At 47.9% G+C, this 58,382-nt stretch overlaps 1 protein-coding gene across 2 annotated transcripts; it reads left to right on the forward strand.

Annotated features, from left to right (window-relative positions):
• Window positions 1-352: 352 nt before the first annotated feature.
• On the forward strand, window positions 353-48,949 carry GPATCH1 (G-patch domain containing 1). 2 transcript variants are annotated; one of them, XM_073560854.1, is made up of 20 exons: window positions 353-561; window positions 4,806-4,940; window positions 5,292-5,377; window positions 5,918-6,078; window positions 6,716-6,813; window positions 20,232-20,290; window positions 20,945-21,187; window positions 21,312-21,459; window positions 22,486-22,565; window positions 24,009-24,222; window positions 24,424-24,714; window positions 24,900-25,078; window positions 32,261-32,388; window positions 32,854-32,966; window positions 39,244-39,428; window positions 43,256-43,457; window positions 43,808-43,912; window positions 44,195-44,316; window positions 44,835-44,983; window positions 48,768-48,949. In XM_073560854.1, exons 1-20 carry the CDS (start codon window positions 489-491, stop codon window positions 48,802-48,804), a joined length of 2,808 nt encoding a protein of 935 aa, XP_073416955.1. In that variant the 5' UTR covers window positions 353-488; the 3' UTR covers window positions 48,805-48,949. The 2 variants fall into 2 exon arrangements, with proteins under 2 accessions (XP_073416955.1, XP_073416956.1); XM_073560855.1 differs by having other exon boundaries at window positions 354-561; window positions 39,259-39,428.
• The last annotated feature ends 9,433 nt before the right edge of the window (window positions 48,950-58,382 follow it).

Consider the following 58,382-nt stretch of genomic DNA (forward strand, 5'->3'; position numbering starts at 1 on the left):
GGGGCACAACGGGCGTGACGGAGGTATCACACGGGGGCGTGACTGATTTATCGCACGGGGCACACCGGGCGTGGCTGAGGTATCACGGGGCACACCGGGCGTGACTGAGGTATGACACGGGGCACACCGGGCGTGACTGAGGTATCGCATGGGGCGTGACGGAGGTATCACACGGGGCACACCGGGCGTGACTGAGGTATTTTGGCGCAGTGGCCGTGTGTGCACGTTGTAGAGGGGTTTTTTATTTATATACATTTTTTGTGCTTTTCCACACTTATCTGAATCTGACCCTATTCAGCGCCACACTTATGTCATTCCTGTCAGACACAGCCGCTGCCCTCTGCCCGCCCCTGAGTCCCTGACTGACACAGGCCTGGCTGGCAGCATTCCCGCGCCTGTCAGGTTACCATGGGAACGCCCTCAGCCCCTGGAGAGCGAATCACGTGGAGGTGTTTGGACCCTGCTCGGCGCCCGTAGTCGGAGCAAAGATGGCCGCGCGCGATAGTGACGGGGAGGAGGATTTTGTCACGTACGGGAAACCTCTGGAGCAGTACGAGGAGGGTGAGAGGCTGCGGGGACACCTCCACAGGGACATGGCAGCCCTCGTGCCGCTGCTGGCTTGGCTCTGGCTGTGCACAGTGTTGATGAGGGAGGGACGATTTTTTTTGTGTGTGTTTCTTTATAACACAGCATTAACAATAAATACAGGCTTTTGAAGGTAGAACAGGCCGGAGTGATGCACCCTGCGGTTATTGTGCATCTTTTTAGTGTCTTCCATAGAGTTGTATGTCCCCAGTGTTCATGGCCCGGGCAATCGTGGAGGTTGTCAGTGCTCGTGGCCCGGGCAGTCGTGGAGGTTGTCAGTGCTCGTGGCCCGGGCAGTCGTGGAGGTTGTCAGTGCTCGTGGCCCGGCCAGTCGTGGAGGTTGTCAGTGCTCGTGGCCCGGGCAGTCGTGGAGGTTGTCAGTTCTCGTGGCCCGGGCAGTCGTGGAGGTTGTCAGTTCTCGTGGCCCGGGCAGTCGTGGATGTTGTCAGTGCTAGTGGCCTGTACAGTCGTGGAGGTTGTCAGTGCTAGTGGCCCGGGCAGTCGTGGAGGTTGTCAGTGCTCGTGGCCCGGGCAGTCGTGGAGGTTGTCAGTGCTCGTGGCCCGGGCAGTCGTGGAGGTTGTCAGTGCTCGTGGCCCGGGCAGTCGTGGAGGTTGTCAGTGCTCGTGGCCCGGGCAGTCGTGGAGGTTGTCAGTTCTCGTGGCCCGGGCAGTCGTGGAGGTTGTCAGTGCTCGTGGCCCGGGCAGTCGTGGAGGTTGTCAGTGCTCGTGGCCCGGGCAGTCGTGGAGGTTGTCAGTGCTCATGGCCCGGGCAGTCGTGGAGGTTGTCAGTGCTCGTGGCCCGGGCAGTCGTGGAGGTTGTCAGTGCTAGTGGCCTGTACAGTCGTGGAGGTTGTCAGTGCTCGTGGCCCGGGCAGTCGTGGAGGTTGTCAGTGCTCGTGGCCCGGGCAGTCGTGGAGGTTGTCAGTGCTCGTGGCCCGGGCAGTCGTGGAGGTTGTCAGTGCTCGTGGCCCGGGCAGTCGTGGAGGTTGTCAGTTCTCGTGGCCCGGGCAGTCGTGGAGGTTGTCAGTTCTCGTGGCCCGGGCAGTCGTGGAGGTTGTCAGTGCTCGTGGCCCGGGCAGTCGTGGAGGTTGTCAGTGCTCGTGGCCCGGCCAGTCGTGGAGGTTGTCAGTGCTAGTGGCCCGGGCAGTCGTGGATGTTGTCAGTGCTCGTGGCCCGGGCAGTCGTGGAGGTTGTCAGTGCTCGTGGCCCGGGCAGTCGTGGAGGTTGTCAGTGCTCGTGGCCCGGGCAGTCGTGGAGGTTGTCAGTGCTCGTGGCCCGGGCAGTCGTGGAGGTTGTCAGTGCTCGTGGCCCGGGCAGTCGTGGAGGTTGTCAGTTCTCGTGGCCCGGGCAGTCGTGGAGGTTGTCAGTGCTCGTGGCCCGGGCAGTCGTGGAGGTTGTCAGTGCTCGTGGCCCGGGCAGTCGTGGAGGTTGTCAGTGCTCATGGCCCGGGCAGTCGTGGAGGTTGTCAGTGCTCGTGGCCCGGGCAGTCGTGGAGGTTGTCAGTGCTAGTGGCCTGTACAGTCGTGGAGGTTGTCAGTGCTCGTGGCCCGGGCAGTCGTGGAGGTTGTCAGTGCTCGTGGCCCGGGCAGTCGTGGAGGTTGTCAGTGCTCGTGGCCCGGGCAGTCGTGGAGGTTGTCAGTGCTCGTGGCCCGGGCAGTCGTGGAGGTTGTCAGTTCTCGTGGCCCGGGCAGTCGTGGAGGTTGTCAGTTCTCGTGGCCCGGGCAGTCGTGGAGGTTGTCAGTGCTCGTGGCCCGGGCAGTCGTGGAGGTTGTCAGTGCTCGTGGCCCGGCCAGTCGTGGAGGTTGTCAGTGCTCGTGGCCCGGCCAGTCGTGGAGGTTGTCAGTGCTCGTGGCCCGGCCAGTCGTGGAGGTTGTCAGTTCTCGTGGCCCGGCCAGTCGTGGAGGTTGTCAGTGCTAGTGGCCTGTACAGTCGTGGAGGTTGTCAGTGCTCGTGGCCCAGGCAGTCGTGGATGTTGTCAGTGCTAGTGGCCTGTACAGTCGTGGAGGTTGTCAGTGCTAGTGGCCCGGGCAGTCGTAGAGGTTGTCAGTGCTAGTGGCCCGGGCAGTCGTGGAGGTTGTCAGTGCTAGTGGCCCGGGCAGTCGTGGAGGTTGTCCGTTCTAGTGGCCCGGGCAGTCGTGGAGGTTGTCAGTGCTCGTGGCCCGGGCAGTCGTGGAGGTTGTCAGTGCTCGTGGCCCGGGCAGTCGTGGAGGTTGTCAGTGCTCGTGGCCCGGGCAGTCGTGGAGGTTGTCAGTGCTCGTGGCCCGGGCAGTCGTGGAGGTTGTCAGTGCTCGTGGCCCGGGCAGTCGTGGAGGTTGTCAGTGCTCGTGGCCCGGGCAGTCGTGGAGATTGTCAGTGCTCGTGGCCCGGGCAGTCGTGGAGGTTGTCAGTGCTCGTGGCCCGGGCAGTCGTGGAGGTTGTCAGTTCTCGTGGCCCGGCCAGTCGTGGATGTTGTCAGTGCTAGTGGCCTGTACAGTCGGTGAGGTTGTCAGTGCTCGTGGCCCGGGCAGTCGTGGATGTTGTCAGTGCTAGTGGCCTGTACAGTCGTGGAGGTTGTCAGTGCTAGTGGCCCGGGCAGTCGTGGAGGTTGTCAGTGCTAGTGGCCCGGGCAGTCGTGGAGGTTGTCAGTGCTAGTGGCCCGGGCAGTCGTGGAGGTTGTCAGTGCTAGTGGCCCGGGCAGTCGTGGAGGTTGTCAGTGCTCGTGGCCCGGGCAGTCGTGGAGGTTGTCAGTTCTCGTGGCCCGGGCAGTCGTGGAGGTTGTCAGTGCTCGTGGCCCGGGCAGTCGTGGAGGTTGTCAGTGCTCGTGGCCCGGGCAGTCGTGGAGGTTGTCAGTGCTCGTGGCCCGGGCAGTCGTGGAGGTTGTCAGTGCTCGTGGCCCGGGCAGTCGTGGAGGTTGTCAGTGCTCGTGGCCCGGGCAGTCGTGGAGGTTGTCAGTGCTCGTGGCCCGGGCAGTCGTGGAGGTTGTCGGTGCTCGTGGCCCGGGCAGTCGTGGAGGTTGTCAGTGCTCGTGGCCCGGGCAGTCGTGGAGGTTGTCAGTGCTAGTGGCCTGTACAGTCGTGGAGGTTGTCAGTGCTCGTGGCCCGGGCAATCGTGGAGGTTGTCAGTGCTAGTGGCCTGTACAGTCGTGGAGGTTGTCAGAGCTCGTGGCCCGGGCAGTCGTGGAGGTTGTCAGTTCTCGTGGCCCGTGCAGTCGTGGAGGTTGTCAGTGCTCGTGGCCCGGGCAGTCGTGGAGGTTGTCAGTGCTAGTGGCCCGGGCAGTCGTGGAGGTTGTCAGTGCTAGTGGCCTGTACAGTCGTGGAGGTTGTCAGTTCTCGTGGCCCGGGCAGTCGTGGAGGTTGTCAGTTCTCGTGGCCCGGGCAGTCGTGGAGGTTGTCAGTGCTCGTGGCCCGGGCAGTCGTGGAGGTTGTCAGTGCTAGTGGCCTGTACAGTCGTGGAGGTTGTCAGTGCTAGTGGCCTGTACAGTCGTGGAGGTTGTCAGTGCTCGTGGCCCGGGCAGTCGTGGAGGTTGTCAGTGCTAGTGGCCTGTACAGTCGTGGAGGATGTCAGTGCTCGTGGCCCGGCCAGTCGTGGAGGTTGTCAGTTCTCGTGGCCCGGGCAGTCGTGGAGGTTGTCAGTTCTCGTTGCCCGGGCAGTCGTGGAGTTTGTCAGTGCTCGTGACCCGGGCAGTCGTGGAGGTTGTCAGTGCTCGTGGCCCGGGCAGTCGTGGAGATTGTCAGTGCTCGTGGCCCGGCCAGTCGTGGAGGTTGTCAGTGCTCGTGGCCCGGCCAGTCGTGGAGGTTGTCAGTGCTCGTGGCCCGGGCAGTCGTGGAGTTTGTCAGTGCTCGTGACCCGGGCAGTCGTGGAGGTTGTCAGTGCTCGTGGCCCGGCCAGTCGTGGAGGTTGTCAGTGCTCGTGGCCCGGCCAGTCGTGGAGGTTGTCAGTGCTCGTGGCCCGGCCAGTCGTGGAGGTTGTCAGTGCTCGTGGCCCGGCCAGTCGTGGAGGTTGTCAGTGCTCGTGGCCCGGGCAGTCGTGGAAGTTTTTGCTGCTCGGTGCCTGGACAGTCGCTGCAGTGCCCCTTTTGCCTGAGCTCCCATTTTCAGCGCCCCACTTGGCTCCTTTATCTGGCTTTGCTCCTGCCCACATCGTCTACCTACATACCTTTTTTTGGTGTGTTTGTTTCTGTCATCGTGTCACCAGTGCTATTATTCCTGCAATAGCTTATGTCCTGTATTCTGCTTTCTTAGGGGAGCAGCCCAAGAGGCCGATACCTCTCCAGGAACAAACTGTAAAAGACGAGAAAGGACGCTATAAACGCTTTCATGGCGCCTTCACCGGAGGGTTTTCTGCTGGATACTTTAACACAGTCGGTTCAAAAGAAGGTGAGACATTTTATACTATAATCGGTAGGGTCCTGTTTTAATTTCCTGAAGCTGGACAACCCCTATAAATGGAAAAGGAACTTATGTTTTAATAGCAAACCCCCCAGGAATGTAGGTCTGAAAGTCTTGTCTGATTGGGGCTGTAGTGTGTGACTACCATAAGTCTACATTCAGGAAAAGGAGTTTGGTGCCCTCAATTGCTGGGAGTATTAATGGTCAGACCCCAAGTATTATACATTTATCACTTATCTTAAATGTTACTTAGTAGGACAAACCCTTTAAGAAGCCTCCATCTGGATGTCAGATAGGCATATGCTATGTTGGTAATCAATTGCTTTTTTGTTATTTTAGGTTGGACACCATCAACGTTTGTGTCTTCACGACAAGGAAAATCGGAAAAACATGTCAGTAGACCGGAGGATTTTATGGATGATGAGGTACAGAAAGGACACAGCAACATGTTAATGCATAGTGAAGCGTAAGAATCTTCATGGCCATAAATCCATTTGTAGGAAAACTGGCGTGGTCTCAGCCTGTGGCTGAGGTTCAATGGAGGGCCAAGATGACAGTGACAGGAGTTTTCAGCAGGCCCCTGGCTGGCAGTTACCCATTGGTACCCTGAGATCGCTTCATGGAAGCCAATGTGCATTGGCACATGCATGCTTTTCATTTAAATGCTGCTGTGAGAGATTGACAGCGGCATTTAAATGGTTAAAGTCACTGCCGAAGTTTGGCGTCAGCTGCAACTGTTAGAGACAGATTCCCGGTTTCTGCAGCTTGTGGAAGTTGCTCAACTCCTGAGCCCCCTCCACACATGAAGACCCCTTCCCAGGACGTGTATGCAACGTCCTTTTGCATGAAGAAGTCAAGAAAAACAGATGCCTCCCAAGTGTGTTGAGATATCCCCTTGTCTATAGCCTCACTAAGTCGTCATCATCGTTGGATTTTTGGCTTATGTAATCCCTCTTGATTTACAGGATCTCGGAGAGTTTGGGATAGCACCAAATGAAATACTGACTACAGACAATTTTGCCTCAAAAAACAAAGATCGAATACGAGAAAAAGCCAGAGAGCTTGCGTCGGTCACGGCACCAATCCCAGGAGCAACCATACTGGAAGATCTAATAGCTCCAGCAAAGTAAACATTTTATGTCAATTTCACTTACTGTTCATGTTAGTTACCACTTCATCGGCCTGAGCGCTCTCGTCCCGGCATCAATGCTGAATAATTTACTGTAGCGGTCCTTGAAGCAGACAACTTTAATACTGCTCAAAAGTTCTAAGAAACAAAATCCAGCAAGTTTTGGAATTTTTTTTTTTTTGTATTTTGGTCACCGCAACCTTTGAGTTTAATTTACTTTTATTACGTTGCGACTTGTGATGAGCGAGCGTGCTCAGATAAGGTGTAATCCATGCATGCTCGTGTGCTAGTAGTATAGGAGCTAACCAAAGATACTCTGTTTGAGTCGCCATGGCTGCATGTCTTGCTGCTGTTCAGCTGCAACAGGTGCAGGGATTGCTTGTTTGTTAGGCAATCCCTGCATGTGCTGCGGCTGTTGAACAGCTGTGAGACATGATGCCGCGGTGACTCGAACATAGTATTCAAGCACGCCGAAGACACTCTATTGGCACACGACCATGCTCGGAAAACCAAGCAAGCTCGTTCATCACTAGTTGCGACATCGAGGTTCACCAAAACATTTGCTGAACAAGATTTTATGTGTCGTCTCTTTTTGCATTATTTTTTCTTAATGTACTTTTGTTATTATCTTCAGGATCACGATGGGAGTGCAGCTTTTACGGCAGATGGGTTGGAAAGAAGGGCAAGGAGTAGGGCCCAGGATAAAGAGGAGAGCTCAGAAGAAAGCAGCCGGTAGGTGGAACAATATTGAAAATATTAACCCAAAGGTCCATTTACATTAGTTGACTTGCGGCACCAAGCACCTCCAAATAACTACTTATTTGCCGGTTGGTGGTTGTTTAATAGCCTTTTGAATGATGCCCTTCTGAGAACAATGATGTTTTTGCTGCACAATTGATCGGCAGCCTGTTTATCTAGGTCCATGATAACCTGGCTTCACACTAGGGATGGGCATTATATATGGGGGTGCAAGTTTGAAACCTCATATGAGTAAGCAGTATAACTTTTTATTAGTTCTTATTTGTACACCTACTTTTATACAAATAGACAACCTCTTTAAATGTAAAAGGAATGTAGTAAAGTTTTACAGGCACAATGTTACAGAGCATTACTGGAGAAGTATGACCGTGAAAGCGATCGGTAACATATGATTACAAGCGTGCGTGGTCAGCCACTGTGAGTGAGGTTGCAATGTGTCCATGTACAGATCTATAGGGATTCCTGCACTGATTCATTCGTCACCAGCAATTTTGAGGGAACGTTATAGCAACATAAAAACATAAAAAAGCAAATATCTAGCAATAAATATGGCTACGGGAACTTGATGGTCAGGCAAATCCCTGTGAGTAAGAAATTAAACTGGGCCACGTTGTGTCATATACTTATGTGCATTGTGCAGAATGTCTGCATCCTTCATTAAACAGGTGTCACGTATTCTTCGTCGCTATTATAACCTGATTTTCTACATATTTGCACTGAAAAAAACAACTTGCAGTGAGTTGTTGTATTTTAACCCCTTCATGACTGCTGCTTTTTTCGTTTTTCGCTCCCCTTCTTCCCAGAGCCATAACTTTTTTTTATTTCTCCTACGCCTTATTGAGGGACACAGAGACAGTGGGTGTTATGCTGCTGCCACTAGGAGGACACTAAGCAAATCAGAAAAAAGTTAACTCCTCCCCTGCAGTATACACCCCGCAGCTGGATGAGATATTTCCCGTTCATGCTTAGTGTCTGTAGGAGGCACTTGGGTCTGGTTTCAAACCCCACCGTTTTTATTTTATTTTTGAATTTTTCTGCAAATTTTTATTTTTTAATTAACGGAGTGAAGGGGGCGACGGTTCCTTTCTACTGCCCACTCTCCCCCGAACAAACAGGCAAGCACGTGGAGTAACCCTTCACGTACCTTTCCTGCGACATTTTGGGGCTGATTCCTCTACTTTGGCGATGATGCCTAATGGAAGTTCCCGTCCAGGGCAGGCGCACGTAACGGAGAAGATTTGGGACAGCTCTTACGTATACCCTGAATCAGCCCCATAGCTCTCCATCCCCCTATCACAGGGAGGATCGATTGAGCGTGGCCCCTTTAATAACTCCTCCAGCACTGCTACATCACCAACCTGGAGGATAAGAGGCCTGCATAGAGAGCCGGACAGCACTGAGCACTGGAGTGGCGGTATGGGGTCGGGTGCTGTCCCCCGGGAGTAGCGCTGATGTAGCATCGGCGGCGGTACACCAGGCCCCCCCCCCCGCGGCGCTACCGCAGGTAGCGCAAAAAACTTAGTCCCTGGCTTTCAGGCCTGCTAGGCCGCAATTTCCATGGCGCCGCCCCGGCCCGCCCACCAACGCCTACCTCGAGTAGGCTCAAAATCCAGGCCCCGGCTTTTCAGGCCTACTAGGCCGCAATTTGAATAGCGCCGCCCCCTCACTTTGGCGCCTCTCAGCCCACACGAGATGCGCAATCCTAATCTTGGGGGCCATATCCTTTTTACCTCAGCTGGAGACAAGCTGTGAGGCGAACAGCCGGATACCGGGTGACACCGCAGGGCCACGCCATTCCTCCCGGGCGACACAGAATAGGACCGGGTAAGCTGCATCTGCCCCAGATTAAAGCTTAACCCCTTCCTGGAACGTTCCCTGCAGCTGACTCTGCCGTTAACCCTTGCAGGAGCGCTATGTCTCAATCCAAGGAAGCGAAGCGGGTTGCAAAAAAGCACACTGCATTTTTTACCGTGTGTAACTTTTGCAAAGCGGCCCTACCTAGTGCACAGACTAATCCGTTCTGCACTGACTGCGCCCAGTCCTGCGCTCAATCGCCCCCTGCCACCGCTGCTGACGGGTCTCCTGCGTTTAGTACCCCTGAGTGGGCTGCGTCCCTGTCACGGTCTGTGGAGTCTCTGACCCAGGCTATATGCTCTCTCCGGGAGGGCTCTTCAAGTCAGAAGGCGTCCTTACCTCCCGATGAAGGCTCTGGCGTTGAAAGGGAACCGTCCGCTAGCAGGGGCCGTACTCGTTCAAGGGATGGTCAGGGCTCTAGAAAGCGGACTCATGATGCTTCCTCTAGCCCTGTTCGCACTTGTGCATCTGCGACTCCTATTTCTCGCTCTCCCTCTCCCGGAGTTCTCAGCGAGCACGACTCTGAGTTTGATTCTGACACGTCTGCCCCTCAGAATCCCCCATCTGATCAAGAGTCACTTGATTCTCTTATAGAATCAGTTAACAAGATCCTGAAGTTGGATGAGGATAATGTTCCCGCTCCAACACATCCCATTTTTCTTAAGAAAACCAAGCGTGTGCACAGGTTATGTACCAGCCGTCCAGATTTTAAGGAAGTGGTTCAGCAACACAGAGATCGTGCACATAATTGGTTCTCAGGGCACAAGTCTACTCAGGCTAAATACCCCTTTGACCCAGACATAATGAAAGCTTGGTTACAGTCCCCTCCAGTGGACCCGCCTGTATCGCGCCTGGCTTCAAAAACGCTTTTGTCCGTATCCGAGGGGTCCTCGATTAGAAACCCCTCTGATCGTCAGATTGACTACCTTGCCCGTTCAGTGTTTGAAGCTTTTCAGGAGCAGCGCTTTTTCCATCCTTCACAGCAATTTGGGTCACAAAAGCGATGGCCGCTTGGGCAGAGGTCTTGATTACCTCCTTCCAGGACTCCAATCTTCCTCCGGAAGCAACTGCGGTCGCCAGGCAGATAATTCACGCAGCGGACTTCGTAGTGGACGCCTCTTTTAACGCCGCCAATTGCACTGCTCAAACTGCCGCTTATGCGATCTCCATTAGAAGAGCCCTATGGCTCCGCGACTGGCGAGCAGATGCTTAACTTCTCTCCCGTTTCAAACGGGTCATCTTTTTGGAGAGAAACTAGATCAACTCATTTCTGATGCTACCGGGGGGAAAAGTAAATTCCTTTCTCAGCAAAAAGCTGCTCGGCCGTTTCGCAACCAACAACTGGCGCGCTTTCGTTCCTTTCACAACGACTCCGGTTGGTCCTCCTCTACCTTCTCTTCTGGATCAGGTCCATCTCCACGCGGAGATAGAGGCTCCCAGGTCTTGTACAGACCCAGCTGTCCTTGGAAACCCAGGCCTAGGGCTTCTGGTTCCAAAGGAGCCAGGTCTCATAGACCTACCCAATGACTTGTTGCGGTATCCGGCGGATGCCGACAAAGTAGGCGGCCGCCTACTTTCCTTCAGCCACACCTGGCTCGCGGTCGTCCACGACAAGTGGGTCAGGGAGCTGGTGTCCTCCGCTCCCCTTCCAACTCGTTTTTTCCTTTCCTCTCCGCCCAAGGGAAAGACAAGAGCCTTCCTTCGGGCTGTTCAGGCTCTCTTAAGGGACGGCATCATCTTTCCGGTCCCTCATCACGAGAGGCAGGGCTGTGGAGTCAGTAAGCCAAACCTGCGACTCCGACTCCTCAATTTCCCTTACACCGACTCCGACTCCAACTCCCACATATATTGCTTATATTTAAGTGAAAAATTTATTGTAGTACAATGTGAACATCAGGCATTTAATCATTTCTATGATCCAATAATCAAGATATTTAGAACATAATATCTATTTATTGGAATACAACTTTAGAACACAAAAAACTGTAATAAATTGTAAATATGTAATACACTGTATACTATCGATTACATACATACGGTACAGACCAAAGTTTGGACATACCTTCTCATTCAAAGAGTTTTCTTTATTTTCATGACTATGAAAATTGTAGATTCACTCTGAAGGCATCAAAACAATGAATTAACACATGTGGAATTATATAATTAACAAAAAAGTGTGAAACAACTGAAAATATGTCTTATATTCTAGGTTCTTCAAAGTAGCCACCTTTGATTACTGCTTTGCACACTCTTGGCATTCTCTTGATTGAGAAGGTGTGTCCAAACTTTTGGTCTGTACTGTGTATACCTAACATACTGTATGTGTGTGTGTGTGTATATATATATATATATATATATACACATATACACACACACACACACACACTATGACTTACCTCGGCTAAGATAGAGCCAAGATCCTCAGGCCACATTGACACTATGGGCGTAGCCAGGGTCAAACCTGGGGGGGGGGGGGCAGAACCTCATACTGTTACGCAGAATTTCATACTGCACTCCTCAGCTGCTACAGAACCTCATACTTCACACCCCTACACTTGAAAATAAAGCCTGCACCTTAAGAAGATGTGGTGATGAATGCAGTCTATTTATTCCAACTATCAATTGATGTTGATGTGTTACTGAAGACGAGCAATGCCTTTCCTGGGCATCCTTTTGGGCAGTTATGAGGTGTACCTGACTAGTGCTAAAAAAAAAGGAGTGTTATTAGTCTGTGTGCTATCCGGCTTTCATTCTTTTTGGTACAGATATGATATGGATAGACAGATATGGATAAATGGATATATAGATAGAGCAGATTTAGCGGATGACCTAGTGTTGCCATGGCACCGGTTCCGGCTTCCGTATATCTTTCCCCCTCTTCCCTTGCTTCCGAGGGTCATCAAGAAGATCAGAGCAGAGGGGGTGCCTGTAATCCTAGATTGGCCGCGCCGACCATGGTAGGCAGAACTAATTCAACTAGTCGCCGACATTCCCTGGCGACTTCCAGATTGCTCGGATCTGCTTTCTCAGGGCCCGATTTACCACCAGGACTCCGGGGCGCTGTCTTTGACGGCATGGCTGTTGAATCCTGGATTTTAGCACCGGCAGGATTCTCTCCCAATGTCATATCCACCATGATTAGTGCTAGGAAGCCCGTATCCAGACGTATCTATCACCGCACCTGGAAAATCTTCCTATCATGGTCGTTCCCCTCTGGTATTCTCCATTTCGAGCATATTGGAGTTTCTCCAATCCGGACTAAAATCCGGCCTCGCGCTTAGCTCACTCAAGGGCCAAATTTCGGCCCTGTCAGTGTTTTTCCAACAAAAAATTGCCACCAAACCTCAGGTCAAGACATTTATTCAAGGAGTCTCCCATGTGGCGCCTCCTTATAGGAATCCATTAGAACCATGGGACCTTAACCTGGTTCTCGGGGCCTTACAAGAGGATCCTTTTGAACCGTTGCAGGATGTGTCATTGACCATCCTCTCTTGGAAAGTGGTCTTTCTAGTAGCAATTACGTCTTTCAGACGAGTTTCAGAATTGGCAGCTCTGTCCTGCCGTTCTCCATTCCTGAATTTTCATCAGGACAAGGTGGTTCTCAGGACGTCCCCGTCCTTCCTGCCCAAGGTCATTTCCTCTTTCCATCTCAACGAGGAAATTGTTTTGCCATCCTTTTGTCTGGCGCCAGTCCATCGCATTGAGAAGGCCCTCCACACCCTAGATGTGGTTAGGGCACTGAGACGGTACATCTCTCGGATGGCTCCCTTCTGCAAGTCAGATGCCCTGTTTTTACTTCGTGAGGGGCATAGGAAGGGCCTAGCCGCATCCAAAGCAACGCTAGCCAGGTGGATTCGCTCTGCGATTCAGGAATCCTACCGTGTCAGGAAAGCGCATGTCCCAGCGGGGATTAAAGCGCACTCTACCCGGTCAGCGGGCGCCTCTTGGGCCATTCGGCACCAGGCCACAGCAGAACAGGTCTGCAAGGCTGCAGCTTGGTCCAGTCTGCATACCTTTTCAAAACATTACCAAATTCATTCTCAGGCCTGCCTCTGCAGATGCAGCTCTCGGCAGACGCGTTCTGCAATCGGCAGTACCTCAGTCATAACTCAGAGGTACATGGGGTATTAGCAGATGTATGCTCCCCACCCAGGGACTGCTTTAGGACGTCCCACTGTCTCCGTGTCCCCCAATGAGGCATAGGAGAAATAGGGATTTTTATGTACTCAACCTTAAAATCCTTTTCTCCGAGCCATTCATTGGGGGACACAGCACCCACCCTGTTTAGCCTACTGGCTCATTTGTAGCATTCTTAGGTTTTGACATAGTTCGTTACTGTTGACTGTTTAAGCTCCTACTGCTTTTTTCACTGAACTGGAAATATCTCATCCAGCTGCGGGGTGTATACTGCAGGGGAGGAGTTAACTTTTTTTCTGATTTGCTTAGTGTCCTCCTAGTGGCAGCAGCATAACACCCACTGTCTCTGTGTCCCCCAATGAATGGCTTGGAGAAAAGGATTTTACGGTGAGTACACAAAAATCCCTATTTTTCCGTCAATATGGCCATGTGAGGGCTTATTTTTTGCAGTACGAGTTGTACTTTTGAACGACACCATTGGTTTTACCATGTCGTGTACTTGAAAACGGGAAAAAAATTCCAAGTGTAGTGAAATTGCAAAAAAAAAAGTGCAATCCCACACTGTTTTTTTGTTTGGCTTTTTTGCTAGGTTCACTAAATGCTAAAACTGACCTACCATTATGATTCTCCAGGTGATTACGAGTTTATAATAATAAAGTAACTTGGCACTCAACTGAATGATCCTTTTTGAAAATAAGTTTTTATTGTGGGTCTGGGTAACCTACTTGTGCACCTTGTAGTAGTGCCACTCTATACTTTACACATTGCGAGTTCATAGACTTCAAACATGTCTAGGTTCTCTTTTATCTAAGCGGTGAAAAAAATTCAAAAGTTTGCTTTAAAAAAAAAAAAAAAAAAAAAATTGCGCCATTTTCCGAGACTCGTAGCGTCTCCATTTTTCGTGATTTCGGGTCAGGTGCAGGCTTTTTTTCTTGCGCGCTGAGCTGACATTTTTAATGATACCACAGTTGTGCAGATACGATCTTTTGATCGCCTGTTATTGCATTTTAATGTAATGTCGCAGGGACCAAAAAAAAGTAATTCTGGCGTTTTGATTTTTTTTCTCGCTACGCCATTTAGCGATCAGGTTAATCCTTTTTTTTTTATTGATCGGGCAATTCTGAACACTGCAATACCAAATATGTGTAGGTTTGGTTTTTTGTTATTTCATTGTTTTATTTTGATTGGGGCAAAAGGGGGTGATTTAAACTTTTGTGTTTTTAATTTTTAAACACATTTTTTAACTTTTGTCATGCATCAATAGCCTCTGTAGGAGGCTAGAAGCTGCCATAGCGCGATCGCCTCTGCTTCATAGAGGTGATGCATAGATCACCTCTATGTAGAATTACAGCATTGCTATGAACGCCGACCACAGGGTGGCGCTCATAGCAATCTGCCAGCAACAACCATAGAGGAGTCGAGGAGAGCTCAAGTTTTTATGGCAACTCGTCGCTGACCCCCGATCACGTGACTGGGGTCTGCAATGCGCGTATTTCTGTCCGCTCTCCGGACGCTCTAGTTAAATGCCCGCTGTCAGTGTTTGACAGCGTGATTTAACTAGTTAATAGGCGTGGGCAGATCACGATTCCGCTCGAGCCTATTGCGGGCACATGTCAGCTGTTTATACCTGCTGACATGTCGCGGCATTGAGGTGGGCTCACCGCCGGAGCCCACCTCAAAGCGGGGGATACTATCATAGAATCGTAGAGTTGGAAGGGACCTCCTGGGCCATCTGGTCCAACCCCCTGCTCAAAGCAGGATTCGCTAAATCATCCCAGTCAGATATCTGTCCAGCCTCTGTTTGAAGACTTCCATTGAAGGAGAACTCACCACTTCTCGTGGCAGCTTGTTTCACTCATTGATCACTTTAACTGTGAAAAAGTTTTTTCTAATATCTAATCTGTGTCTCCTCCCATTCAGTTTCATCCCATTGCTTCTAGTCTTTCCTTGTGCAAATGAGAATAAAGTTGATCCTTCTACAATGTGACAGCCCTTTAGATATTTGTAGACAGCTATTAAGTCTCCTCTCAGTCTTCTCTTTTGCAAACTAAACATTCCCAAATCCTGCAACCTTTCCTCATAAGACAGGGTTTGCAGACCGGTCACCATTCTGGTGGCTCTTTTCTGAACTTGCTCCAGTTTGTTGATGTCTTTTTTAAAATGTGGTGCCCAAAACTGGACACAATATTCCAGATGAGGTCTGACCAAAGAGGAGTAGAGGGAAATAATGACTTCACGTGATCTAGACTGTATGCTTCTGTTAATACCAGCTGACGTACTATTCCATCAGCTGGCAGTAAGGGCTTAAAGAAATTTCATGTAAATCTTCACAAGTCCGGCCTGTGCATTTTGTTTTGATTTTACCATAGATTTCACATTATTGCTATCAATAAGTAAGATCTGCAATTTTCTTTAACCCCTTCCTGCCATCCGACGTACTATCCCGTCCACGGTACCCGGGCCCGTATGACCGGGGACGGGATAGTACGTCGGCGCGATCAGCGGCGCCCACGTGGTGAGCGCCGCTAATCGCGGCCGGGTGTCAGCTGATTATCACAGCTGACACCCGGCACAATGTGTCAGGGGCGGTCACGGACTGCCCCCGACACGTTAACCCCTTGCACACCGCGATCAAACACGATCGCGGTGTACCGGGGGTTAAAGGGAAGCATCGGCAGGGAGGGGGCTCCCTCCGTGCTTCCCTGAGCCCCCCACGGCAGCGCAATGTGCAGCGCTGCTGCGGGGGACTCCCTTCCTCCAGGCCCCCGAATCCAAGATGGCGACGGGGGCCTTCGGGGGCCTGCGGAAGCTGGCTTCCTCAGTGCCTGCAAAGCGCAGGCATGAGGAAGCCTTCTGCAGTGCCTGTGTCAGATCGCTGATCTGTCACAGTGATCTGTGATGTGACAGATCAGCGATCTGTCACAGGACAGTGATGTCCCACCTGGGACTATTTAATAAAGTATAAAAAAAAAAAAAAAAAAAGTGTAAAAATAATTTTAAAAAAATCGCCAAATAAATTAGAAAAAAAAAAAAAAATTCCCCCAATAAATCCATTTTTTGGAAATAATAAAAAAAAAAACAATAAAAGTACACATATTAGGTATCGCCGCGTCCGTAACGACCCGCCCTATAAAACTGTCCCATTAGTTAACCCCTTTAGCGAACCCCTTAAAAAATAAAAATAAAAAACGAAGCAAAAAATAATGATTTATTATCATACCACCAAACAAAAAGTGTAATAACGCGCGATCAAAAAGACGCATATAAATATCCATGGTACCGCTGAAAACGTCATCTTGTCCCGCAAAAAACGAGCCGCCACACAGCATCATCAGCGAAAAAATAAAAAAGTTATAGCTCGCTGAATAAAGCGATGCAAAAATAATTATTTTTTATATAAAATAGTTTTCATTGCATAAAACCGACAAAAACATAAAAAACGACCTAAATGAGGTATCGCTGTAACCGTACTGACCCGAAGAATAAAACCGCTTTATCAATTTTACCGCACGCGGAACGGTGTAAACGCACCCCCCCAAAAGAAATTCATGAAACGCTGGTTTTTGTTCATTCTGCGTCCCAAAAATCGGAATAAAAAGCGATCAAAAAATTTCACGTGCCCGAAAATGGTACCAATAAAAACGTCAACTTGTCCCGCAAAAAATAAGACCTCACATGACTCGGTGGGTCAAAATACGGAAAAATTATAGCTCTCAATATGTGGTGATGCAAAAACTATTTTTACAATAAAAAGCGTCTTTTAGCGTGCGACAGCCGCCAAACATAAAAACCGCCATAAATAGTAAATCAAACCCCCCGTTATCACCCCCTTAGTTAGGGAAAAATAATAAAATTAAAAAAATGTATTTATTTCCATTTTTCCATTAGGGCTAGGGTTAGGGCTAGGGGTGTGTTGGGGTAGGGTTAGGGTAGGGTTAGGGCTAGGGTTAGGGCTAGGGTTAGGGTTAGGGGCGTGTTGGGGTTCGGGTTGGAGTTAGAATTGGGGGTTTCCACTGTTTGGGAACATCAGGGGATCTCCAAATGCATCATGGCGTCTGATCTCAATTCCAGCCAATTCTGAGTTGAAAAAGTCAAATGGTGCTCCTTCCCTTCCAAGCTCTGCCATGCGCCCAAACAGTGTTTTACCCCCACATGTAGGGTATCAGCCTACTCAGGACAAATTGCAAAACAATTTTTGGGGTCCAATTTCTCCTGTTACCCTTAGGAAAATAAAAAATTGGGGGTAAAAATATCATTTTTGTGGAAAAAAATGATTTTTTTATTTTCACGTCCGAGTGTTATAAACTTCTGTGAAGCACTTGGGGGTTCAAAGTGCTCACCACACATCTAGATAAGTTCCGTGGGGGGTCTAGTGTCCAAAATGGGGTCACTTGTGGGGAGTTTCAATAGTTTAGGTACATCAGGGGCTCTCCAAACGCACATGACACCCGCAGACCATTCCATCAAAGTCTGCATTCCAAAACGTCACTGCTTCCCTTCCGAGCCCCGACGTGTGTCCATACAGTAGTTTTCTCCCACATATGGGGTGTCAGCGTACTCAGGACAAATTGGACAACAACTTTTGGGGTCCAATTTCTCCTGTTACCCTTGGGAAAATGAAAAAATTGGGGACTAATTGATCATGTTTGTGGAAAAAATACGATTTTTTTATTTTCATGCCCTGGCATTATAAACTTCTGTGAAGCCCTTGGGGGTTCAAAGTGCTCACCTCACATCTAGATACGTTCCTTAGTGGGTCTAGTTTTCAAAATGGGGTCATTTGTGGGGGGGTTTCCACTGTTTAGGTACATTAGGGGCTCTCCAAAGGCAACATGACACCCGCAGACCAATCCATCAAAGTCTGCATTCCAAAACGTCACTACTTCCCTTCCGAGCCCCGACGTGTGCCCATACAGTAGTTTTCTCCCACATATGGGGTATCAGCATACTCAGGACAAATTGGACAACAACTTTTGGGGTCCAATTTCTCCTGGTACCCTTGGGAAAATAAAAAAATGGTGACTAAAAGATCATGTTTGTGGAAAAAATACGAATTTTTTATTTTCACGCCCGGGCGTTGTAAACTTCTGTGAAGCACTGGGGGGTTCAAAGTGCTCACCACACATCTAGATAAGTTCCTTGGGGGGTCTAGTATACAAAATGGTGTCATTTGTGGGGGGTTTCCACTGTTTAGGTACATTAGGGGCTCTCCAAAGGCAACATGACACCCGCAGACCATTCCATCAAAGTCTGCATTCCAAAACGTCACTACTTCCCTTCCGATCCCCGACGTGTGCCCATACAGTAGTTTTCTCCCACATTTGGGGTATCAGCATACTCAGGACAAATTGGACAACAACTTTTGGGGTCCAATTTCTCCTGGTACCCTTGGGAAAATAAAAAAATGGTGATTAAAAGATCATGTTTGTGGAAAAAATACGAATTTTTTATTTTCACGCCCCGTGTTATAAACTTCTGTGAAGCACTGGGGGGGTCAAAGTGCTCACCACACATCTAGATAAGTTCCTTAGGGGGTCTAGTTTCCAAAATGGTGTCATTTGTGGGGGGTTTCCACTGTTTTGGTACATCAGGGGTTTTCCAAACGCGACATCGTGTCCGATCTCAATTCCAGCCAAAAACGTCAAATGGCGCTGCTTCCCTTCCGAGCTCTGCCATGCGCCCAAATAGTGGTTTACCCCCACATGTGGGGTATCAGTGTACTCAGGACAAATTGCACAATAACTTTTAGGGTCCTGTTACCCTTGGAAAAATAAGAATTGAGGGTGAAAAGATCATTTTTGTGGAAAAAATATGATTTTTTAATTGTATGGCTTTATGTTATAAACTTCTGTGAAGCCCATGGGGGTTCAAAGTTCTCACCACACATCTAGATAAGTTCCTTAGGGGGTCTAGTTTCCAAAATGGTGTCATTTGTGGGGGGTTTCCACTGTTTTGGTACATCAGGGGTTTTCCAAACGCGACATCGTGTCCGATCTCAATTCCAGCCAAAAACGTCAAATGGCGCTGCTTCCCTTCCGAGCTCTGCCATGCGCCCAAATAGTGGTTTACCCCCACATGTGGGGTATCAGCGTACTCAGGACCAATTGCACAATAACTTTTAGCGTCCTGTTACCCTTGGGAAAATAAAAATTGGGGTGAAAAGATCATTTTTGTGGAAAAAATATGATTTTTTAATTGTACCGCTGTACGTTATAAACTTCTGTAAAGCCCTTGTGGGTTCAAAGTTCTCACCACATATCTAGATAAGTTCCTTGGGGGGGTCTAGTTTCCAAAATGGGGTCACTTGTAGGGGGTTTCCACTGTTTAGGTACATCAGGGACTCTCCAAATGTGACATGGCGTCCAATCTGAATTCCAGCCAATTTTGCATTGAAAAAGGTCAAACGGCGCTCCTTCCATTCTGAGCTCTGCCATGCGCCGAAACAGTCGTTCCCCCCCACATATCAGGTATCTGCGTACTCAGGACAAATTGCACAATAACTTTTGCAGTTCAATTTCTCCTGTTACCCTTGGTAAAATAAAAAAAATTGAACCTGAAGTATTTTTTTTATGAAAAAAGTTAATGTTCATTTTTTTTTTAAATATTCAAAAAAATTCCTGTGACGCACCTAAAGGGTTAATAAACTTCTTGAATGTGGTTTTGAGCACCTTAAGGGGTGCAGTTTTTAGAATGGTGTCACTTTTGGGTATTTTCTATCATATAGACCCCTCAAAGTGGCTTCAAATGTGATGTGGTCCTAAAAATAAAATGGTGTTGTAAAAATGAGAAATCGCTGGTCAACTTTTAACCCCTATAACTTCCTAAAAAAAAAAAATTTTGGTTCCAAAATTGTGCTGATGTAAAGTAAACATGTGGGAAATGTTAGTTATCAAGTTTTTTGTGTGCCGTATCTCTGTGATTTAAGGGCATAAAAATTCAAAGTTGGAAAATCGCGAAATTTTCAAAATTTTCGCCAAATTTCCGTTTTTCTCACAAATAAACGCAAGTTATTTTAATGAAATTTTACCACTAACATGAAGTACAATATGTCACGAGAAAACAATGTCAGAAACACCGGGATCCATGGAAGCGTTCCAGAGTTATGACCTCATAAAGGTACAGTGGTCAGAATTGTAAAAATTGGCCCGGTCATGAACGTGCAAACCACCCTTGGGGGTGAAGGGGTTAAACAAAAATGAGCCTGTACTAATTTGTTGGTGCCAAGTATGGATGTGGTTTTGAGAATCTCATCCACTTGTACTGCACATAGAGCGAAGGCACAGACAATTAATTACTGATTAATCCTAAATGGTCACTTATAATACTGAAAGTTTTAATCAAATATATGCATTGTAGAATAGACAGAAGAGTCAAGTTAAAGTGTTATTTTTGCTTTTCAGAAAGTAACGTGAAGACGTATGGCTGTGCACTGCCTCCTAAGGGCTCCGAGGAATCTGAGGTGAGTTTCCACAACTAATGATTAAGGAGAGGAAGTTCTGGGGGCTCTGTCAAGGGGAGATCTGTCACAAAGCTGAAGTTCTGAGTATTTTAAATTAGAGATGCAAAGACTTCAGAATTGAGTGCAGCTCTGGGGTATAATAGAGGAGGTAAATCGGGGTCAGTAATGTAATGTATGTACACAGTGACTGCACCAGAAGAATAGTGAGTGCAGCTCTGGGGTATAATACAGGATATAACTCAGGATCACTGCAGGATCAGTAATGTATGTACACAGTGACTGCAGCAGCAGAATAGTGAGTGCAGCTCTGGGATATAATACAGGATGTAACTCAGGATCAGTAATGTATATTCACAGTGACTGCACCATCAGAATAGTGAGTGCAGCTCTGGGGTATAATACAGGATGTAACTCAGGATCAGTAATGTAATGTATGTACACAGTGACTGCACCAGCAGAATAGTGAGTGCAGCTCTGGGGTATAATACAGGATGTAACTCAGGATCAGTAATGTATATGCACAGTGACTGCACCATCAGAATAGTGAGTGCAGGATTGGAGTATATCACAGGAGGTAGATCGGGATTACATTAGTGACTTTTTCTGTAGATTAATTCTATACATAAACTGGACATTGTATTTTCTTATTTACAGGGTGAAGAGGATGACTACGTACCTGAGAATATTACATTTGCACCCAAAGATGTGACTCCCATAGACTTCACAGTAAAAGACAATGTCCATGGTCTGGGTTACCGGGGCCTTAATCCTCATAAAGCTTTGTTCGGCTCTCTGAACACACACATAAATGTATTCAGCGACACCTCAGAAAAGACGAACAGTTTACTGCGTGATGTGCGACAGAGCAAAGGAAGGAAAGTGGGAATCTCTGGGCAGGTGAGGTGCAGGTCGTTGGTACAACTTGATATCCACTAATGTGTACATGTGTAAAGCCAAACCAGAGAAACCTTACGCTATTTCGGCCTCTGGCTTCATGGGCTTTTGCCTTTTTGTTTCTCAGGCTTTTGGCGTTGGTGCAATGGAAGATGAGGATGATGATATTTACAGCATTGACTCCTTGTCGAAATACGACACGGTCCTGCAAGAAGAGGAGGCCGGAGACGGACTCTTTGGATGGACAGCACCAAAAGAGTACAAAAATAAAAAAGGTATCGGACGCCTGTGACAGCCTGTAGTAAAACCCTGCCATGTGTTACTACCATTAGCCTCAACAAGTGTTAATGCTGTGAAGCTACAACTTCCAGGATTCCCTGACAGCCACTGATTGCGGTGATGGCATGTTGGGCGTTGTAGTTTCACAGCAGTAGGAAGAGGTGTAACAGTAAACTGCAGGATCTGACTACACGCGGTGTGTTTGTAGCCTGTAACCATGAAGACACACAAGCCTGCATAAGAGCTGTATACAAACAGAATATAAATGCAGCTGAGTAATAGAAAAAAAAGCTGAAAATTGTACACAGTTTCCTATCATTCTAACTATAGATCTATTAATGGGGTTCAGTTTCCACCCTCCATCTGGAAAGAGCGGGTATTGTGTGGCAGCCATCTAACTCCATCTATACCTCTTTCTCACATACAGACTGGTGGACACCGTGTGCCAAGCGCTTGTATGAACAGAGGCGTGCCTGATGTGTTTATTTGCGTAGCTGTGTGCAGTGGAGTGTTTGCAGTGCACTCCTGCTTCTATATAACCGCAGCTGTTAGATTAACCCCTTCCTTGCAAGAAATGCTATCCTCAGCAGGAATTTATTGGGAAAGTCGGGAGACATTTTCACATCCAGAGACCTCAATTGTCCATTTGCTCTAATTAAAGGGGTTGGCCACTTTGTTAAAAGCATTTCCCATTGCAAAAACCTTGTCCTGCAGCGCCCCCACAGCGAGAAGGTAGCATTGCACAGTGCAAAGGGAATCCCAGCGGGCCAGCTGTGTAGTACATGAACATAACAATCTGTTTTGCAGAGTTTCTGTTACCTACTTCATGCTCTGACTTTTAGATCTAGGACTCAACTCTATAACTCCAGAATAAGATGACACTGATCTCCTTAAATATGTTTTTTTTGAAGCAGAAAAGAATTTATCTCTATTGCTGACTAACCATGTGACATTTTTTTTTTCAGCATTTTTTTTTTTGTATATTTTACCTAGTTAACTTTTTTTTTTTTTTTTTGTTTAAGGCCCGTCCAAAGAACTTCAATATATCGGAAAAATGCTGGAAGGTTTTTGTCTGGCAACAGAAGTGCCTCCATCTAAAAAGGTAGGTTTTTTTTTTTAAAGCCTACTCTGGAGAAGCTCTAAAAGCAGACACCATTTTCCATGCCTCGGCTGTCCAACACTGATGCATGGGTAGTCCTTCAACCTCTCATTTACAAGCTGTAGGCATGTGACTGCTGCAGCCAAACAGCCATGGCTCGGCAATGAATGGTAAAGTATGGTACATGCAAAAAAACCTCCAAAAAAATATTTTGGGATCAAAGACAAGAAAAGAAACCAAGGTAGCAACAGAAAAATGATCCCTAAAACTTCACTTTTAATCAATGTTTAAAATCTGGACAATCCCAGTGCATAAGGACTAGGGTAATATTTAAACAGACACCAGACAAAAAATAGTAATAGATACTCCAGGTCACTAAACTCGCCCTAGTGGGCCCTGGCAATCCCTGCCTAGCCGCGGAGGTTGGCACCCTAGTTGTAGACGATAGTGGCGCCCCCGCTCAACGTCGGTGACCCTAATACACCCTACAAGACCCTAGTCCACGACGAGGATACACAAAAAAAAAAAACACAAACACACAATAACCACCCGAAAAACCCTGGTGGAGAGACTGTATAACGTCTCAGAAGATGTACTGAAATCATGGGTAAATAAACCCATCCCAGATATTATCTCGTAGTAAAAAATACTGATATATAGCAGCTTATATTGGCTTATTATTATTTGTGGGTTTTTTTTTTGTTTATCCTCGTCGTGGACTAGGGTCTTGCAGGGTGTATTAGGGTCACCGACGTTGAGCGGGGGCGCCACTATCGTCTACAACTAGGGTGCCAACCTCCGCGGCTAGGCAGGGATTGCCAGGGCCCACTAGGGCGAGTTTAGTGACCTGGAGTATCTATTACTATTTTTTGTCTGGTGTCTGTTTAAATATTACCCTAGTCCTTATGCACTGGGATTGTCCAGATTTTAAACATTGATTAAAAGTGAAGTTTTAGGGATCATTTTTCTGTTGCTACCTTGGTTTCTTTTAAAGTATGGTACATGGCAATGATTGGCTGCAGTGGTCACAAGAAGTGGGAGACCACCAGGTCATCTATACTGGATCAACGCAGGATACAGGAGACATTTATTTTGTTTTATTTTTTTTATTTTTTCAAATGATGCTTTTTTTTTTTTTTACTTCTATTTTTTTTTTTCATTAGATGTCCAATCGTGGTCAGTCCCTATCATTTTTGGACAAATATTATCTGCATTTTGTTTTTTTTTGCTTTTTTTTTTTCTAATGCCTGCTTTTTTTTAGAAGTCTAAAATAGTATGTTCTCTTTTGGGGACCAAGCTTTTTTTTTTTTACTACCCTAATGCTTTACACCTCAGCTTTGCTTGTTCACATTGCTGGTGTTTTATATCCACAAGCCCATCTGATGCCATTGATTAGCAAATAATTGATTTCTATTACTTTAAATGTTCATTGTCTTTTATCCTCAGGTCTATCCACCTCCTGACCTCCCCAAGGATTACCGGCCTGTTCACTATTTTAGACCTGTGATAGCTGAGAACAGTCAGAATTCGGCAGTTCTCCAGGCCATGATTGAATCCGCTTCGAAATCCATTGTGGCACCTGTCAAAGAGCAACCGGCCAGCAGACACCAACTCAATTCTACCCAGCGCAGAGAGTTGTTGGGAGAAGCTCCGCTTCAGGGTGAGTGTGAGATGTCTGTACTAACCTGCCAATCCTTTGTAGCACAGCGGTCCCTGCCGCTCACTGGTCACTTTGCTTCTTCTTCCTTGGATGGTGTTTTACCACTGCAGCCAATCAATGGTGATGCGGTTACAGATGACCCCTTCAGTTTAGGTGTTGCTTTTTATTTTCATTAATGTTTTTTTATGTCTGATTCTTTAGGATCCACATCTGTGATGGAGCTCCTATCTGAAAAAGACAGAGGGCGAATCCAGGATGTGAGGCAGAATCTGGAAGAACAGAGAACCAAGGCCCAGAAACTTGCTCAAGAAGCTTTGAAAAAACGTTTCCAGGCTTCCGCTGCAGAAGAGAAGGACAACAAGTTGCAGCAAAGACTGCTTGACAGGCAGCTAATCCCGGAGCACGCCGGAGAGTTTCGGCCATTCGAAAGAAATCCAGAAAAGCAAAAGAGATATGAAAACTATATTAGGAGTCTTCACAAGGGACAGAAAGGTACAAATAACTGAGTTCAAGGGATTGTTTACTTATGAGCACTCCGTGAGATGATGAAATTGGACATGGGGTCTGCCAATATTGTCTTCATGTGGTGTTCTGAAAATTGATAATTTTTGGTGGCTGGAATACCCCTTGTAATGAAGTTTATATTTACAATTTAGCTGAATTCTTTCTCTTTTCAGATGCTTTGGAGAGCTGCCTAGATGCCAACATGACTGAATGGGAACGATCCCGTGAGCGAGAGGAATTCATGCGATCTGCCATGTTGTATAAGCCCACCAACTCCCATCTCTCCTCTCGGTTCACCAGGGGAAAATATGAAGACGATTCAGACACCGTTGAAGTACCGAGGGATGAGGAGGTGTGTGCATAGCTGTATGTGTACACACACCTGTACATAAAATACGTCAGGGGAATTGTTTCAAGATTGTTTATCCCCCCCCCCCTGCCCCCCAAAAAATCTCCCTGGGTTTTGCTGCCACCAGCTTCCTCTGGGGGCATGGTCAGCCACCTTTCCAGCATCGTGTAAGTAGTCACCGCCCACAATTCATAAACACAAAACTTACCCAAAACACATTATCTCTTATTTAACACAATCAATAGATAGGATTCCAGGATATATTATAGAAATTATTGAAGAGTTCTAACATATATACTGCTCAAAAAAATAAAGGGAACACTTAAAAAACAGAATATAACTCCAAGTAAATCAAACTTCTGTGAAATCAAACTGTCCACTTAGGAAGCAACACTGATTGACAATCAATTTCACATGCTGTTGTGCAAATGGAATAGACAACAGATGGAAATTATTGGCAATTATCAAGACACACTCAATAAAAGAGTGGTTCTACAGTTGTGGACCACAGACCAAATCTCAGTACCAATGCTTTCTGGCTGATGTTTTGGTCACTTCTGAATGTTGGTTGTGCTTTCACACTCGTGGTAGCATGAGACGGACTCTACAACCCACACAAGTGGCTCAGGTAGTGCAGCTCATCCAGGATGGCACATCAATTCGAGCTGTGGCAAGAGGGTTTGCTGTGTCTGTCATGGTAGTGTCCAGAGGCTGGAGGCGCTACCAGGAGACAGGCCAGTACACCAGGAGACGTGAAGGGGGCCATAGGAGGGCAAAAACTCAGCAGCAGGACCGCTACCTCCGCCATTGTGCAAGGAGGAGCACTGCCAGAGCCCTGCAAAATTACCTCCAGCAGGCCACAAATGTGCATGTGTCTGCACAAACAGAAACCGACTCCATGAGAATGGTTTGAGGGCCCGACGTCCACAGAAGGGTGTCGTGCTCACAGCCCAACACCGTGCAGGATGCTTGGGATTTGCCACAGAACACAAGGATTGGCAAATTCGCCACTGACGCCCTGTGCTCTTCACAGATGAAAGCAGGTTCACACTGAGCACATGTGACAGAGTCTGGAGACGCCGTGAAGAGCGATCTGCTGCCTGCAACATCCTTCAGCATAACCGGTTTGGCAGTGGGTCAGTAATGATGTGGGGTGGCATTTCTTTGGAGGGCCGCACAGCCCTCCATGTGCTCGCCAGAGGAAGCCTGACTGCCATTAGGTCCCGAGATGAGATCCTCAGATCCCTTGTGAGACCATATGCTGGTGCAGTTGGCCCTGGGTTCCTTCTAATGCAGAACAATGCCAGACCTCGTGGCTGGAGTGGGTCAGCAGTTCCTGCAAAATGAAGGCATTGAAGCTATGGACTGGCCTGCCCTTTCCCCAGACCTTAATCCGATTGAGCACATCTAGGACATCATGTCTCGCTCCATCCACCAATGTCACGTTGCACCACAGACTGTCCAGGAGTTGGCGGATGCTTTAGTCCAGGTGTGGGAGGAGATCCCTCAGGAGAACATCCATAGCTTCATCAGGAGCATGCCCAGGCGTTGTACGGTAGGGAGGACATACAGGCACGTGGAGGTCACACAATACTGAGCCTCATTTTGACTTGTTTCAAGGACATTACATTCCACTTTAATTTTGTGTGTGACCCCAAATCCAGGCCTCCATTGGTTAATAAATTTGATTGCCATTGATGATTTTTGTGTGATTTTGTTGTCAGCACATTCAACTTTGTACAGAAAAAATTATTCAATGAGAATATTTCATTCATTCAGATCTAAGATGTGTTATTTGAGTGTTCCCTTTATTTTTTTGAGCAGTGTATATACACACACTGCCGGAAATATTAAGTGAATTAAAAAATAATAATCTTTTTATATAGCGCTAAGAAATTCCGCAGCGCTTTACAGTTTGCACACATTAGCATCACTGTCCCCGAAGGGCTCACAATCTAATTTCCCTATCAGTATGTCTTTGGAATGTGGGAGGAAACCCACGCAAACACGGGGAGAACATACAAACTCCTTGCAGATGTTGTCCTTGGTGGGATTTGAACCCTGGACCCCAGCGCTAACCACTGAGCCACCGTGCCGCCCTTGTAATTGTAAATATATATTTCTCTTATCGCTTCATTGGGGGACACAGGTAACCATGGGTGTATGCTGCTGTCGCTAGGAGGCTGACACTATGCAAATAAAGCAAAACTGGCTCCTCCCTTGCAGCATACACTCACCGACAGGCAGGAAGTACCTCAGTTTAAGCTTAGTGTCTGTAGGAGGCGCACCTGGATCTAACACCAGATCCGCAGTGTTTTTTCTTTCACAGGTTTCTGTGTGAACTTATTTATCTTTTTGCCTTTGTTTTTCAGATACAGCTCGTCGGGTATCAAGGTGCAGAATTTTCACCCTGTTTTCCCACATTTAAGCGACCGAGAGAGCAGTGTGGTGTCACCTACATCACCCACTCTTGGACCCGCTGGCAGGACTTTGTCCCCTGTCCCCCTTTTGGGGTGTTTCAGGGTCACTCTTGGTGGCCAGTCCTTGCCTTATCCCCTCCTCACCCCTCTCCTCGGAGAGGGCTGAGAGGAAGACAGTGGTCATCGGTGGTGGCCTTCCCCCTTTTTAATAAGGGGTCGATACCGTCTTCTGCAGCGTCCGGAGACGGTGCGGGAAGGAGGATCTTCATTCTTCATTTCCAGGGCCCTCTCCGAGGGCTCCTGATGCGAACCTCATCTATCAAGAGGAGCCGGATTCAAGCATGTGGTAAGCCAGCGGACCCCCCCCCCTGCAGCAGCTCCTTCCGGCAGCAGCTCCCCCGTTTACCGGTGCATAGGTCCCCGCTGTAGACAGCTTCTTCCTCCCGGGTCCACAGGTTCAATTTTCGCGCCTTTTCTCATAGCGCGCGGCCCCGGCATTTTGCAGGCTTTCTTCTTCCCTTCGGTTATTTTAAGTCAGGAGCACGCCCCCCCTCTCCGGCATGTCTCCTATCAGCCCCCTTTATCAACCAGACACTTGGCGTGTTTAGTTGCCCTAGCCATCCTCCATGCCGGACCTGTCTGCTATGTCCACAAGGACATATCTGGTACGGAACAAGGGAAGCGAGACGAGGTCCCTCGGCATCTGCCCGGGAGGATGGCACTCCCCTCCCTCTGGAGTGGGCTGTTGCCATGTCCCAGCCGGTCTCTAGCCGGACAGAAGATTCAATTTCCGGGATGAAAGCACTCCCCTCCATCCGGAGTGGGCTGTTGCTAGGTCTCAGGCAGTTTTGCACCTGACTAGAAATTTCACAGTCCCTGGTACAGGTCCTGGTATGTATGCCGCATCTGTCTGCCGCCACCAGTGCCCTGGACACCTCCCGTGGTGATTCGCATGCACCCAACCACGACCTTCACAGGGACAGATCAGGAGAAGGATCTACTGTAGGAAGCGGACTCTGTCTAGCAGCATCCAGAATGCCCCTCTCTACCCATTCCCCTTCCTCGGAGGCGGACGTCGGGTCGGATGTAGCTTTTCAGTCAGAGTCTGACTCTGATGTGGTTGAGACTTGTAGGACGCTGGACATGGTAGATAGCCTTATTTCGGCTATTGTTCAAACCCTTGAAGTAAAATTGGAGCATGGGGCTGCTTAGGACATCTCAGTTTCATTCAGACAGTGAAACGTCACTCCAGCATTTTTTCCCAAAGAGTTTGAGGCTACCACCTCTAGACACTGGGAACTTCTTGGTAAACGCTTCCCAGGACGAAAACGTCTGGACATTCTAGACCTTTATAGTTCAGACCTTGTCAGCATTTGGTCCGATCCCCCTAAGGTGGATCTGCCTTTTTTCACGCTTAGCCTCTCAAACTGTTCTGTCCAGCCCTGATGCGGCGTCTCTCAAGGACGCTGCGGACAGACAGATTGTGGACTTAACTGTATCGGCCTTTGAGGCGTCATACACTTCTCTCTGACCTAATTTCGCCTTTACTTGAGTGCTGAAAGCCATATCGCCCTGGGACAAGTTTCTTGACTGGGTATTATGGCGGCAGTTCCTACAGAGGAGCTAGCATATCTAGCTCTTTTGGACCAAGCTGGACCAGATCTCTTCTGACACCACCAGTGGTGAAAGCACCTCTCTGTCTTTTTTCTGGCGGTCCCTTCCAGCAGGACCGTTCTGCACAAGGGGAAAGTAGGAAACCTTCCTTCAAGCTATTCCTCACTGGAGACATAGGACCCGTCTCTTAGTCCTCTGGATTCCCCTATCACAGATTCTCCTCTAATGACGGGTCATCCCTACCTGGGATTCTTTCCAGGGTGGAAAGCAGGTTTCTTCTTTTCACGGAGACTTGGTTGTCGGCGGTCGGTGACGCCTGGGTCAGGGTGATCATTACACCCGGCTACAAGATGGAATTTTCTTTGCCCCAGGAAGACATTTCTCTTTCCCGCCAATTCAACCGTCTCCTGGGTTCTCCAAGCCGTCTTGTCACTTGCCTAAGCTCAGGTGTTATTGCACCCGTTCCTTGGCACAAACGGTTTTGTGGTTTCTACTCTAACCTCTTTGTACTCCCAAAAAAAAAAAAAAAAATTTCTCCCCGATCTTAGACCTCAAGCAGTTGAAGTGCCACCTTCGGATTCACCTCTTCAGAACAGAGTCCTTGCGCTCGGTGATCCCATCCATGGAGCATGGGGACTTACTTTACTCTGTGGACATTCAGGATGCTTTCCTGCACATTTCTGTTGTGTACAGCATCGGAGGTTCCTTCGGTTTTGCGATACAGGACCTCCATTACCAGTTCACGGCACCCCAGTTCAGCCTGGCATCCGTTACCAGGGTCTTCACGGAGGTCGTGGCGGTGGTCATGGAAACTGTGCCTTATACCCAGCTTCACACCCGCCCTCTTCACTTGGCCCTCCGGTCTACCTGGGACGAGATTTGTTTCACTGGACTGTTCCCTGGATCGGCCAGTGCTTTTACCTCTCAATGTGAAGCAGTCCCTCTTCGTGGACACTGTCCGTCTCTGCCCTGCGCAGGAGGTCATCTCTCCCGTTCTGTTGGCAGATCATCAACATCGATGCCAGTCTTCAGGGTTGGGGAGCGGGCTTCCTCATTCTCACAGCGCAGGGACGCTAGAATGTTCAGGATACCCTCCTCTCCATCAATCTCTTGCAGATCAAGGCAATTCTTGCCCTCCTCCGCTGGCAGTCTCTCCTCGCAGGCAAGCCAGTCCGCAGTCAGTCGGACTTCGTCACAGCCGTGGCTTACATAATAGTAATAATAATAATAATAATAATAATGTCTTTATTTTTGTATGGCGCTGGCATATTCCGCAGTGCTTTACAGTTTACACACATCATCACTGTCCCCGATGAGACTCACAATCTAAATTCCCTATCAGTATGTCTTTTGAACATAAACCACCAAGATGGGACTCACAGCACAAGGATCAGGGTAGAGGTAGCAATGATCCTGCGTTGGGCGGAAGGCCATTTCCCCACCATATCAGCCGTCCACAATCCAGGGGTAGACTACTGGGAAGCCGATTATTTTTTTTTTTTTTTTTTTTTTTTTTTTGTATCATTGGAGTTTAGCGTTAGGCGAGCAGTCTCTCAACACTGCCGTCTTCGGCTAAATTTGTCGGAGGTAGGGCATTCCGGATGCCCACCTAATGACTTCTCGAACGAACCAAAAACGTTACCCCGTACGTTACCAGGTTCCAGGATCCGATAGCTGTCGTATGCGACTCACTTGTGATTCCGTGGTCCCAGTTTCAGATGCCTCTTCTGTCCCCGCCTCTTCCCTTAATCACAAGTCAAAAAAAAAAAAAAAGAATCAGAAGGATTTCCAGTAGTCCTGACAACTACAAGCTGTTTAGTCAGACCTGGTACCTGGAGCTGGCGTACATGCTCATGGACGCCTCCTGGGGCTTTCCGGTCCGTCCGGATATTCTTCCGCAAGGCCAATGTTTCACAGTCGTTTAAGTTTAACGCCATGGCCTTTGAAGCCTGCTTCTGAGAGGGACTGGGATTTTTCCCATTGGGTCATTCTGACCATGCTTTAGGCGAGAAATCCTGCATCCTCAAGTTTCTACGACAGTTTCTGAAGATCTGATTCAGGTGGCGTAAGTACTACTATTTGGTTCCATTAGCCTTATTGGTTACCAAGAAGAGAATTCAGGGGAGTTCTGAGTTGGCAGCATTATCCTGCCGTCCTCCGTTCCTTTTTCATTCCACATTAGTGCAGACATTGTCCTTTCTTCTCTTGATCCTTCTTGCCCCTCTCCGGTCCATACTCTGGATAAATCCTAGGGCAGTTTCTCTCGCTAGGCCTCGGCTTTAGAGGAGAGGGGTGAGGAGGGGATAAGGCAAGGACTGGCCACCAAGAGTCACCCTGAAACACCCCAAAAGGGGGACAGGGGACAAAGTCCTGCCAGCGGGTGACACCACACTGCTCTCTCGGTCGCTTAAATGTGGGAAACAGGGTGAAAATTCTGCACCCTGTTACCCGACGAGCTGTATCTGAAAAACAAAGAGAAAAAGATAAATAAGTTCACACAGAAACCTGTTAAAGAAAAAACACTGCGGATCTGGTGTTAGATCCAAGTCCGCCTCCTACAGACACTAAGCTTAAACTGAGGTACTTCCTGCCTGTCGGTGAGTGTACACTGCGAGGGAGGAGCCAGTTTTGCTTTATTTGCATAGTGTCAGCCTCATAGCGACAGCTGCATACACCCATGGTTACCTGTGTCCCCCAATGAAGGCTCCAAGAAAGAGATTTTACGGTGAGTACCAAAAATCCTTCTTTCTTCATCGGGGGGCACAGAAACCATGGGTGTATGCTGCTGCCACTAGGAGCTGTCTTGACAGTATGCAAAAAAAGTTAGCTCCTCCCAGCATTATATACCCACCAACTGGCAGGAAGCTCATCAGTTTTAGGAGGTGGACATGGGCTGTTCTCAGCCCCGTTCCTACTTTTTAGGTTTTGTTGTTTTTTTTGTACAATTTTCACCAGCTTCTATATTGAATATAAAATGAATGTCTGAGATAGATATAGCCCCTTTAATATTGCCCATAATTCTAACCATGCAAATTAGCAATAGCGAGTGTATGAAAAATCAGCAGGAGTAACTTCACCTTTTGCCTCTGATGTAACCGCCTCTTGTTTCTCATTGCTCCTAACTCTATCATCCTCCTCATGTCTCCTGCAGGGTGACATAAATGACAAGGCCTCAGCGGTGAAAATGAAAATGTTTGGAAAGCTGACGAGGGATAAATACGAGTGGCACCCCGACCGAATGCTGTGCAAACGGTTTAATATCCCCGATCCTTATCCAGGGTAAGCTGCAGGAGAATGTCATTCATACAGCGTCTGCAGGCCCTGACTTGCCTGTCGTCTGGTCAATAGAAGAACACATTAGGAATAATACTCCCTTCAGAAGAGTCCATTCACTTTTTTTTTTTTCTGATACACTTTCATTCCAAATACTCAGTCATAATTAAAAAAGAGCTTTTAACATTAAAATTGACCATCAAGCTGATGAAAAAAGCTCAACTTTGGGTTTCACTGTTACCAGCTTCCTCTGGCGCATGGTCAGCGGCCCTTCCAGCGTCATGTAAATAGCCACCGCCTGAAAGTCATAAACATAAAATATGCCCAAAAAGCATATAGTCTCACATTAAACACCAGTGGAAAAGATAATATTTCAGGATATATGGAATGCAAGTTTTGAAAAATTCTTACTGGACTGATTATAGATATTTGGAGATTTTAATTTTTTGTTTATTGCATGTTTATTTCCAGGTCGACCATCATTGGGCTTCCAAAAGTTAAAAGGGACAAGTTCTCGGTCTTCAATTTCTTAACTATTCCTGAAACACCTCCACCTGAGAAGTTGCAGCTGACGTCTCAAAACAGTAAGTTCTCATTACTCATTGGGGGACACAGAACCATGGGTGTTATGCTGCTGTCCACTAGGAGGCGACACTATGCATAATCTGAAAAAGATTAACTATGGCTCCTCCTCTGCAGTATACACCCCTGGACTGCGTCAGCCTTCTCCAGTTTTTGCTTAGTGTCGCATAGGAGGCACACCTAAAGAATTTTTTTCTCTTTTTCACTCCTTTTTTTTCCGGATGACAGATGAAGAAAAGTGTGGGTCTCCTGTGAGACTCCCGGCATGGCTCCTTCCTCGGCCCCCTATTATGGGGTGCCCGGTTGAAGTTGAGATGGCTGTTCCCCATGTCGCTCCTTCCCCAGTCCTGCGGGTGCTGGTTCGAAGTCGAGACCCCCCTCCTTCCCCAATTCCTTTTGGTCTTGGGTTGAGGTCGAGGCGAGGAGGAAGCCCCCTGATGGTGACAGCAGCACCCTCCCTAATCCCTAATTAGGTTGAGATGCCATAGGTAGGGTCTGTACCATGGCAATCTGCAGCTCACAGTATCCAGGGACCCCAGTCCAGCTGCGGGCTCCTGTCGGGGCCGGGGGGGGGGGGGGGGGGAGTGCGGGCAGGCATGGCACATACAGACACAGGGCTCCCTGCACCCCTGTCTCTGCGGCAGCACCAGCTCCATAGCGCCTCAGGGGGACCCATCACAGGGCCTCGCTTCCGATTGTGGCCCCACCGCTATCCTGCCTTTCTATCCGGGGGGTCCGGTTCAGATCCGACCCCTCCCGGACTTCCGCGCCGGCCTGGAGCCCTTTCTGGGCATCGGTAACTAATTTAGGCCGCGGCTTCAGCCTAGCTGAGGTCACCGCCTCCTCTCCGCCCCCCCCGGATGACAACTATGACACTCTATAGTGTCATAGAAGGGGCTGATCGAGACAGGGCGCGTTTTTACACATCTCTGCGCGCTCTTTCTCAGCTCTCCCCCCCCCCCCCCTTTCTTCTCCCTCCTCATCCTCTCGGCGACCATTTCTGCTGCAGGCATCAGCAGCACCACGCCAGCCAGTCTCCGGGGGGCACAGGACTGTGGATCTTCGGCGCTGGACCTAGGGGCACGCTGGTGGGGTAAGATCACAGCTCGGGTTTTTTACTCGGCTGTGAATCCGGATTCCCTGTAAGGCTCTCCTGTAGGTTTTTCCCTGCATAGCCACCCCTGTAGGGCCCTCTCATAGCCAGTCCTTCCGCACTCTGTGCACTATGCCGGGCTCAAGGTCCAAGAGAACCAGGCAGGACTGCTTTTATGTATTCTGCACAGCCTGCAAAACCACTCTCCCCAGTGGCAGCACGTACCCACACTGTCGGGACTGTATCCAGAATACTGGGTCAGAACCCCAAGAGGCTCCTACCAATACTTCAGCGGCTGCTACCATGCCGGAATGGGCTACCCAGATGTCGCAGTCTATGACGCAGTCCATAGATAACCTAACCTCCACATTGCTGCAGGGTCATGTCTCAGCTATGAGCGTTACCCAGCAAAGGGACAGGCCGTTTCTGGCTCTCCCAGACTTAAGCGCAACCACACGTCGCGTACCTCTGCGTCATCCCATAGCACACGGTCATCCCCCTCTAGGGAGAGACACCGTAGTTCCAGGTCACCTAGACCGTCCCCTACCAGAGACAGACAACGCAGATCTCCACAGCGATCCCCGACGACAGAAGGCCTTCGCCCCAGCTCACCCACCAGGGAATGCCTCAGCGATACGCAGGATTCGGAAGGCATCTGTGACTCCGACTCAGACAACGAAACAGAGACGTCTCTGGTCCCTTGTCCCCCTAGCAATACAGCGCTAGTTGAGGACATAATCTCTTCCATCCATCGGATGCTGGACATTTCCGATCCAACCCCGGAAGCCCCAGAACACAAGATTTGCTTTGAAGGTGTTCTTAAACCACCTAAGGTCTTCTCTAACCACTCAGAATTTCAGGCGATCCTTACTAAGCAGTTTTCGCAGCCTGAGAAGAAATTCACCCATCGCGAATATTTGGAGGCTAGGTACCCCTTCCCACAAAAGGACACCGAGGAGTGGACACATCCGCCCGAAGTGGACCCCCCCCAGTCTCTAGGCTAGCAGCACAGACCCTCCTATCACTGCCAGATAGCTCAACCCTGAGGGACGCTGCAGTCCGGCAGGTAGAACGCATGACTCGTTCAGTTTTTGAAGCGGCAGGGGCCTCCCTGGCTCGCGCGTTCGCTTCAGTATGGGCGGCCAAGACCATTCTGGCTTGGGCCAAAAAACTGCAAACTGGCCTCCAAGCTTCAAATCCTGAGCTGTCGGACCAAGCGATTCAAATAGCAGTGGTAGCAGATTACATGCTTCATGCAGCCCTGGATTCCACAAGAGGTGTAGCGGGGATAGCTTCAAACGCCATCCCGATTCGGCGTATCCTCTGGCTGCAGGAATGGAAAGTGGATGCGGCCTCAAAGAAGTCCCTCACGCATCTCCCGTACCTTAGTGGATGGCTTTTCGGTGAAAAATTTGATACAATGATTTCCAATGCCACTGGGGGAAAGAGTACCTCTCTCCCTCAACTAAAACCTAAACGCACGTTCCAACGGCGTAACCAAACACGATTCCGATCCTTTCGGAATTCTTCTGGCTGGTCCGCCTTGCGTCCAGCACAAAATCGTAACCGCTCTCCACGCAGGGACAACCCACGGGCGGCACAGAGGCCACACAGGACCTGGCAGTCGAAAACAGGCCAGGCAAAGCCCAAAAGAGGAAAACCTCAGAATTTCTCCTCATCATGACTCACGAACTCCGGAAGACACCCCACCCGTAGGCGGACGACTTCTACTCTTTCAGCAAGTCTTACTGCCTATTACAGAAGACGTGGGTCAGGGAAATAGTGTCTTCCGGATACAAGATAGAGTTCACTTCCAGTCCACCGAACCGGTTCTTCCTCTCTGTTCCACCAAAACCGCCAGAAAAGGCTCGTGCTTTCCACCAAGCGGTTTCCTCTCTCCTTCAAGCAGGAGTCGTAGTACCGGTTCCCACGGCCGAACGTTTCCGAGGGTTCTACTCCAATCTATTTGTAGTCCCCAAGAAAGGAGGCAGCGTCCGGCCCATACTAGACCTAAAACAACTCAACAAGTATGTACGAGTTCGTCATTTTCGCATGGAGTCCCTTCGGTCCATCATTGCGTCCATGGAGCAAAGACAATATCTCGCCTCCATAGACATACAGGACGCATTCCTGCATATACTGATTGCTCCCGCCCATCAGAGATTTCTCAGGTTCGCAATCGATCAGGACCACTACCAGTTCGTGGCTCTCCCGTTCGGACTCGCCACGGCTCCCAGAACATTTACCAAGGTCATGGTTGCCACCATGGACGTTCTACACTCCAGAGGCATAGTAGTCGTTCCATACCTGGGCGACCTTCTCATCAAGGCTTCCACCTTCAAGGACTGCGAGGTCAGCGTCTCAATCACAATCGACACTGAGTCGCCTGGGCTGGTTAGTCAACTTACAAAAGTCATTGACTACCCCGAGTCAGTCTCTGACCTTCCTGGGGATGCTATTTGACACCTCCAGGGGTCTGGTGCTCCTTCCCAGAGACAAGGCACTGGCTCTCCATCTAGGAGTTCGCATACTCCTCCGCAATCCCCCCGATCTCTCCGGTTTGCCATGAGAGTCCTCGGCAGGATGGCAGCAGCAATGGAGGCGGTACCATTTGCCCAGTTTCACCTCAGGCCTCTTCAACTAGCCATCCTCATGTACTGGGACAGGAATCCTTTCTCCCTCGACAGGGAGTTCCGGCTAACGTCGGCAACCAGGAGGTCCCTGCACTGGTGGCTCAAGCCAACCTCACTTGCAGTGGGAAAGTCCTTTCTCCCAGGTCAATGGAAGGTCCTGACCACCGATACGAGCCTGACAGGTTGGGGTGCGGTGCACCTACCTCACAGGGCAAGTGGTCACCAGTGGAAGCGAACATGCCCATCAGCGTCTTGGAAATTCGGGCCATCTTCCTGGCATTGAGGGCCTTTCGTCACTTACTGGCAGCCTCTCATATCAGAGTACAGTCGGACAATGCCACGGCAGTGGCTTATGTGAACCACCAAGGCGGGACCCGCAGTACCCAGGCGATGAGAGAAGTGGCACATATCCTCCATTGGGCGGAAGACACGAGGTCGGTACTCTCTGCGGTCCACATTCCGGGTGTGGACAACTGGGAAGCCGACTTCCTAAGCAGACAAGGAATGGACTCGGGAGAGTGGTCTCTCCATCCCGAAATCTTTCGACAGATCTGCCATCGCTGGGGGACCGCAGACGTGGACCTAATGGCATCCCATCTCAATGCCAAGGTCTCCAACTTCATGGCCAGGACACGCGATCCCCGGTCACTCGGAGCAGATGCCCTGGTTCAGGACTGGACCCAGCTCCAGCTTCTGTACATCTTTCCACCTCTCCCTCTGATATCCAGAGTCGTGAGGAAGATCAAACACGAGGGAGTTCCAACCATCCTGATCGCGCCAGACTGGCCCCAGACGTACATGGTACGCCGACGTCGTACAACTTACAGCTGGCGTCCCCCGACCGTCCCGATCTTCTGTCACAAGGCCCGTTTTACCACCAGAACTCAAGGGCTCTCAATTTGACGGCGTGGCCCTTGAGACCTGGGTTCTAACCCAGGCAGGACTCTCAACGGATGTCATTAGAACCATGATCAGGGCACGGAAGCCAGCCTCCGCTAAGATTTATTACCGTACCTGGAGAGCTTTCTTCACCTGGTGCAAATCTCGCTGCCAGATTACACTCCCTTATTCCCTCCCAAAATTCCTTGGCTTTCTCCAATCGGGCCTGGACGCCAGGCTATCCCTGGGCTCGCTTAAGAGCCAGGTGTCAAAGCTCTCAGTGCTTTTTCAGAGGCGCATCGCTAACAAGCCGCAAGTAAGGACCTTTCTCCAGGTGGTTTCCCGATTGGTTCCTCCCTACAGACGTCCACTGGAAACGTGGGACCTCAACCTGGTCCTGACAGCATTGCAGGCACCACCTTTCGAACCCCTTAAGGAAGTCCCACTCCGCATTCTATCACAGAAGGTGGTTTTTCTGGTGGCAATCACCTCGCTGCGCAGGGTGTCTGAATTGCCAGGACTCTCCTGCAGACGGCCCTTCCTTGCCTTTCACCAGGACAAGGTGGTTCTCCGTACAGTCCCATCCTTCCTTCCGAAGGTTGTGTCCAACTTCCACCTCGATGAGGAAATTTCACTGTCCTCCCTTTGCCCGGTTCCGGTTCATAGAGTGGAGAAGGCTCTGCATACGCTTGACCTCGTCAGGGCATTGCGTATATACGTGTCTAGGACTGCACCCTTCCGGAAGTCTGATTCCCTTTTCCTTCTTCCGGAAGGCGTTCGCAAGGGTCTGCCGGCTTCCAAAGCTACCCTTGCCAGGTGGATCAAGTCCACCATACAAGAGGCTTACCACCTTAACAACTCTCCTCTTCCTGCCGGTATCTCGGCACACTGTATGCGGGCAGTAGGGGCCTCCTGGGCCATTCGGCACCAGGCTTCGGCACAACAGGTGTGTAAGGCGGCCACTTGGACTAGCTTACACACGTTTACGAAACACTGCAGAGTTCATACCCAGTCCTCAGCGGATGCGAGCCTGGGTAGACGGGTTCTGCAGTCGGCAGTGCCCCAAGTTTAGGGACCTGTCTGCACAATATTCGTCCATTGCTTCCCACCCAGGGACTGCTTTGGGACATCCCATGGTTCTGTGTCCCCCAATGAGGCGACAGAGTAAAGGAGATTTTTGTGTACTCACCATAAAATTTCTTTCTCTTAGCCTCAAATTGGGGGACACAGCTCCCACCCTGTTGCCCTTACAGGCCGTTGTTACGGTTGAGTTCTCATATTGTTCTTTGAGCTCGTACATGGGTGGCCTTATTACAGGCATGGTTATGTTATTTGTGTTAACTTCCTCCTAATGCTTTTGCACAAAACTGGAGAAGGCTGACGCCGTCCAGGGGTGTATACTGCAGAGGAGGAGCCATAGTTAATCTTTTTCAGATTATGCATAGTGTCGCCTCCTAGTGGACAGCAGCATAACACCCATGGTTCTGTGTCCCCCAATTAGAGGCTAAGAGAAAGAGATTTTACGGTGAGTACACAAAAATCTCCTTTTTTAATTATTTTTTTTACCATATACTTGTAGGATAAAAAAAAATGAAACAAAAATAAATGCAAAAGTGAATATCCATGGGATAAGTATTGCAGCGCTCTTACTTTTTGTATTCACTTATTTTGTTGATTTATACACTACAGAACCAAAGAAATCATCCAGGTGGGATATGTCCGCTGCTGAAGAAGAGAAAAAAGACTCGATCCGCAAGTTTTTAAGTCTAGCGCGTGGTAAGAGTGAAGTAACGAAAGAAGAAACCACCACAAAACCAAAGGATTCTTCGTCTACAGCAGCTGCCGATGTGCCACCCCAGGTATGTGTATAGTTTCGGTGTATGCTTACTTATAGATTTAGGTTAATGGTTGTGTGTGTAATCACCTCCATAAAATAGTGCTGGTGCCAGAAGCAAAAGTTTATGCTCAGCGGCACATTACATTATTTTAATTTAACCCCTTAACGATTAGAGGTATTTCAGTTTTTCTATTTTCGTTTGTCGCTCCCCTTCTTACCAGAGCCATAACTTTTTTTATTTTTTGGTCAAAAAAGCCATGTGAGGGCTGGTTTCTTTTGCGGGACAAGTTGTACTTTTGAACGACACCATTGGTTTTAATATATTTTGTACTGGAAAGGAAAAAAAATTCCTAGTGCTGTGAAATTGCAAAAAAAGTGCAATTCCACAGGTTTTTTTTTGTTCCCATGTTTACTAAATACTAACGCTGACCTCCCATTATGATTCTCCAGGTCATTACGACTTCATAGACACCAAACATGTTTAGGTTCTTTTTTATTTACGTGGTGGGGAAAAAAAATCCAAAGTTTGTCACCATTTTCCGAGACCAGTAGCGTCTTCAATTTTCGTGATCTGGGGCTGGGTGAGGGCTCATTTTTTGTGCGCCAAGCCAGATTGCTATGAGCGCCCTCTAGCAGTCAGCGCTCATAGCAAGTGAGCATTTCGGCTGCTCAGATCAGGGTTGCAGCTCTGTGTAACAACTCCCATGGAGACTACTGAAGCAAGTGTAAAGTTAAAAAAAAAAAAAAAAAAAAGCAAATAAAAAACCAAACACATTTGGTATCACCACATTCAGAATTGACCGATCTATCAAGCAATAAAAATAATTTATCCAATGAGTAAACGGCGTAGCAAGAAAAAAAAACAAAATGCCAGAATTACGTTGTTTGTTTTTTTTTGGTCGCCGCAACATTGCATTAAAATGCAATAATGAGCTATTAGAAGGTTGGACCAACATCAAAATGGTATCAATAAAAACGTCATCTCGGCACATAAAAAAAAAATAAGCCCTCACCCAGCCCCCAGATCGCAAAAAATGGAAACGATACGGGTTTCTTAACCTCTTAGTGACGGAGCCAATTTTTAAATTTCTGAGCAATGTCACTTTATGCGGTGATAACTCTGGAACGCTTCAACAAATCTCATTGATTTTGAGATTTTTTTTTCGTGGCACATTATAATTTATGATAATGGTAAATTTAGATTGATATGTTTTGTGTTTATTTATAAAAAATATCAGAAACTTGACAAAAATGTTAAAAAAATTGCAATTTTCAAACTTTGAATGATTATCTGTTTAATCCAGATAGTCACACCACCCAAAAACATGAATAAATAACATTTCCCACATGTCTGCCTTACATCAGCACCATTTTTAAAACGCTAATTTATTTTGTTAGACTTTTAGGAGATTTAAAAATGTAGCAGCAATTTTTCATTTTTTCAAGGAAAGTTACAAAATTTATTTTTTGAGGGACCTATCCAGGTTTGAAGTGACTTTGGGGGTGCTATATATTGGAAAACCCCAAAAAGTGATACCATTTTAAAAACAGCACCCCCTGACATATTGAAAACTTCTGTCAGGTAGTTTATTAACCCTTCAGGTGATTTTCAGGAATTAATGCAAAGTTGTATAGCAGGAATGAAAAAAATGTTTGTTTACCACCTAAATGTCACTAACTTCAGAACTGACCGCTATAGCTGGGAGACTCTAAGGCCGCTATTTGGCCATGAACTGCTATGGCAGACATCAGAACCACACAATCATAATCTCGGTGTGTCAGTTATATTAAAGTGGAATCCCCCACAAACTTTTAACCATTTTTCAGATGTTGTCACTTTTGACAGCAGCAACTAAGGGGTTAAATAGATATGGACGGTGCAAGCACTTATCGTTTGTGATACAGCAAGTTGTCAGCTATAGTGGACAGCTGACAGCTGCTGGATTGTCACCTGTGTGGGGAAGATATTCTCTTATATCTCAGGTCAGTAAAAAGACATATTGGCTGTCATTAAGGGGTTAAAATGACGCAATTTTTTTATTTTTTTTAACAAACTTTGGATTTTTTTTCCACCGCTTAGTGTCTACAAACTCGTAATAACCTGAAGAATCATAATGGCAGGCCAGTTTTAGCATTAGGTGAACATGGTTAAAAAAAAAAAAAAAAAAAAAAACAGTTGCGCAATTGCACTCTTTTTTGCAATTTCACCGCACTTGGATTTTTTTTCCCCGTTTTCCAGTACATTATATGGTAAAACCAAAGATGTCGTTCAAAAGTACAACTTGTCCCGCAAAAAAACAAGCCCTCACATGGTCATATTGATGGAAAAATAAAAAAGTTATGGCTCTGGGATGAAGGGGAGCAAAAAGCAAATAAAAAAAATGAGAAAGGACTGCGGTGTGAAGGGGTTAATAGAATAGATAATCTCATTTCCGATATCTGTCAACAGAGCATTCCCATTTTACATAGTTAAGCACATATTATGAGATTGTCGACAATATGAAACATACCCAAAAATGAAGAAAAAACGCCTATAAAACCTCAGCCATAACAGGTAAATATTAAACAAAGAATGTACAACATACACAATGGCTTATGATAACAAGCATTATACACAGCACACATATTTCCGTCCATTGTAAAATATAATGCAGAGAAATTGCACACTCTTATAAACAAGGTAATATGTACATATCTTTCCAATCACACATGAAAAACAATTGGTTATACATTTTCCAGCATGGATGTCAATCCAATTTCACAAACCTTGTCATATCACTCAGAAATAAAATCTAACTAAAATTCCTAAACTACAACTACCGCTACATCAACTAGTATCTATTATTTCCGCAGCCTGGTCTCCTATATCATACCATGTCACGTGTGATGTCTCAGCCTTGTAAAGTGAGGTGAGAGGAATTCCACCTCTCCCAAATCTTTTCAAATTGACCCGGGCATCCCCTATTTTGGTATAACATGCGCTCATATGGAACAATCGAATTTACCAGCTCGATCCAGAATCTAAGGGAAGGACATGAACCCCCCATCCACCGCAATGCCAGCACCCTCTGTGCCATAAACAGCATCTCGCGCAGGAAGACCCCAGTATAGCGATCCCAAGCCTCCTCCCCCCAATACTCGAAACAAGCAGACCAATGGCTCTAGTGGGACAGGGGCCCAACTTCCCGAATTTGATCCCGATGTATTAGTCACTAGTTCATATCCAGCCAGCGAAGGACTTCTTTTGGGTCTTGAAAAAGTGTCCAGTTCCTCTGTCTACCACCATTAACTTGGCAGGGTAAATCACTGAGTGTGGGACATGCAAATCTCTCAGACGTTTTGTGATATCCAGGAATTTGGTTCTTTGTTTCTGCACTTCTATAGAATAGTATCGAAAGATCAAAATTTTAGATCCATTAATAGTAAGATGTGGGTGATCCCTTGGCTATCGCAGGATATTCTCTGTCCCGTAGTGTAAGATTTTAGCTGTCACAGGTCTTGGGGGGGGGGGGGGGGGAGAACGAGGAGTCGGCTATCCCCAGCCGACTTTTTGTGACTCTTTCTGGTCATTCTTTTTCCCCAGAGCAAGGTGCCTCCACGCTCAGCAAATTATCGTATAGATGTACAGCGATATTCAGGCTGATCTTCAGGTCCTATATCGGATTAATAGCTAGATGCTCAGCAGGAGCTCCTCCGTCTTCTTGCTCTCACGTGTCGTTCTAAGTTGTGCCCCCAAATTTTCAGATATGTTCCGACTTATAGAAATGGGTTCCTTGTGGGGATTCCTCTTCCACCTCCTTTTATTGTGAACACATTTTTTATATAGGGCTAAATATGTCACTTTTCTAGGGTCCATCAGATAACATGGAGCAGGATCCTGAAGAGGAAGAAAAGAGGCCGCCGATTGACTTGTTTAAAGCGATATTTGTAGATTCATCTGATGAGAAATCCTCCTCTTCAGATGAAGAAAGTGAAGAGGATTCGTCTCCTACTCCCAATATAGAGGCTGAAACCAGCAAGTCGGAGGCTGCGGCACCATCCAGGGTCCAAGGTAATGAATCTTGGCATTACTGACCGCTCTCACAGATAAACTGGGCAGAGGAAGAGATCAGTGCTCTCCCACCCGATCAAATGCTCATATAATACACTTTGTGTATGCATCAAGCATTTCCAGGGGTCTCCATTCACTAGACAGAGACCACAAGTGTGTCCTTGGCTATATATACTTTATTTTGTTGCTGCATAGAATAGCAAAACATGTCCATGCTTAATGTAGTCGGTCAATCGCAGGATCCTGCTGCACTTCTGCTTTGTCTTATTTTTGCAGATTATTGCTCTGCAGTATTTACTATTGTAGTAAATATTACCGTATTACTGAAATCTTGTCCTACTTATTCACAGAACCTGAATCAACAATTTCGTCTCCTCCGGCTGGTAGGAAGGAAGATTCGGAAATAATGGACATGGAAGAATTCGGTCCCAAGTTACCACCTGCACCTTCATCTAGTAAGTCGTGCAACTGGTGCATAGAAAATGTAGAGAACGCGTCTCGCTATTTTTTACTTTTTGTGCCCACACTTTTCCTCAATTTAACATGTGCACCAATTTCTATGGGCGAATGAGTGAGTGACATTGACGCTAACATCTCGTTGTTACCGCAAACCCGTGTGCTAATTGGCTCCGTCATGCAGCAGCGATACCGTGGGACCCTACCCTAGTTACATGTGTACATAAACGGCAGATGGCTTTATCAAGTTTTTAGTTTTTTCTGTACTCTCCCACCTCCAGGCTGTCCTCCGATGTCAAGCACTTACTCATCAGGAAGTCTGAATGGACCAGCTAAGAAGCAGAAACATAAACACAAAGAAAAACACAAAGTGAAAAAGGAGCATAAACACAAGAAGGAAAAGGTGAGACCATGTATCTTTAATCTGTGTCTTCCAGCAATATTCTCCACTTTCTCTTCAGCGAAAAGATGCACAGGAACATAAAGATAATCACTGTCATTGTTATAGTAGAGATGCTATCAGTTAGGGTATGTGCATCCAGGGGAAGAAAATACGCTGAGCATTAGAGCAGCAGCACCAGAGAAATCCAAGTGTTTCCTACTATGTAAATGCGCTGTTAAGATCTATGGGTGGGGGCGGAGATCTCCCTGAAGATCTGTCTCCAGAGCTTATTACCAGTATCATTTTATTCAGCTTTCTATGACCTACATGACCGTATAGACTGCTTAGGATGGCTGATCTTGCTGACAGATTCCCTTTAATGACCTATAACAGGAAAATCCCAATTAGCCCTTATTTTTTTAATTTAATGCAAGGGCAGGAAATAGAATGTTTTTTATATGGGGGGAAGCCTTTTGCAACAGAAAATTAGTATTAATTAAAAATTATTGATTGTACACTGATTTGATTTTCCATCATAGAAGAAAAAACACAAAAAGCAAAAGCACAAAAATAAACAAAAAGGTAGAAAAAACGATCACAAGAGCACAGACTCCGACAATGACAGCAGCGGAAGTCCCTGCGAAGCTGAAAACACAAGGGACATAACACCCAGAGAGCTACTGAAGAGGTCAGTGGTCTTAAGTAAGGTGGTCTTATACGTTGTGGACAAGTACATGATATACATGATAGTATAGTTGATGTGGGTTTGTTTTTTAATGCTGCCATTGTTTTGCTCACTGATCATCTACTACAAAGAACACAGAGGTTAATATCCTGCTGATCACTTGAGGGCGTGAGGCTAAAGGCCCCGTCACACATAGCGACTTACCAGCGATCCCGACGATATCAACGTGTCAGGATCGCTGGTGAATCGCTATGTGGTCGCTGGTGAGCTGTTCAACAGCTTCACCAGCGGTTAGCACAGCGACGCCCAGCGTGCTGCATCGCTGTGGTCAGCGCTGATTCTCGTCAAAAATAGAATTAAAATAAAAAATATTGTTATTCTCACCTTCCGGCGTCCCGCGCAGCATTCCCGCCTCTCTCCACGCTCCGGTCCCAGTAATCCTTTGCGAGAATTACCGCGATGACGTCCGTTCTCGCGGGATCTCGAAGTCTTGCGGTCATTCTTGCAAAGGATTACTGGGACCCGAGCGTGGAGAGAGGCGGGTATGCTGCGCGGGACGCCGGAAGGTGAGAATAGTAATATTTTTTATTTATTATTTTATCGCTGATCGCTGGTCTCCCGCCTGTCACACACAGCGATGCGTGCTGGCCAGCGGGAGATCAGCGACGAAAGAAATGTCCAGAGATTTCCCAGAGCGATCAGCGATACCGGCAGGGGGGCTGATCGCTGTCACACACAGCGATCTCGCTGGTGACATCGCTGTTGTGTCACAAAACTTGTGACTCAGCAGCGATCTCGCTAGTGAGATCGCTATGTGTGACGGGGCCTTTAGTCAAGGTGGTGTAACTAGACCCTATTTTGTTCTGCTGCAGATAGGGCTAATGCGGGGAGGCTCCTGCTGCAGACAGGGCTAATGGGGGAGGCTCCTGCTGCAGACGGCTAAAAGGGGAGACTTCTGCTGAAGACAGGGCTAAGGGTACGTTACACCTAGCGACTCACCAGCGATCCCGACCAGCGATATAACGCGGTGAGGATCGCTGGTGAATCGCTGGGTGGTCGCTAGTGAGCTGCCACTCAGGCAGATCTCACCAGCGACATCGCTGGGGACGGGGATCGCTACTTACCTGTCAGACGCGGCGATCCGGCGTCCTCCCGCCCGGCTCCACGCGTCGCTCGTCGGCGCCACAGGAAGCCCAGCAGGAAGTGAATGACGAGGAATGGTCCAGCAGCTTCTCGCGCGATCAGCGATAACCAGCGGGGGAGCCGGTCAGAGGTAAGTATCACATGCAGCGAAATCGCTAGCAATATCGCTGTAACGTCACAAAATCGGTGACTTTACAGCGATATTGCTAGCGATATCGCAGTGTGTAACGGGGGCTTAAGGGTGGAGACGCCTGCTGCAGACAGGGCTAAATGTGATGGCTCCTGCAGACAGGGCTAAGGTTGGGGGAAAGCTCCTGCTGTAGACAGGGTTAAGGGGGGTGGCTCCTGCTGCAGGCAGACAGAGCTAAAGGGGATGGCTCCTGCTGCAGCAGACAGGGCTAAGGGGGAGGCTCCAGCTGCAGACAGACAGGGCTATGGGGGGAGGCTCCAGCTGCAGACAGACAGGGCTATGGGGGGAGGCTCCAGCTGCAGACAGATGGGTTATGGGGGGAGGCTCCTGCTGCAGACAGGGCTAAGGGGGAGGCTTCGGCTGCAGACAGGGCTAAGGGGGGAGGCTCCTGCTGTAGACACAGGGCTAGGGGGGGAGACTCCTGCTGTAGACACAGGGCTGGGGGGGAGGCTCCTGCTGTAGACACAGGGCTAAGGGGGGAGTCTCCTGCTGTAGACACAGGGCTAAAGGGGGGAGGCTCCTGCTGTAGACACAGGGCTAAGGGGGGAGGCTCCTGCTGTAGACACAGGGCTAAGGGGGGAGGCTCCTGCTGTAGACACAGGGCTAAAGGGGGGAGGCTCCTGCTGTAGACACAGGGCTAAAGGGGGGAGGCTCCTGCTGTAGACACAGGGCTAAGGGGGGGAGGCTCCTGCTGTAGACACAGGGCTAAAGGGGGGAGGCTCCTGCTGTAGACACAGGGCTAAAGGGGGGAGGCTCCTGCTGTAGACACAGGGCTAAAGGGGGGAGGCTCCTGCTGTAGACACAGGGCTAAAGGGAGGAGGCTCCTGCTGCAGACAGGGCTAAGGGGGGAGGCTCCTGCTGCAGACAGGGCTAAGGGGGAGGCTCCTGCTGCAGACAGGGCTAAGGGGGGAGGCTCCTGCTGCAGACAGGGCTAAGGGGGAGGCTCCTGCTGCAGACAGGGCTAAGGGGGGAGGCTCCTGCTGCAGACAGGGCTAAGGGGGGAGGCTCCTGCTGCAGACAGGGCTAAGGGGGGAGGCTCCTGCTGCAGACAGGGCTAAGGGGGGAGGCTCCTGCTGCAGACAGGGCTAAGGGGGGAGGCTCCTGCTGCAGACAGGGCTAAGGGGGGAGGCTCCTGCTGCCGACAGGGCTAAGGGGGGGGGCTTCTGCTGCCGACAGGGCTAAGGGGGGGAGGTTTCTGCTGCCGACAGGGCTAAGGGGGGGAGGCGTCTGCTGCCGACAGGGTTAAGGGGGGGAGGCTCCTCCTGCAGGCAGGGCTAAGGGGGGGAGGCTCCTCCTGCAGACAGGGCTAAGGGGGAGAGGCTTCTCTTGCAGACAGGGCTAAGGGGGAGAGGCTCCTGCAGACAGGGCTAAGGGGGGAGGCTCCTGCTGTAGACACAGGGCTAAAGGGGGGAGGCTCCTGCTGTAGACACAGGGCTAAAGGGGGGAGGCTCCTGCTGTAGACACAGGGCTAAAGGGAGGAGGCTCCTGCTGCAGACAGGGCTAAGGGGGGAGGCTCCTGCTGCAGACAGGGCTAAGGGGGAGGCTCCTGCTGCAGACAGGGCTAAGGGGGGAGGCTCCTGCTGCAGACAGGGCTAAGGGGGAGGCTCCTGCTGCAGACAGGGCTAAGGGGGGAGGCTCCTGCTGCAGACAGGGCTAAGGGGGGAGGCTCCTGCTGCAGACAGGGCTAAGGGGGGAGGCTCCTGCTGCAGACAGGGCTAAGGGGGGAGGCTCCTGCTGCAGACAGGGCTAAGGGGGGAGGCTCCTGCTGCCGACAGGGCTAAGGGGGGGGGCTTCTGCTGCCGACAGGGCTAAGGGGGGGAGGTTTCTGCTGCCGACAGGGCTAAGGGGGGGAGGCGTCTGCTGCCGACAGGGTTAAGGGGGGGAGGCTCCTCCTGCAGGCAGGGCTAAGGGGGGGAGGCTCCTCCTGCAGACAGGGCTAAGGGGGAGAGGCTTCTCTTGCAGACAGGGCTAAGGGGGAGAGGCTCCTGCAGACAGGGCTAAGGGGGAGAGGCTCCTGCTGCAGACAGGGCTTAGAGGGGGGAGGCTCCTGCTACAGGCAGGTGTCTGCAGAAGTTCCCCTTCCCACTACACAGACTCTGTTCGAGTGATCCTTCTGCTGTATCTCCTCTTATATGTCGCATATTATACTGCACTGACTGAGAAGAGCTATCTCTGCATGGAGAAAAAATGGACTCTAACTTTGAATATTTCATAAGAGACCATCTTTTTTTATGGTTTTGTCTTTTTCTTGCTGTGATTTTCTTAATTATAGAAAAACCACAGCATTTGTTTTTAATTAAAAACTTCTGTTTTGCCACAATTAGGATAATTGCTGCAAAAATGTACAAAACTGTTATGTAAATTCACCCATACACCAATATGCAATTTGGCTTTCAGTGTGTATGTATATATTTATTTATTATTAGTTATACATTAATTTTTTTATTTTTCCAGGTTGAAAAATATTCCCATTCCTCCCTCAAAGCAATGATTGATCTATCCGCCAGTGAATGGATCTTCTCACCTTTTTCCTGAGCCACAATAAATATAGTTGTGTACAAAAGTTTTAATGTAAATGTGTATATATAATAAGGAAATGTATTTCTATTAAATAAAATCAGGACTTTGTTCTATCAGCCTGTCTACATGTATTCAATACTCTGGTGGTCTATGAATGATCTGAAACAAAATAGGGAGCAACACGGCTAAAAAGTTACTAAAAAAAAGACAACTCCTTTAATATGGTGTTACTGGTCATGGCAAGGTTGATGTTGCAGATTTATTTTCCCTGTACCAGCTTCTACAGGGAGGAATAGTAATATATGGAAGGCCCAAGTTCCCCAGGGTGAGAACTGCTGTGTGTTATCAACTTGAGATTCTTCTGGAACTGATCAAAAAACTGGATGAAATCGAACTATAGAAGTCCCATATATAAGAGTAGGGAACAGATGCAGAGAGACAGACAGATGATGCGGCTACTTTTAGTAAATGTGTTCTCATCCAGTGTTGGATTCACAGCTGCACTGCTCAATACTACTATAGAATACCTTCCATGCTACTGATGCTATTTAGTTAGTGTTTTATCTGACCTCAGAGCTGGATTCACATCTACATTTCTCAGTACTGCTGCATAATGTGCTAATGCGCTCTAGTAAATGTTTTATCTCACCCCAGTGCTGGATTCAGGACTATGCAGCTCAGTACTTCTGTAGAATGTTCTTCATGCTATTTAGTAAGTGTTTTATCTCACCCCAGAGCTGGCTTCAGATTTGCAATGCTCGGTACTGCAACATAATATGCTGATGCTTTCTAGCAAGTGATTATCTCACTCCAGTGCTGGAATCAGGACTACACAGCTCAGTACTGCTGTTAAATGTCCCCCATGCTACTGCTGCTGCTTTTGAACATGTGCTCTCTAGAGACAGAGGAGCAGGAATCCCTCATGTCTGTGTGGGTTGTGTATGGGAGACAATTGCAATTCATCTGCAGCCACTAGCTCAGACACAACTGAAAAGAGTGCTCTACATATTTTTCATAAGTTGTCAGGCTCAGTTATGAAATGAGCTGTTTCTTAATGATTGTGTCCTCCTGAATTAAAATCTGTCAGTGAAAATTTTTGGTTTGCTCTGTTTCAATAGTATCAGTTTTCCTTTTACTAATACATATAATTAATGCATAAAGGTTTCAGTACTTTAACCCCTTCACTACCAAGGGTGGTTTGCACGTTAACTCCCGGGCCAATTTTTACAATTCTGACCACTGTACGTTTATGAGGTCATAACTCTGGAACGCTTCCATGGATCCCGGTGATTCTGTTTTCTCGTGACATATTGTACTTCATGTTAGTGGTAAAATTGCATTCAAATAACTTGCATTTATTTGTGAAAAAAACGGAAATTTGGCGAAAACTTTGAAAATTTCGCAATTTTCCAACTTTGAATTTTTATGCCCTTAAATCACAGCAATACGGCACATAAAAAACTTAATACATAACATTTCCCACATGTTTACTTTACATCAGCACAATTTTGGAACCAAAATTTTTTTTTGTTAGGAAGTTATAAGGGTTAAAAATTGACCAGCGATTTCTCATTTTTGCAACACCATTTTATTTTTAGGGACCACTTCACATTTGAAGCCACTTTGAGGGGTCTATATGATAGAAAATACCCAAAAGTGACACCATTCTAAAAACTGCACCCCTTAAGGTGCTTAAAACCACATTCAAGAAGTTTATTAACCCTTTAGGTGCGTCACAGGAATTTTTTGAATATTAAAAAAAAAATGAACATTTAACTTTTTTTCACAAAAAAAATACTTCAGGTTCAATTTTCTTTATTTTACCAAGGGTAACAGGAGAAATTGGACTGCAAAAGTTATTGTGCAATTTGTCCTGAGTACGCTGATACCTGATATTTGGGGGGGAACCACTGTTACGGCGCATGGCAGACCTCAGTAGGGAAGGAGCGCCGTTTGACTTTTTCAATGCAAAATTGGCTGGAATTCAGATCGGACGCCATGTCGCGTTTGGAGAGCCCCTGATGTACCTAAACAGTGGAAACCCCCCCCAAGTGACCCCATTTTGGAAACTAGACCCCCCCAATGAACTTATCTAGATATGTGGTGAGAACTTTGAACCCACAAGGGCTTCACAGAAGTTTATAACGTACAGCGGTACAATTAAAAAATCATATTTTTTCCACAAAAATGATCTTTTCACCCCCAATTTTTATTTTTCCAAGGGTAACAGGACCCTAAAAGTTATTGTGCAATTTGTCCTGAGTACGCTGATACCCCATATGTGGGTGTAAATGACTATTTGGGCGCATAGCAGAGCTCGGAAGGGAAGCAGCGCCATTTGACGTTTTTGGCTAGAATTGAGATCGGACACCATGTCGCGATTGGAAAACCCCTGATGTACCAAAACAGTGGAAACCCTCCACAAATGACACCATTTTGGAATCTAGACCCCCCAAGGAACTTATCTAGATGTGTGGTGAGAACTTTGAACCCCCACGGGCTTCACAGAAGTTTATAACGTTCAGCAGTACAATTAAAAAATCATATTTTTTCCACAAAAATGATGTTTTCACCCTCAATTCTTATTTTTCCAAAAGTAACAGGACCCTAAAAGATATTGTGCAATTTATCCTGAGTACGCTGATACCCCACATGTGGGTGTAAACCACTATTTGGGCGCATGGCAGAGCTCGGAAGGGAAGCAGCGCCATTTGACGTTTTTGGCTGGAATTGAGATCGGACACCATGTCGCGTTAGGAAAGCCCCTGATGTACCAAAACAGTAGAAACCCCCCACAAATGACACCATTTTGGAAACTAGACCCCCCAAGGAACTTATCTAGATGTGTGGTGAGCACTTTGAACCCCACAGTGCTTCACTGAAGTTTATAACATCCGGGCGTGAAAATAAAAAAATCGTATTTTTTCCACAAACATCATCTTTTAGTCCCCATTTTTTTATTTTCCCAAGGGTAACAGGAGAAATTGGACCCCAAAAGTTGTTGTCCAATTTGTCCTGAGTACGCTGACACCCCATATGTGGGAGAAAACTACTGTATGGGGACACGTCGGGGCTCGGAAGGGAAGTAGTGACGTTTTGGAATGCAGACTTTGATGGAATGGTCTGTGGGTGTCATGTTGCCTTTGGAGAGCCCCTAATGTACCTAAACAGTGGAAACCCCCCACAAATGATCCCATTTTGGAAACTAGACCCCCTGAGGAACTTATCTAGATGTGTGGTGAGCACTTTGAACCCCCAAGGGCTTCACAGAAGTTTATAATGCCCAGGCATGAAAATAAAAAAATCGTATTTTTTCCACAAACATGATCAATTAGTCCCCAATTATTTTATTTTCCCAAGGGTAACAGGAGAAATTGGACCCCAAAAGTTGTTGTCCAATTTGTCCTGAGTACGCTGATACCTCATATGTGGGAGAAAACTACTGTATGGGCACACGTCGGGGCTCGGAAGGGAAGTAGTGACGTTTTGGAATGCAGACTTTGATGGATTGGTCTGCGGGTGTCATGTGCGTTTGGAGAGCCCCTGATGTACCTAAACAGTGGAAACCCCCCACAAGTGACCCCATTTTGGAAACTAGACCCCCTAATGAACTTATCTAGATGTGTGGTGAGCACTTTGAACCCCCCCAGTGCTTCACAGAAGTTTATAACGACCGGGCGTGAAAATAAAAATATCGTATTTTTTCAACAAACATCATCTTTTAGTCCCCATTTTTTTTATTTTCCCAAGGGTAACAGGAGAAATTGGACCCCAAAAGTTGTTGTCCAATTTGTCCTGAGTACGCTGATACCTCATATGTGGGAGAAAACTACTGTATGGGCACACGTCGGGGCTCGGAAGGGAAGTAGTGACGTTTTGGAATGCAGACTTTGATGGATTGGTCTGCGGGTGTCATGTGCGTTTGGAGAGCCCCTGATGTACCTAAACAGTGGAAACCCCCCACAAGTGACCCCATTTTGGAAACTAGACCCCCTAATGAACTTATCTAGATGTGTGGTGAGCACTTTGAACCCCCCCAGTGCTTCACAGAAGTTTATAACGACCGGGCGTGAAAATAAAAATATCGTATTTTTTCAACAAACATCATCTTTTAGTCCCCATTTTTTTTATTTTCCCAAGGGTAACAGGAGAAATTGGACCCCAAAAGTTGTTGTCCAATTTGTCCTGAGTACGCTGATACCTCATATGTGGGAGAAAACTACTGTATGGGCACACGTCGGGGCTCGGAAGGGAAGTAGTGACGTTTTGGAATGCAGACTTTGATGGATTGGTCTGCGGGTGTCATGTGCGTTTGGAGAGCCCCTGATGTACCTAAACTATTGAAACTCCCCACAAGTGTCCCCATTTTGGAAACTAGACCCCCCCACGGAGCTTATCTAGATGTGTGGAAAGCACTTTGAACCCCCAAGTGCTTCACAGAAGTTTATAACGCCTGGACGTGAAAATAAAAAAAACATTTTTTTCCGCAAAATTATATTTTTGCCCCCAATTTTTTATTTTCCTAAGGGTAACAGGAGAAATTGGACCCCAAAAGTTGTTTTGCAATTTGTCCTGAGTAGGCTGATACCCTACATGTGGGGGTAAAACACTGGGCGCATGGCAGAGCTTGGAAGGGAAGGAGCACCATTTGACTTTTTCAACGCAGAATTGGCTGGAATTGAGATCAGACGCCATGTTGCCTTTGGAGAGCACCTGATGTGCCCAAACAGTGGAAACCCCCCAATTATAACTCCAACCCTAACCTCAACACACCCCTAACCCTAATCTGAGCCCTAGCCCTAACCCTAACCCTAGCCCTAACCCTAACCCTAGCGGGAAAATGGAAATAAATACATTTTCTTTTAGTTTTATTATTTTTCCCTAACTAAGGGGGTGATAACGGGGGGTTTGATTTACGATTTATGGCGGTTTTTATTTTTGGCAGCTGTCGCACGCTAAAAGACGCTTTTTATTGTAAAAATAGTTTTTGCATCACCACATATTGTGAGCTATAATTTTTCCGTATTTTGACCCACCGAGTCATGTGAGGTCTTATTTTTTGCGGGACGAGTTGACGTTTTTATTGGTACCATTTTCGGGCACATGACATTTTTTGATCGCTTTTATTCCGATTTTTGGGACGCAGAATGAACAAAAACCAGCGTTTCATGAATTTCTTTTGGGGGGTGCGTTTACACCGTTCCGCGTGCGGTAAAATTGATAAAGCGTTTTTATTCTTCGGGTCAGTACGGTTACAGCGATACCTCATTTTGTCGGTTTTTTGCAATGAAAACAATTTTATATAAAAAAATTATTTTTGCATCGCTTTATTCTGCGAGCTATAACTTTTTTATTTTTTTGCGGATGATGCTGTATGGCGGCTCGTTTTTTGCGGGATAAGATGACGTTTTCAGCGGTACCGTGGATATTTATATGCGTCTTTTTGATCGCGCGTTATTGCACTTTTTGTTTGGTGGTATGATAATAAATTATTTTTTGCTTCGTTTTTTATTTTTATTTTTTAAGGGGTTTGCTAAAGGGGTTAACTAATGGGACAGTTTTATAGGGCAGGTCATTGCGGACGCGACGATACCAAATATGTGTACTTTTATTGTTTTTGTTTTTTTATATTTTGAAAAAATGGATTTATTGGGGAATATTTTTTTTTTTTTTACTAATTTATTTAGCGATTTTTTTTTAATTTATTTTTAACACTTTTTTTTTTTTTTTACTTTATTACGTTGTCCCAGGTGGGACATCACTGTCCTGTGACAGATCGCTGATCTGTCACATCACAGATCACTGTGACAGATCAGCGATCTGTCACAGTTACTGCTGCAGACTTCCTCATGCCTGCGCTTTGCAGGCAGTGAGGAAGTCAGCTCCCTGCAGGCCCCCGTCGCCATCTTGGATCCGGGGGCCTGTAGGGAAAGAGCCCCCCGCAGCAGCGCTGCACATTGCGCTGCCGTGGGGGGCTCAGGGAAGCACGGAGGGAGCCCCCTCCCTGCCGATGCTTCCCTTTAACCCCCGGTACACCGCGATCGCGTTTGATCGCGGTGTGCAAGGGGTTAACGTGTCGGGGGTGGGTCCGTGACCGCCCCTGACACATTGTGCCGGGTGTCAGCTATGATAATTAGCTGACACCCGGCCGCGATCAGCGGCGCTCACCACGTGGGCGCCGCTGATCGCTGGGACGTAATATTCCGTCCATGGTAGTTAGGTCCAGGGTCACATGGACGGAATATTATGTCCTTTGTAGGTAAGGGGTTAAAACATTATTTTGCAAATAGAAAGATGCAGAATATTTTATGCCAATTTTCTGATATTTATTTAGAGGAAACTTAGGAACAGTTCAGATAGCTAAACAAATTCCATTTTCCTTGATATCGTTTCTCCATAGCCGCAATATCGTGCTCGTCGCTCTGCAGTTTGGTGAAAAAAAAAGTCTAGATGCGAAGGTAAGAAATTAATCTTTAAGGACATTTTACAGCCAAGGTCCTTATATGTTTGAGGAGATTTTCCAGCAACTCTTCGTAGTTATCTGCTCTCGAGTTTCCCCAAAAAATAGTCACCACTAATGTGAATGCTACCGAAGCAGCCTTTTCCTTGCCCTGCAACAAAGGGAGAAGCTCCAGCTTGAAGAACCTTACGAATCTAAGGCCCAATATAACGACTCCTTTATCTTTGCTTCACTCAACCTTGTAAATGTATCGGTGAGATACTTGAATGCTTTTGCATTTTTATCCATTGCCTTTACAAAGTTCTTCAATGCTGGGCTGGAAACCTAAGAGCTCAGTCTTACTGCTGTAGCTGGGAACCTAAGATCTCATCCTTACTGCTGTAGCTGGGAACCTGAGATCTGTCTTACTGCTGTAGCTGGGAACCCAAAAGCTCATCCTGACTGCCATAGGAAGGAACCTAAGATCCTCCGCCTTACTGCTGTAGCTGGGAACCTAAGATCTCAGTCTTACTGCTGTAACCGAGAACCTAAGATCTCAGCCTTACTGCTGTAGCCGAGAACCGAAGATCTCAGCCTTACTGCTGTAGCCGAGAACCGAAGATCTCAGCCTTACTGCTGTAGCCGAGAACCGACGATCTCAACCTTTACTGCTGTAGCCGGGAACCTAAGATCTCAACCTTTACTGCTGTAGCCGGGAACCCAAGATCCTCAGCGTTACTGCTGTAGCTGGGAACCTAAGATCTCAGTCTTACTGCTGTAGCCGAGAACCTAAGATCTCAACCTTACTGCTGTAGCCGAGAACCTAAGATCTCAGTCTTACTGCTGTAGCCGAGAACCTAAGATCTCAGCCTTACTGCTGTAGCCGAGAACCGAAGATCTCAGCCTTACTGCTGTAGCCGGGAACCTAAGTTCTCAGCCTAACTGCTGTAGCCGGGAAACTAAGATCTCAACCTTTACTGCTGTAGCCGGGAACATAAGATCCTCAGCGTTACTGCTGTAACCGGGAACCTAAGATCTCAGCGTTACTGCTGTAGCTGGGAACCTAAGATCTCAGTCTTACTGCTGTAGCCGAGAACCTAAGATCTCAGCCTTACTGCTGTAGCCGGGAACCTAAGTTCTCAGCCTAACTGCTGTAGCCGGGAAACTAAGATCTCAACCTTTACTGCTGTAGCCGGGAACCTAAGATCCTCAGCGTTACTGCTGTAGCCGGGAACCTAAGATCCTCAGCCTTAAGGGCATGTCACACTAAGAGATATCGCTAGCAATATCGCTATAACTAGTGACGTTATAGCGATATTGCTAGCGATATCTCTGTGTCTGATACTTACCTACGACCGGCTCCCCCGCTGGTTATCGCTGATCGCGCGAGAACGTTCAGGACTGTTTCTCGTCGTCAGCTTCCTGTGGCGCTTCCTGCTGTGAGGACGAGCGACGCGTGGAGCCGGGCGGGAGGACGCAGGATCGCCTGGTGTGACGGGTAAGTAGTGACCCCCGTCCCCAGCGATGTCGCTAGTGAGATCTGCCTGTGTGGCAGCTCACTAGCGACCACTTAGCGATGTACCAGCGATCCTGACCGCGTCATATCGCTGGTCGGGATCGCTGGTACATCGCTAAGTGTGACAGTACCTTTACTGCTGTAGCTGGGAACCTAAGATCTCAGTCTTACTGCTGTAGCCGAGAACCTAAGATCTCAGCCTTACTGCTGTAGCCGAGAACCTAAGATCTCAGCCTTACTGCTGTAGCCGAGAACCGAAGATCTCAGCCTTACTGCTGTAGCCGGGAACCTAAGTTCTCAGCCTAACTGCTGTAGCCGGGAAACTAAGATCTCAACCTTTACTGCTGTAGCCGGGAACCTAAGATCCTCAGCGTTACTGCTGTAGCCGGGAACCTAAGATCCTCAGCCTTACTGCTGTAGCTGGGAACCTAAGATCTCAGCCTTACTGCTGTAGCCGAGAACCCAAGATCTCAGCCTTACTGCTGTAGCCGGGAACCTAAGTTCTCAGCCTAACTGCTGTAGCCGGGAAACTAAGATCTCAACCTTTACTGCTGTAGCCGGGAACCTAAGATCCTCAGCGTTACTGCTGTAGCCGGGAACCTAAGATCTCAGCCTTACTGCTGTAGCCGGGAACCTAAGTTCTCAGCCTAACTGCTGTAGCCGGGAACCTAAGTTCTCAGCCTTTACTGCTGTAGCCGGGAACCTAAGATCCTCAGCGTTACTGCTGTAGCCGGGAACCTGAGATCTCAGCCTTACTGCTGTAGCCGGGAACCTAAGATCTCAGTCTTACTGCTGTAGCTGGGAACCTAAGATCTCAGCCTTACTGCTGTAGCCGGGAACCTAAGATCTCAGCCTTACTGCTGTAGCCGAGAACCGAAGATCTCAGCCTTACTGCTGTAGCCGGGAACCTAAGTTCTCAGCCTAACTGCTGTAGCCGGGAACCTAAGATCTCAACCTTTACTGCTGTAGCCGGGAACCTAAGATCCTCAGCGTTACTGCTGTAGCCGGGAACCTAAGATCTCAGCCTTACTGCTGTAGCCGGGAACCTAAGTTCTCAGCCTAACTGCTGTAGCCGGGAAACTAAGATCTCAACCTTTACTGCTGTAGCCGGGAACCTAAGATCCTCAGCGTTACTGCTGTAGCCGGGAACCTAAGATCCTCAGCCTTACTGCTGTAGCTGGGAACCTAAGATCTCAGCCTTACTGCTGTAGCCGAGAACCTAAGATCTCAGCCTTACTGCTGTAGCCGGGAACCTAAGTTCTCAGCCTAACTGCTGTAGCCGGGAAACTAAGATCTCAACCTTTACTGCTGTAGCCGGGAACCTAAGATCCTCAGCGTTACTGCTGTAGCCGGGAACCTAAGATCTCAGCCTTACTGCTGTAGCCGGGAACCTAAGTTCTCAGCCTAACTGCTGTAGCCGGGAACCTAAGTTCTCAGCCTTTACTGCTGTAGCCGGGAACCTAAGATCCTCAGCGTTACTGCTGTAGCCGGGAACCTGAGATCTCAGCCTTACTGCTGTAGCCGGGAACCTAAGATCTCAGTCTTACTGCTGTAGCTGGGAACCTAAGATCTCAGCCTTACTGCTGTAGCCGGG

This window comes from Dendrobates tinctorius, unplaced genomic scaffold (assembly GCF_039654945.1).
Source record: "Dendrobates tinctorius isolate UK_male_01 unplaced genomic scaffold, ASM3965494v1 ptg000307l, whole genome shotgun sequence".
Taxonomy (NCBI): domain Eukaryota; kingdom Metazoa; phylum Chordata; class Amphibia; order Anura; family Dendrobatidae; genus Dendrobates; species Dendrobates tinctorius.

What these genes read in the sequence shown, in the direction of transcription:
- GPATCH1 (XM_073560854.1), top strand. Translation starts at nt 489, where the DNA reads ATGGCCGCGCGCGATAGTGACGGGGAGGAGGATTTTGTCACGTACGGG. An exon ending in TCTGGAGCAGTACGAGGAGG is followed by an intron (nt 562 to 4,805) that starts GTGAGAGGCTGC and finishes CTGCTTTCTTAG; the next exon opens with GGGAGCAGCCCAAGAGGCCG. An exon ending in GGCACCATCCAGGGTCCAAG is followed by an intron (nt 43,458 to 43,807) that starts GTAATGAATCTT and finishes ACTTATTCACAG; the next exon opens with AACCTGAATCAACAATTTCG.